Raw genomic sequence first — 72,089 nt, forward strand, 5'->3', positions numbered from 1 at the left:
ATTTGTACAGGGAAACTGGGAACCAGAGTCCACAGGAAGGTTTGAAGCCTTATGCCTGTTCATGCAATAATGCACCTGAGTGTCACTTCATGTCCCTGACTGTTGCGAGTTGCATCCAGTCAGGCGGCAGCCTCCACTCGCATATTCCGTACTGCTGGTTTAAGTGTATTCTCGCAATTTATAGTGTACTGTGTTCAAGTTTTGTAAGTCACTCTGGATAAGAGCGTCTGCTAAATGCCGTAAATGTAAATGTTCAAGTGTTGTGTTTGCGCAGTTAAGCAAGTTAGTTCTAGTTACTTGTAGTGCCCCCTGTTGTGTGCTCATGGTAACTGCATACTCTAGATTTCATGTGGCAGCAACATGCAAATTCCTAATGTACATATAACTGACATCATATGATAACATCCTATCAGCAACACCAGCAACCGCTGTTTGTCTCACAGCAAAAAGCATCTTGTGTTTAGGATTTTGAAGAAGGGAGTCCTCAGTATTATGCCACTGGTGCGTAAATCTGTTCCAGCCCTAATCTAACACTCCTACCTAGCTAAGATAGGCCTCCAGCACCAGTGCAAGATCCAGAACTTCCTGTATGTGACAGTGGATCAGCTACAGGCATCAGTGCTGAGTCCAAAATCTCCCTTGCTAATGCATTTTGCCAACATGTTTAGTGGTTTGTTGGCTTTAAAGTCTCTTGTTGAGAGACTGGGAACTTTTCAGTGTTTTAGAGAAAGTCTGTGGTTGATCAGATAACAGAAATGTTCATAAGTCCAAGTCTCGAGTCTCCAGATAAGTCTGTCTCTCGAATCCCACTTGGAAAAAATGTTAACTTATTATTATTTATAGTTTATATTCTCATTTACATTTGTGGTTAAAACTGTGCATTCTTCATTGCAAAGAGGTGGAACAGTGCCTGATACCTAATGTTACATTTATTCTGGTGTACAAACATTAGCTAGCAAGAAAATTGCAGAGCAACAACAACTGAGCGTGTACAAAAGCCAGAAATTCGTTTGTGCTTAATATGATGTGGATCTTAGAAAAAGCATTTGTGTGACATCAGTCCAACTGGCTAGCACACTTTCTATGCCAACAACAATCTAGCTACCTAGCTAGGCAGCATGCTTACTGTCCATACCAACTTTCCAGTGTATTTTGAGATGTCTTATAAAATTCGATGTTATTTTGCAGGTGACTTATTTGAGGCATGTAGCACTACAATGTCCATCTGACTCAAGGTGATGATTAAAGGTTCATTGTGTACCAATGTTAAACTTAACATCAGCATGACACCTGTGTGCTGCCAAAATAAATAAATTACAAATTAAATAAAATTTCAAGGAGTCAAGTCACTATCTCTGCAAGAGTCAAATTTAGCCTACTCCAGCATAAACACAAAATGGAACTTAATCTTACTTGTTGTACACAAACACAGTTTTTTTCTATATGAAAACGAGAAATCCAGAGAGAATAGAGACAGATGTGCACACAGAGACGTGTGGTGGAACCTGTGCTGCTGTGAGCCATACACCCTGTTTACTTGGTACGGGTATGGTGTCTTGAATGTGCGTGGTTGAGTGTGTATACTTTCTGCTTGAAAGAACTGTCTCAACTATTTAGGCATGAACAAAACCAGCTTAGCCTACAGAACCTCTGCCCTCAAGCAGAGGGAGGGTGGTGGGGGGTAGGAAAGTGAGAATGTGATGGGCGAGAGCAAGACAAGTGAAACAAAACATCCGAGTCATCTCACAAATGGGATCGGTCTCTCTCTAAATCACACTCACACCTTTCAAGTAGTTACCTGCACACAGAATACTCTGGTGCTGGATTAACTAACATGCCGTAATGGTGACAGGAATAGTGATTTTTTTTTTTTTTTTTTTTTTACACTGTACAAAACTGAGTTGTTATAGAAACTAGTTTCAGGGGACAAAGGTAGAGTGTGAACGCACCCTACTCACTCTTACTGCATCATCATTACTCACAGCACCACAACAGAACTGTTATTATACACTCACCAGCCATGGTATTAGATACACCTGTTCAACTGATTGTTAACGCAGTTATCTAATCAGTCAATCACATGGCAGCAACTCAGTGCATTTAGACATGCAGAAATTCAAACTGAGCATCAGAATGGAGAAGAAAGGTGATGCAAGTGACTCTGAACGTGGCATGGCTGCTGGTGTTAGAAGGGCTGGCCTGAGTGTTTCAGAAACAACTGATGCGTGCCTCAACGGAGGCTGTGCTGCAGTGCCGTTACCCGGGGCGCTGTGGGCGTGTCCAGCACCAGGTCTGGGAGCTCTTGCAGGAGCTTGTGAAAGGCAGCCTCCACTTCTGAGTGCGTGAGGACCCGCCCACACAGGTGGCTGAGGAGGCGGGAAGTCAGCTCCCGGTGACTGGCCTTGGCCTCCATCGCCAAGGAGACAGCCAGCAGGGGAACATCACTACGCATAGTGCCCAGATTCAGTTCACTCAGCAGCTCCTACACACACACACACACAGAGACAGACACACACACACACACACACAGAGTTCTCTCATAAATTATATTATTTATCAAATAACTGCAAGTAAAGACACACGTATGTACACTCAGTCACTCAGGCAATGGACAAGTTCTCTTATTACCGTCACAGTATGGTAAATGGAGACTATAGAAAGACAATAACTGTATAGGAAATCATGTACTATACCCTATTTATCAGAATATATACTCTGAAGTATGGGTAAGTAAGAACCATTATGAAGCATGTGGTAATGTTCCTTACTACTGAAACATACGATACAATGGAATGGCTCATATGGGCTGTGTGAACATACTAATCGCCGAGTCATACTAAAGTAAAATACTGCATGGTTGTACACAGTTTCACACCCCTTTTGACCGACAGCAAAGCTTCGCTCTTACCGCTACTTCGTAAGCATCACCGTGTTCAAAGTATTCCTTCACGATGGGCGTGACTGTCCGAACAAAGGCATCCTCGTCAAGCGGGAGTACCACCGTCTCGTACACGCAGTTCTCCTGTGGGAGGAGTCATGGGCATATGGTATTAGTGGGAGTGGAGCCAGGGAGGAGCCATGTCAATCAGAAATTGGCCAACGACAGCAAGCAAACCACGCACCTGATCCTCGTCGTAGTTGGGGTCTCGCACGTCCACCTGCTGTTCGTCCTCGTACACCTGCCCGGGTGTGCCCCACACACCCTTCCCACCGGCACCACCTGGAGGCGGCAAGCACACACAGACCCGCGGGTTGATACAGCAGCCTGGTCTGGCCTGCCTTACTGCTACTGCTCAAATAAACTCAAGCGCTGCCCTTGAACATCACTGGTGGACAGGAGGATAAAGCTTATTTTTACCAACTGCACCACACAAACAGAACATTTCTTGTCTTCTGAATAATGAACATCACCGTCTCTCAGTACTGGTGAACTTAATATGCAGCATGTTAAGTCAGTTAGCACAGTGCCTCAGGAAGAGGTGAGGAACGTTTTTGAAGGTTTTTGCAGTACTCAGCTGTCATGCAGATGACGCTACAGCCACAAAGTGTCCACATTCAGGCTGCCTGAGTTTCACAGAGATAAGGCCAAACAAGAGGTTTTATCTGACTCTAATCACTCGAAGTAAGGAAAAAAACAAACAAAAACCTGAACAGGTTTAAGGTGGACAAACATTTGGGCTACCCACCTTAAATTTTTAATGGCAGGGACTCAAAACTCATATGTTGTCAAAAGAACTGTGCAATGTATGACCTCTGTGCTCCACCAGAGGGCAGTGTGGAGCTTGTCATATTTTAGCTCAGTGATGAAAGATTACAGCCATTGTAAAATGAGTGCCAGTAGCTACATATACAGGGTCACCAAATAGTACCTTTGTTTTCCCTATACACCAAACACATCACATGATGTGGGTCAAGGGAACTGCAGCTGATTAAATCCCTTCACTCAGAATGCCCTGCAACATGACGCAGACGTTATGCTTGTTTCTCTTGATAGCTGGACGATTTAGATTTTGTTAGCTAATGTGGCTAGCAATCTACTGAACTGTATCCATGACATCGACCTTATATTTTACACCTAAATGAGTAGCTGGTTGATGCTGGCTGAACAGCTTGTTATAGCCAATATTTAGCTAAAGATAATAAATATTAGCTAACCAGGGAAAGTCAACAGGCTACGTTTGTTTTCCAGCTGATTTGGAAATTTTACTTCTAAAAGAATCACTGACAGAATCCAGCAAAAATGCATTAAATATTATTGTTATCAATTATTAAGAGTCCAATTAAATGAACTCTGACATATTCCTGTTTAATTGCTAATCAGCCAGCCTGTATGCTCAAATGGCCAGAATATCTTCAACAGTAAACTTTCATATAAACCGCCGGTGAAGTGAGTAGTGTATAACCAGCAGTTTCTCACAGGCCAGTTTAAAATTCTCTTTAAAATGGATGTTTTCACTACTTTTGGTTTGGAATCTCCCTTAAATAGTCCAGATTCTACATGTAGACCATTTTGCAAGCAACTGCTGGGGTGTTTGGGTTGCACCTAGTGATCTGGTGATCTTCATGCTAACACACAAACCACACCCGGCAATGAAGTGTTTAGTTCAATCCGGTGTGTTTGCGCAGAAAAACAGAACCTGTGCAAGACTGGAGTTCCCCACCGCTGAGGTTAACTACTAAAGGTTACTATACCCCCGCAGTCACAGAAACACACTGTTAAACATCATGCTGATTTTTCATTCTACTTTCATTAAATAAATCTTTCAATGCTATTTCATGATTTCATCACATTTGGTATCAGCTAATCTGCCCCTTACAAATGGTGTTTATTATTATTCAATTAATGGCTTACATAAGTTACATTACATTGAAATGCTTGAAATAAGTGAAGATTGTTGGACACTTGTAGACAGGGTCGTGCGTCACACACTTTCCGCAGACACTGTTCCTTCTGTAAACACATGCATGTTCTGATCTGACACACACACACACACACTTCTAAGCCTTTTCACAGTAGAAAGTGTGTTTGTGCACTCAGCATGCAGGATACAAACTAACCACCAACAGCTGATACACAGCTGCCACTGCCAGGCCACACACGCATGCGCGCGCACACACACGCACACGCACACACACACACACATATATACACACACACACACGTCCACACACACACACACACGAGTGCGCGCCAGATGGGCAAGATTCACAGACTCAATGACCCAACTCATTAATAATCAGTATGGGTTAATTTCAGAGGTTGCTTACGTTTCACCAAGCAGAGGAACAGGGAGAGAGACCAAACAATACGTACAGGTGCTGTTTTCTCCTGTAGTTTGCATATTTATACCTAATGGGTATAGGGTCTTGTAAAGTATTCAACACCTTAAAAAGTCATCAGATTCATCGGAATGACAAATGACACCTTAAAATTTTGTGCTGCGTCATATTTGATGTTAAAAGTTTGACCTTGAGAATGTATTAAAGTGATTTTGGTTTAAAGTATGAAAATAATCTGTTACAATTCAATAACTGAAAGCTCTGCAGTGTTGAGTTTAAACAGATAACACAGAGAGAGAGCGCAAGAGTGATTGATTCAGCCGCAGGACTGGTCATGACCCAGCAGTAGCGCATTTACAATGTCTGATCCTGTCCGTGTTTTAGGGTACACACACACGGTGAAGGTCAGAGCACAACATGTTTATCTTTGGGTTTCCAAGTGCAGGCTGTCAGCAGGATTTAGACCTGCTTTACCCACACCTCTGACACACCAAACACACTATGAGACAAAATTCCCAACAATCCGTGTCCCCCAAACATGGTTTAATGTGTCTGAAGTTGTTTTCATGCTTAAAGTTATGCTCCTCCAAGCTAAATATGCAAAATATTAAAACATTTTTTAAAAACAAAGATTCTTGTTACTTTTGTTCATAGTACATACGTGATACAGGACCCATGGCTCCCACCCAAGTATAGAAACAAAGTGAAATTGTATGCATGTTTCCAGGGAGATTCTACAGAGGTTATAGCCATTTTTGACATCCCACAGCTCGAGAGGACATGCAAAAAAAAACAAAAAGAAAAAACAAACTACTGACTGACACCATTAGGTAATGAGAGGAAAACAAGCTTTTCCACAGCACAGCACACTAAAAAGAAACATCAACACAATAGCACAAAAGAAAACCTATTAGCTGATTGTTTTGGACGCCCAGGCCGTGTGCTGCACCACGAGTTACTAGAGGTGCAGCTCAGTCTGTCTATTCACAGTCATTAAACCAAACCAGATAACCTGCCCTCGACCTGCAGGCTGCGGACAGACTGGTCTAAGAAAAGGTCTAAACAGTGAGTAATACTGCAAGCTACCTACGCTGGTGCTCTGCACTGGTCAAGAGAAACCACAACCCCGTGCAACAGCCTCGGACTTTCAGGGGTAAGACCTGCAAAGTCAGGCTTCACAAATCTAGACTGGAGTTCTAGAAGTTTCCATCAGCTCTACACGAAACATGCTCTGCAAGGCAGAGGTCCAATTCTATAATCCTTCTCTTTGGCTCTGCCGTTGGGCATGACACGCACTCAATTCACTGTTGAAATTCACTCTCAAATGGCACTTCTGGAAAAATGAAAGGGTGGTGACTGAGATTCATGACATCAGTGTTATCTGTTCACAATGTCAACGTTGTGAAACACTCCAAAGCTTGGGAGAATGCACAAAAGGAGGAACAGTGAAAAGCCAGAGGGTGTAGGACCTAGTTCCTTCAGACCCAACTAACTCAGAACAAAAGCTCTAGACAACCATCCTGGTGTAACAGCAGTGTGTTACATTATGGCTTTTGTACTGTGCCAAAACACCAGATTCTCAAAGCAGTTCAGTGCTGCAGGAATGCAAATATGAGAAATAGGGGGGAAAAGTTAAATTAACAGCTAAGGTTGCTGGCAGTCAGAAAGCCAGTGGGTCGGCTAGTTTGAGCTGTCCATTACAGACTGCTTCATTACCCTATACTAGTTTTTCATTAACCAGGCGAGCTTTTGTGTAAGGTTTTAGTTAGGTTATCTAGCTACCTTTCTTTGGCAGGCCTCTCCCTTTTCCCTGGCGTGATCTGCGGTCAAGCACCTTGCCCTTGGGGCTGGTGGGCGGTGGACCGAACCGGACGGTGTCCCCATTGTCGCTGAGAGAGTCGCCCCTGCCAGAGTCCCTGGACGAGTTCTTCCGGAGACGGCGCTTGGCCTTGGCCTTGAGCCGGGCCTCCTGAACTGTGCCGGCTGGGACCGTTATCCAGTTGCCGTTGATTTCGTTGTTTATTTTTGCGCTGTTGCTTTTCTCCTCGTCTCCAGACATATAAGAGTCGCTGAGATCATCTGCCTCTGTGAGGATAAAGTATCAAGTCGTTAGATATGCATGTTAACATTGTTAACGTATTTGGTGTCAGAATTTACAGCACAGCACGCTTCCCTGACTGGTCACACAGGGCTTCATAAGTTGTAAAATGCAATTCCATAGATAATTAATTTTTTTGTGTGTTTATGTTCGGATAAAGGCTAAAGATGCACAGTCATGTATATTCAACAAACCATGCTTTTTTTGGCAGTCGTGTTGACAGTTTTTTGTATTCTGCTGACAATTCTTACAACCCAGACTTTCTTAAAAACGGATATCGCTGCAGGGGGAGGGGGGGGGGGGGGGGTCTAGGCAGCATTACATCATTCCACTGCACAGCCTGATTTAACATGGCAGACTACTTTAACGTGAAATTATTCGTCTCGGTAAAAATGAACGGCACTGAACGACTTGTTTATGCAGCCAACTAGTATGAATTTAGTTTCAGCACTTACCTACTGGGTTGGCATTAAGCCATGCCTCACAATCTGTTGCCATTATTCGTAAGTAGCTGGAGCACAAAGCAGTTTAGGAAACAGCAGGACCTATGATGTTGAAGTGAATGAACAGTCAGTGGCTGAAAACATCCGAGCAGGCGACTATCGACGGGGAGGCCAAACATTACAAAAAGGTCTGAACAACCAGTCGCCTTGTCAGCTTGGCTGCTCAAATCAGCACAAAGCAGCAAACGCGCATCACTGCAGGGCAAGACTACACGACGCTTCGATAGAAGAAATAAAGTGTATGCTTGTATAGTCTGACCTTTAAATTTGTCACGTTATTAATGGTGGAAGTCGACGAGATGGTTTGTTGCCATAAATAGCTATAGTTAGTTAGCGTTAGCCAACTACAGGAGAAGGTGTTGACCACAGCTACTGGTGAACGCACGACCAGAACATAAACAAACCTTGATGTATTGCTTCGCAAGCTTTATTCGTCGAATTGACATCTACAGTAGTGCCATATATTTATACACATATTTAAATGCAGTAAACAATAACTGCAAGAGGGAGCTATTACTTACTGTGCTTGCCTCTCGCCTTCAAAATTACAAGGTAGATCTCAGTTCGCAACCGTTCTGTTCACTGCCCAGCAACTCAATTACATATGGGCAGAGTTTGAGCTTCCTGATTGGACCGGATTATTTTATGTTGGAGACAACAGCGACCAATGACCATGCAGAAAAGGCCTACGAAATCCTTCTCGCATTTTCTATGTGGCATGAGATACAGTTTGAGATGCACTGCCACCCAGCGAGGAACACCAAAATTGCAGGAATTAGATAAATAATCGTTTCTAATTTGACTTTGCGTCAACATAATTATAGATGTGAACTACTTAAAATGCAGGCTTGAAAAGTTACTTTAATTGAAGGACAAAATTTTAACTGTCCTTTTGGTGGCCAAAAAAATGTAAAAAAGAAGTTCATTCCATCCAATTTGCCCTATGCAATTTCTGAAAAATAATTCTCACAGATTAACGTAAACTACGAAAGACATCGATAGCCTTTACATTTGTGACATGTATAATATGTCATTCATACTCTGAGAACAGAAAATTAATAATCAAATTTAGCACATAAATCTTTGAGATGGTTCCAAGTATTTGACTAAATTCCAATGTTAACAAGGAACCTCCACTAGAAATCCTTCATAATTTAGGACATTTACTCCAGAACACCACTCCATCAACTCTCATATCAGCAGGGAATTTAGATTGAAATTCCTTACAGAAAGCTTTATGCCAATTCATTTAAAGGTATTCTGCAAGTAGTAAACAGTGTCTCATATGTCAGTCACTGTTTTAAATACATAAGATAGTGGTTTTATTGATGTGTTTTGTTTTAGCTGGGTGTCTGTCCTAATCAGTTATTATTAGCGCTGCTGCTCTCTTGGGCAGGACTCCCTTGTAAAAGATTTTATTGTTTGGTAAAGTAAAAGAGTTTCTCCTACTCTCTCTCCCTCTTGCATGCACACACACAATGGCTTATTATGAGGGTTTATTATCTAGCTATTTATTGCTGTACAATCTACTATGATTTGTAATGGAAAAATAAGAGGGACTTGCACACAAAACCACACAAAACCTTTAATTTCCCTGCACAGACCAAAATTCACACTCACTTAAAATACACACAACAACCGCCTGAATCTGGAAACACTATTTCTCGAAAGGTTTATTGAAGTTTTGGCATCAAAACATCCCACAAAAATATTTAATGCAAGATAACCATTTTCTCAAAGCTGGTTCATCAATATTAATAGTATATAAAACATCAATAAGATAAAACCTTCAAAAACATTTCTTCAAAAAAAAAAAGAAAGAAAAAGAACAAAGAAAAAATGATTATTATATTATAAACTACCATAATAACACACATTGCTTTTTACAGGTACCTTAAATAGGATAAATAATGCACATGGTCCAGTGGAAGTAGTACTACATTTTCAGTATTATGCACAGCATGGACAAACGTTTTGTGACTTTGAAAAGCTCAAGTCTATACGCTGGTTTTCCAGACCCAGATCTGACCTACTCTTAACAAAATGGCAGTCAATTTGGAGTGCACTTCTAAAAAAGTATCCTGATATGCTTTACAACTACAAAATTAATTCAAGACCCAAAGCCAGACATTAAAAAAAACAACAAAAAACCCCACAAACTTCAGGGATTCCGAAGGTCTCCACAAGTACTATTTTTTTATTCTTAAAAGGGGTCTTATTTATGAAAGCAGCTATGTAAAATCCAGGACAAAATATCTTATTAACAGTAAAATTAATAATGAGTAATTTCTCATTGACCTGAGGAGTTTATCCTGATCGCAGGAAGGCACATGAAATCAAAACAAACTTCTACAGTTTGTGATGACATCCAGTGTGCACATTAACAAAATTACTCCACCAAACTCCCATTCACATTACCACGGCTCATGTGCATACTGCTGTAGAGCCAGTAGTCCTAATGAACATTATGAAGATAACATCATTATCTTTCTTCACTCAGTAGCAATCAAGCATTTCTACCATACCAGTCCTTTCAATGGGTAGTTGAAGCCCATGATGTAAACCCTACACATATCGGTATGTTCCTCGCTCACCTCACTTGTAAGTGTAGCTGCTTTATTCTGGGCTGGAGAACACAGACTGACAGACATGGCCTTACATATACATTTGTAACATCAGCCACTAGATTGCTCTAACTTGTGGAAGGCACACTTTGGTTGATGGACTGGCTTAATAACTGACTGACTTCACTAATGGATTTATTGTTTTTTTAAGGCAACATTAGCATGTTGCTAATGAGACAGGTTTTACACTTTTGGGTTAGGCGCATTTTAGCGACATTCACTCTCCCTGGGGGTAGTTCAATCTGAACAGCATCTCTGCTCTCTATCTGTATAATCTCACTCTCTCTTTTTTCCTTTTTTTCATAATCTCTTTCTCACACATTCTCCCCCCCCCCCCCCCCCCCCCCCCTTACGGCCCTGTTTCTTCTCCTTCTCTCTGCTAGGAGGCACTCCTGGAAGGGGTGCGAGTGCAGGGTTCCCCCCGCTGGTGTCGGCGGGAAGTTCTCGTTGGACTCACTCAGCGCTGGGAGGCTCAGAGCAGGGGGGCAGTGCGCTCTCTTCTGCCAGATGGGACAGATACTTCTGCAGAGACAGAGTGAGCAAGTCCGCATCATTTACACACACACACACACACACACAGACACACACACACACACACACACACACACACGTGTGAGATATGGCATTCGTTATAGGCATGAGATGCCATTACATCACAGAATTGGGTCCAGTCCTGGTGGGTCACACTACTCACCAACTTACACTTTCTCCTTACAGTACCTCCATCAACTAATCAGCACGTACTTCAAGCACCAAGACTTGTGTACTACAGTTTGGAATACACTAAGATGTAGAGTACTGGTTCTGAGGAGTTAGCTATATCAGCCATCTTTCCTGAGTCTGAGTGGGTCATTGAGTCAGGGAGGTTTTTTTGGGGGGGTGGGACCGTGGGGAGACGTGTGTGGGGGGTGTTTGGTGTGCGTCAGCAGGCAGTGGGAGGTAGGCCCTTCTGTTGCTGCATCTGAAACTGAAGAGTCTCGGAATGCGGAGGGAAGCAGGTGCTTCAGCAGAGAGCTCTCTCACACCATGCCTGTCCATGTCGTGTCTCTCTGTCTCTCCTCTTACTCCAAGCTGGTCTTTCATCCTCTCTGCACTGTATACTCTGAAGAAGCTATTATCTGCTCTTTTTCTCTCCCTCCCTTTCATTCTCCCTCTCTCTCACGCCCTCCCCCCCAGCGTTTTTCTCTTTTTACCCCGTCTCTCTCTCTCTCTCTCTCTCTCTCTCTCTCTCTCTCTCTCCTCTTCTTCTTTCTCCTCATCATTCTCTCTATCTTCTCTCTCTCTACCTGTTCTCCCTCTCCTCTCCCCATGTGCTTCAGCCCACAGTCCTGTTAAAGCCTGTGTGATTGTGTTGCGGGGACTCAGCTGTCCCGTGCTGAGCTGTAGTGCGCGTCTCTGACAGACAGCACAGCTGCCTGTCCCAAGGGCCCCCACAGCTGCCTGTCCCGAGGGCCCCCACAGCTGCCTGTCCCAAGGGCCCCCACAGCTGCCTGTCCCAAGGGCCCCCACAGCTGCCTGTCCCAAGTAATCTCCCCTTCCTGCATGCACATCGTGTATGGGGGTGTGTGCATTGGTGTGTGTGGGTGGGTGTGGAAAAGGTGTGAGGTGGATTTGGAATGGGAAACACAATCCTGACCCAGGCCTGATGGTTGAGGATTGGGCACCTTTTTATGTTTTCTATTTTTCACACAGATATAGACATTTCTTAGACCACACACACACACACACACACACACACACACACACGCGCGCACACACACATCGCACTGCTACAATGCAATGTAACAGTTTTATGTACAAAGTGGGTGGGCAGTTCCTGGAACAGTTTGGAATAAAGCAAAACAACAACAACAACAAAAGTCAGCAAGAGTAAATACAGGTCTTGTCTAGGTATCAGACCTATGAGATATATGCAGGTCCTGTCTCTGTAGGTATCAGACCTATGAGATATATGCAGGTCCTGTCTCTGTAGGTATCAGACCTATGAGATATATGCAGGTCCTGTCTCTGTAGGTATCAGACCTATGAGATATATGCAGGTCCTGTCTCCGTAGGTATCAGTCCTATGAGATATATAACCAGGTCCTGTCTCTGTAGGTATCAGACCTATGAGATATATGCAGGTTCTGTCTCCATAGGTATCAGAACTGAGATATACACTGGTCCTGTCTCCAAAGGTATCAGACCTATGAGATATATACGGGTTCTGTCTCCAAAATGATCAGACCTATGAGATATATACAGGTCCTGTTTCCGTAGGTATCAGACCTATGAGATATATACAGGTTCTGTCTCCATAGGTTTCAGAACTGAGATATATACTGGTCCTGTCTCCAAAGGTATCAGACCTATGAGATATATATGAGTTCTGTTTCCAAAGGTATCAGACCTATGAGATATATGCAGGTCCTGTCTCAATAGGTATCAGACCTATGTTGAACACGTTTACTCTACTTCTCTTGTTTCTCCAACCAGTCCTCATAACCCATCATTTTCTACATTTTCACTCCATCCAAGTTTTTATTGGACTGAAGGAAATTCAGGCTGCAAAATGTTTTCATCTCAAATTATTTTAATAAAAAAAACCAATAATTTTGTTTAGCCCACTGTGCATTGTGTAGGTCCCTCTAGATGGAAAACTATGTCATGTTTTTCGAGACACATGTCTTTTTAGATTCCACAACAAATCCCTTGTGGTAGTGATAACCTCACTGTACCAGTGTTCTTCATAAGAAGTTTTAATATGCTCTGCTCTCGCTCTGCACTGCTTACATACTCTGCTCTCTCCAACACACCAGCCGCAGCTGTTAAGAACACTGAACACCAGCTAAAGGTTTACTGCGAGTTGAACACCAGCTACAGGTGTACCGGTAGCAAGGTTGGGGAAAAGGTGTGGACCGTCTGGGAAGGCATGAGGACTGCTCTAAACCATGACACACGGAGGTTGGACACTTTGGTTTAGGGCAGATAAGCTCACACGAGTCTGTAGCTGGCAGCTCACAGCGGTCATTCCACCCTACCAATCTCTACCAGTCCAGCAGGGGGTGATATTGTTCCCACTTGCCCTGTCTTGGCTCCGGCACCAGAGGAACGTGTGGTCTCATAAATAATACTCGTTTCTCCCTTTTTGGCAGGAGGGCTCTCAGCAACCTTTGCGTGACATAAATAATTCCAGCATGGTGTGGTGGTAATGTGATGAGATGGGGGGAGGGGTGGGGGGGTAATGAGCTCTCTCTCCACACGGTTGCTCGTGGAATTATTGCATAGCACTGTTGGTTTTTATCAGCCTGTCTCCCACTATACATGCGTATGCTCATGTGGAGAAGCGTGCACGATAGGGTTGATCACACGTCCGCCTTCCACAGACCATTGGCATGGCGCCCTCTGGATCCCGTTCGCGTGAAAGTGCTCGTTGCTCATCGTGCATTACAGGATATTACAGGACTTTACAGGAACCCCATAATGGGTTACTCAGGGTCCACCGCACGCTCTAGGTAGCCATTATGTTCAAAATGGGTTTGTTGCTGTGGTCTGACCTACTGCTGCATTGAACTCAAGGAGGTCGTTATATCTGTGTGTGTGTGTGTGTGTGTGTGTGTGTGTGTGTGTGTGTGTGTGTGTGTGTGTGTGTGTGTGTACCTGTAGATTCCTGTAGTGCACCGTGCTCCGGCAGTGTGTGGTCTTGGCTGTCTCCTCGCTGGTGTAGAAGAGACTGCAGAGTTTACAGTAGAAACCTGTCCTGGGGACGATGAACTCCACACCTGGGACACAGAACACATGGGTGAAGCCCAGCTCACACCCTCACGCTGCCCTCGGATAAGGGCACTGCTAATAGCACTTAGGATGGGGAGGGAATGAACTCCTGCACACTGATCTTAAATCAGTCCTTGACCTGTTCCAGTCTCAGGCAAACACTTTAAAACACACATCTCATCAGCTAATATTCATTTTTTGATTGCTGTTAGTTTTTGTCTGTGTTAAAACATTCTGTCCACACGGAATGGACAGAAGTAGCTGGACATTTTGGGAAGCAAACAGGTTGCACTGAGTAACAGCCATATGGAAGACCCTGGGGGATTTATCCTTATTACAGCAAATCAGAACAAAGTGAACAGTGTCTACACCACTTTCTCAAAAGCAAATGCAAATTTGAGAGGCAGCTGAATTAAATGTAACACCTGCTCTGCACCCTTGTCTCTTTTCAAAGCGAAGTTATGTCCATGCCGGGATGTGAAACTCACTAAACTCTGTCTACCTTACTGAAGCCACTGCACGTCTATGTATGTCTTTAACTGTGTGTCTGAGAGTCAGCCCTCTGAGCCCTGAAGAATGAGAGCACAGGCTCTGGTCTCTGGGGACCTGTTCACACCTCTGAACCTAAAACCACACAGCAAGTGCCACAGTGACGCGAGCGAGATAGCGAGAGTGAGAGAAAGCGCGAGAGAGACAGAGGAAGAGAGAGAGAGAGAGTGAAAGAGAGAGAAAATGGAGGAAATAAGAAATAAAGTGAGATAGAAATTGAAATGGAGAAAAAAGAGAGTGAGAAGCTAGAGAGATAGAAGGCAACAGAAAGAGAGAAGAAGAGGTATAGCTAGAACTACGGGCTGCAGCAAACCCAGTACGTGCAGCTGACGGAGCTCTCCCAGTCCCCAGGATGTGCCGGCGGTGTACGGTTTCCCACACAGTCGAATCTGATCAGCTGACTTTACTCAAACACAATCATGCCTTTGAATTGCCTTACTTAGTCAACCAGGCTGTACTGCTGCTAATTAACTGCTATAACCAGATGCACATTTAAGTGCTTCAGAGCAATTATATTCCATGAAGCATTTCTGGAAATGAACTAACAGCTGGCTATGAAGACTGTCATCTTCTTCTCTCCTTTACCCACAGTAAAAAAAGGTGCGAGTAAAATGGTAGTGAAGCCTGAGGCCAGTATTTCATTTAGGGATAAACTGCATGTAAATGAACCACTAACGCTACTCATTTTACTGTTATTAAAACAGAACCAATGTATGAAAAAAACAGATTGTAATAAAGCTGTGGCAACCTGAATTGCTGAACAAGCAAATCCCTCTCTAAAAGGTCCTCACTGTATCTTTAATGGAGAATCCCTCTCTAAAAAGTCCTCACTGTACCTTTAATGGAGAATCCCTCTCTAAAAGGTCCTCACTGTACCTTTAATGGAGAGGTCAGAGTGAGAGAGATGGATAGTCACCTAACGGGATGCTGTATTCACTGATGATGCGCTCCTGCTCACGCGTTGGTGAGGGAGCCTCGATATCAATCCTCTGGGGTGAAGGAGCAGGTAGAGGGTCGTGCACGTCTGGTACACAGAAGAAAGTAACACTGACAAATTGACTTTTACTGTACATTATTACAGTGTTATTATTACAAATGATTATGTCACACCTACCGCATTTTGTGTGTGTGTGTGTGCCTCTCCTCTGGTTGTCTGCTGTCTGCTGGGTCTCCTTCATTTCTGTTTCTGCTGGCCTCGCCTCAGTGGCTACATGTACCCCTGCAGCCTTCTCTCTCTCACACACACCTCCGTGGTCAGTCAGGCTGTCCGATGTGGCTCCGACTGTGTGTGTCTCTACGGAGCAGACCGTCTCCTGCGTCGTCTTAAACTCTTGGTTTGGGAACAGGAGGAGCTGGGGGCAAGGCACATCAGGTGCCCCATCGCTGGGCGAAGTTTCTCCTGACCCGGGCTGACTAGTCCCGGGCACCTCCTCCTCCAGACTGGCCACCGGAGGTGGTGCAGGGTCCTCCTGGATCTCTTTTTCAGGTGCAGGAACCTCCTGGATCTCTGTCCCCAGAGCAGGGGCCTCCTGAGTTTGCTCCCCTGCAGCAGGGGCTTCAGTACTGGGCTCTGGGCTTGCTGCACGCACCTCAGCTGGGTCCTCCTCCTGCAGCTCAGGGAGATCGGGTTCGATGATGGAGTCCTCCTCTCCCCCAACCTCGTCAACTGTCACCAGCTCCTCCATGCTCTTGGGGTACCAGCACTCGCCCTCCGTTTCGTCCCCACTTGCCCAGTCCTCTACCTGGGGAACGCAGAGGTAGTGTGTGGGACAACAGAACCCAGATGATCCCCAGCCCAGAGACTGAACAATACTGGAAAGGCATGTGGGAGAACCTGAGAGCTGACAACAGCAACCTCCCTGAACAGGATCCAGTAATCAGAGGGTATCAAGCCTAAACAACTGGACAGGCCCTGACATGGCTGATAATCAAGAAATCCTACCAATGGCTGGAAAAAGGCTGGATTAAAAGACAGCACAGAGGCACTAATCATGGCAGCACAGGAACAAGCGTTAAATACAAGATCAGTAGAGGCTGGGATCTACCACACTATGTTAGGACCCAAGATGCAGGCTGTGCAAAGATGCCCCTGAGACCATCCAGCACATAACAGCAGGATGCAAGACGGTAAGATCCTGTGGGACTTCCAGATACACACAGACAAGATGGTAATGGCTAACCAACTGGACATAGTAGTGGTGGACAAACAGCAGAAAGCTGAAGTGATAGATGTGGCAATCCTGAGTGATAGCAACATCAGGAACAAGGAACACAAAAAGCTCAAGAAATACCAAGGGCTGAAGGAAGAGATGAAAAGAAAAGATGTGGGGGGTGAAGGCAATTGTGGTTCCCGTGGTAATTTGAGCACTAGGGGCTGTGACCCCCAACAGAATGGCTCCAACAGATCCCAGGAACATCATCCGAGATCTCGGTCCAGAAGAGTGTAATCCTGGGAACAACTAAGATACTAGGCAGGACTCTCAAATTCCCAGGTCTTTGGTATATATATCTCCTTGTTATAATGTATAATGTTTTTTTCATGTCAATCATGTTTTTTGTTATATGGTCTTGTTATATGGTTCATTTATTTCAGACAATCAAAACAAGGTTTGCATGTATTTTTGAAATTAAAGATGCTCTTCTCATTGCTGTGGCACTACCTAAGTTCAGGTTACGCCAGTTACCATGAGAGGAAGGATCTGGCCATGGCAAGTCTGATGGCAGACTTCTGAAAACATCTGAGCAGGATCAGCAACTGGGGAAAACCAAGACAACACAGCGCTTCGCTTCTACAAAAGAGAGAAGAGTTCTCACCTATTGCTTAAACCGAAGTAGCTGAGAGCCTCAAATCTGAAGCAACCGACAGCCTAAAAGCATTTTAATAAACTTTTTATTGGTTAGGATTTTTTTTTTCAGTGTAGACATCGGATTTCAGATTCACACTGTAGCCTTTAGAATTTATAAGTCAACTATAATCTATCCAGACCACAGTTAATGACCTGGTTGACCTAGTAGTGAGTTATTAGACTGGTTATAATTAAACTGGTCATGCTAACACTAATTCACCAGCAGTCAATAATTAAACAGGTTATGCTAAAGCTACTTCATCAGCAGTGTGCAAACTGGTTACGCTAATGATAATCCACCAGCAGAGTGTAATGAATGAATGGTTATTATAAAGATAGTTCTCAACTGCAGTAGCTGTAGTAGATGGCACAGAGCGAGTTCAGATGTTCAGGGTACTTTGCCAGGTCTGGACAGTGCAAGTTACCTCACTCTCTCTGTCTTGCTCTGTGGGCTCGGAGGGTCTGCTACTGTGAGGCGATGCTGATCTTGCTCTGGCTTGATGTTCAGTCGCTTCTTTCTGTGGAACACACGCATGCACACACACATGCTTAGCTCAGACTTTTTTTTGACACGTTTTATCTTTTCACATTAGTTGGCAGCTGTTTCCCCTTTCTGGCTTGGCATTTTGTAGCTGTAGGGTAAAAATAACCTCTAAACACACAAACATTTTTTGTGAAAATGAAACGAAAGTAATTTTTGTTGTTTTTTTCTCCAATTTTCATCAATGTCTCAGACTATATATGCATCCAGCTTTTTTGGGGAGCTGTAACTGCATGTCAAATCAACACTATTATGGAAAAAAGCTGGACATGCGGTGTGGGTGTGGCTAAACACATATTTATTGCTTACGTTCTCCTCAGTCTCCCTGTCCTCCCTCTCCTGTCTCCTGCTTGTCCTCTTGCTGTGTCCCCGCTCCTCAGGTGGCTCGGTCTCTGGGTGCCGGGCCCTGTGGTGGTCACTACCGTTCCTCCACCAGGACCTACCCTCCTGCTTCTGGTGCTGGGGTGCCCGGGGAGGCTTCTCAACCTTCTTGTAGAAGTCTTCGGCGGAGTGGTAGGAGGAGAAGGAGGGCCCCTGCGGGCTGCAGCGGGAGAAGCGGTCCCTGCCGCGCTCGTCGGCCGGACACAAACGCGGGCTGCCCCGCTCCGAGGGTTTCAGGTAGGCCTTCCTGCGCTCGGTGAGCCGGCCGTTGGGCCGCTCCTGCTCCTCGTTGCGCCAGTCGTCTCTGTCGTGCGGGTCCTCCTCCCGCCACGCGTGGGATGTCCAGTCCCAGGAGCCACGGCGTGCACCCAGGCCGTTGATCCAGTCTGTCCGACAGGGACCCCCCTGGGGGCTGTGGGTGGAACTGCAGGAGGTGAAGCTCGGGCTATGGGAACGCGGACTGAGAGAGCGGCTGATCGGACTACGTGAGCGTGCTCTCTCTGGCATGTACCTACACACACACACACACACACACACACACACACACAGACACACAACAACTTCAAGGTTACAAATCTGTTTACTGTAGGTTATTCAAAACCCTTTAATCTGGGGAGTTTTTAGCGGACACATTTAGAGCAGACACATTTACCTCGCACATGTTTACAGTGGACACATTTACACTGGACACATAATTTACAGAGGACACTTCTACCGCACACACTTTTACAGTGGAAACATTTACAGAGGACACTTTTACAGAGCACACATTTACGGTGCGTGCTGACACAGTGCCCCTTACCGATCCATTTCCTGCTGCTCCTCTCTCTCTCTCTGGGAGTTGATGTCCTGGATGATAGAGTCCACATCCTTACCAGGCTTCTGCTCAGACGCAGGAATGTGGGGAATTATCACTTGTTATTTGAACGTACGTGGACTTGAGCAAAACTTTACCCACTATGTGCAGAATGTCAGCAGGTGCTTCTGGAGATCTGGTCCTGGAGATCTATAGCCTGGCAGAGTTCCAACACACCTGGCCGTGACATTTAGATGCTGCTGGATCAGACAGGTTAGACTGGGGCTGGAGCTGAACTCTGCAGGCCAGTAGATCTCCACGACCAACACAGGGCACTGCTGTTCTACACTACATCTGAGATGTACTGAATAAAACTGAGCGGGCACAATTCAGTAGAACTCATGTAATTAAATGTGAAGTAAAACAACTATTTGCGCGCTTGTGTCGTATTTAGGGTGAGCACCTTGAGCTGCAGCTCCTTGTATCTCTTGGACATGCGGATGAGGAGTTTCTGGTCGTTGATGGTGGCTGGCTGAAGCTGGTAGTACTGCACCATGGCCTGGGCACCCTCCACATACGCCATCTCCAGAAAGGCCTGAGGGACAGGTCCCATTAACACACCCACGGCAGCTGAGCCTGGGTTTAGTCTCTGGGGTGGAGTTTTGCCGTACCTGATGGGTGGAGCGCATGAGGATGTAGTTGGTGACCTTGCCGAAGGGCAGGCCCAGGTTGATGACGTCGTTCTCTGTACAGCTGCCCTCCGGAAGGTTGCAGATGTGAACGACGCGCCCGGGATACAACTGGCGTGGCGGGAACTTCAGGAGGGCGGAGAGACAAAGAGCAACATGGTTATAAGCACTCAAGGACAAAACACATACTGGGAAACGACCAGCTTTGCTCACACAGACCCACTGTAAAAAGTCCTTGGACTGGAGAAGCAAAACCACAGTGTTAGTGTCTTACCATCGTCAAAACTCTTGGAACCCATAGCTAAATCCAGAAATTAATCTTGTTAAATTATTAGATTTACTTCTGGCTTTTTCCCTGATGTATCAGAGTTACTATGTAATTGCTTCACCAGGGTGTAGGGTGTAGCTATGGCAGTTCTGTGAAATTATTGACTCTGTAGTTCCTTATAGTCGTATAGTAGGGCGACACCTTGTGTTTGGTGGTAACATTAGAAGCCAAGAGTTAGGAGCTGATGGTGTGACTGGTTGTTGTATGTAACATTAGATTTGGACACTATATTTGACAGCTGGGTACTGCCTTATGATTGGTTTGTTAGAGTCAGGTCTCTGTTTTGTGATTGGCTATAATGTCAGATCTGAATTGTAGGACTCTGGATGAGTGAGTGGTTGTTGTGTAATATTATACTCATGCTCTAATTTAGACAGTGATGCACTATGATATTTTTGGCTGTAAAGATATAACTGAGTCACTGACCATACTTTGGGTATGTGTAATTATTAGGATAATGAATTAGTTGTTAATTTGATAATCATTATTAGTTATTATTATTTTAATTATTTATGTATTATTTTTTAATTCACTTTTAAAGCTTACTCTTACCTATGCTGTGTGAAGATGACACCAACCTTTACAGTACATTAACATGCATGAAAGATGCCAAATGAATGAAGTTGTTATTATGAAGCTTTTCCTTATGTACATTCGGCTACAGCCAGTTGCTGCCACTCTCTTCTGTGCCCCCTACTGGCACTGAGAACCACACCACATGTATGAGGGAAGAGACCAGGGGAGGGTGGGAATAGGCAACAATATTAGTCATCCAGAGCTGAGACACAATCAGTCATGGAGCGCTGTCAAATGTGGCAGCAGGGGCCATTAATAGAGCAGACATGATCTCCTCCACGCTCACATTAGTTATTAGATGTGCTCTAAAAAATTCAGCTCCATCTGCACGTCTGCACCCTTTCACTACTGAGCACGATTCTGAATTCAGAGCTGGAAAGCCACTTGAGCAGAATTTTTGTATGTCGTTTAGATAGAGAATATTTTGTTATTAATCATTTTTGGATGGAGAATATTTTGCTCGTAAACGGGCAAGAGTTATAGAAGAGTGAATATTGCAGTAAGTGAGAATTGAACCTCGTTGTGGATCAGAAAGTGTTACAGCTTGACTGGCAGCAACATGTGCGAGCACATGTGACTCTAGGGTCAAAGGGCAAGGTTAGTGTTTAAAGTGCAATTTACACCTAGTAAATTCAGCACAGCCCCACAAACTCAACCCCCCACAAGCTTACTTCAAACACTCAAGAGCACCAGACCAGAAAGGCAGGAAGAATCTTGTGATTCCTAGTTTAATTGTCAGTGGTGTATCTAAATGTGTTTCATACTGCTACTTCCAACAGTCCCAGGACAGTTTATACAACATCATACCCAGGTAAACACAAAGAAACCTTAGTGACAGCATCTGTCATTTACTACACGGTGCAAAATTTCCAAAACATTGTTATATGGAGACCTGGCTTGAAGAATACATGTTTGGTTCCCAAACGTCTCCTCACGATGTAAAAAAACAAAACAAAAAAACCCAAAAAAACAACAACAAAAAACAACTTTCAGCATAATAAACTGAAACACGCAGCAACAGGTAAAACGTGAAGCCCCGCCCCCACACTGATGAACCTCTGTGAGCTCGCTTGGACAGTGGAAAGACGAACGGGCAAAGCCGAAAGTGCGGGAGAATAAACACGCTTCCTGTCCTGACAAGCTGCTTCAAACATACTTATCTCGGGCGCCTTAAGACTTTCCGCGGGTACTGTGCTGCTTGCACCCACGAGTGCTGCTGCGATAGGTCTTCTTTAGCTCGATGCTAATCCATGTGCGGCTGACCGCTTGGGGGAGGGGTCAAGTGGGTTTAGACGTACATTAGCTGCCGGTCGATGGCTAACGGTTTCAGACACGGAACGGTGATAATTCTATTAGTGGCTCCGGTGCCAGCGCCGAGCGTTTGCTCGCCATCGTAAAGGTCGCGTCTTGCTCACATACCATAGACAGTAACAGAAATAGAGACCACGAGACCCTTGTTTATGCCCTTGGTTCAAAAGTGAACAAAACGCTTTGAACGGCCGGCCTGTGTTCTAGGCTAATAAAACGTGTTTGGGCTATTGTCCAGACCTTTACATGTTCCTGGCAGCCTGCTTTGAGGGTCGGGGCCTTAGTATATTATTGAAGAGAGGAGTTACCTATTGGCTTATCGGGTGACTCGTAAAAAAGTCCAACACGGCTTCTAAGGTACTCAACAGCATGGTTCCGGGAAAGGACAGAAAACACTACTATCTATGTGCCTATCTATCAGTCAGACATAGAGTACCAGTCAAAATGCTGGACACGCCTAACACAATTAACAGTGTGTAATAGATAAAACCATGTCAAAGTAACTGCTTCAGGGGTCTGCCTCCACAGATCACCAGAAACTGCGTATGTACGAGACGGAGGTGGCACATGCACACACCTGGCTCAAGCACTTTTTACAAGCAGGGGTTTTAGGAGTGTATGACTGGAGAAAATGACAATTATCACGATAAAGCGTTTTTGTATTGTTTTATGTTAAGTGCTCTGTTCAAATATAAATAAAACAAAACGGATGTGTTAATTTACACGCTTAACAAGGAGCAAAGTCATTTAAAATCAACTTAAATATAAGATACTGTTTTCGTTTATGTACAATATAGCAAACAAATTTATCGGATCTCGATAGTAACATGAAGTACAATTTTTCATGAGGGTAATTTTGCTTTGAAAAGTGAAGGAGACAATGCAGACGAGTGTTGCATTCAATTCAGCTGTCCCTGAAATTCGCATTCCCTTTAACAAAATAGGTAGGCGCATTCTCTGAAAAGAAATCAGCGCTAAAACTGAAACTGAAAGTTCACGAAAGGTTTTATGGCCGTGTTTCCCATTATTTAAACATATCGGTATTAACAGCAGTTTTCTATATATTCATGAACGTTTTCTGATTTTGTCATTAGTAACACGGTTTATTTTATCGATTAAAGCAAGCATACTATTACGCGAAATATTACTGAATAAATGAAGCAAAACCACTTTTAAGTTTTGCTAATAGCTCCATTACCACAGTTCACCCGTTGAGTCTGTTTTTAAGGCTGCGCGAACGAGCTCAACGCGTGTTACAGAATAACGTTTTCATCAACACGAGTGAGAGTTTTGACGAGAGCTTAAGGTGACACGACATTTTGACGGACGCGACCACAGCATAATTCTCTATGCAGGAAAAACCTTGACTTTGTTGATTTTAGTAAAATTACTGTTACAATATAGAAAATTATATAGTTTGTTCCTGCAGTTTTTAAAAAGATCTGTTTTCAACTGAAGGTTTGGGTAAGTAGAACTTATTGTGACTCGAGGACAGGAGGGCTCATATCCCCTAAAAAATAACTGAGTCCATGCTAAAGTTAAGTCTATTGGGCTTTAACAATCTTTATCAGTTCCTATAAAGACTCATCAGGTATAAGCATTCCCAAATTTCCCCCAATTCCTGAATCTAATCTTCCAAAGTCATTTTACAGACATCTTTTTTGGGTGTCATGCTGATATCTAAACAGCTCCCTTCGCAGTCAGGACACGATGTCATTCCAAGTCTCATTGCTGCTATCAGATCCGTGTTTGCAGCACGTTAACCTGGCCTGAGCCCCAGTGAGCCATGCCTGACCCCGCCGTGTCCAGCAGGGGCAGAGTATGAGGTGATGTCTGTGCCCTCCTAACACCTGTTTGTTTATCCAGTCAGAAGTGGGAATGTATCCCATGGGGGAGTGCAATTGCTGAACACAGGGTGTGCCATCATGGTGTTGGGGGTTGACAGATTCCCCTCTTCTCCCCTTGCCAAGATCCAAAGACCACTCCCGGGACAGCAACTCGACTCCCGGCCTCCGAACTGTCCGAACCTTCCCACAGGAAAGGTGATGCTCCCGGATTTAGCATGCCAGGGGGAACAAGGTAAGCCTCGTCACAGACTAAAAAAAGATAATTTTTTCAATGGAGAATCCCCCAGTGTTTTGCTTTTTTTTTTCAGTCCAAGATGAGGCTTAATCAAAAGTCTGGTAAACTGTCACTGTGGTATTCGTATCTTGTACATCTGAGCTCATGTGTCCTGTATGTCTGCGCTGAGAGTGTGTGATATACAAAGTACATGCAACTGAAAATGAATCTGGAATATTCAATTTCTCACTGAGGATAATGGGGTTCTCGTTCTGTATCTGGGTACCACAGCTCATACTGCCAAACCAGAAGCTAAACTGCAGTCAGCTGACAGGTGTTCTTTATGGTTGCTATCATTAGCATCTGACCACCATGTTTACACCTCTGATGAGACAACACTTGAAAATAACCAAGCCCAAAAAGAATAGCAATAATGTTTTTTAGTTAAAGTCTACACTTTTCTCCATCACCCCTTTTGCCCACCTAAAGCAACACTGGTTGCCTGGCAACTGTTGTAAATGACACCTGAAAGGTGGCACAGAGGATGAGATCACTGTTGCAGAATTCAAAACAAGGTTGTGCCATAAGAACTCTAATCCCAAACAATATTCCACCATTCCATACGTGAAAAGCGATCTGTCCTGCACATGCCGATGTGCAGGCCGTGATGCGGGGGACATGGTAACCACATGACGGTGACAGTGACAACAGTGCCTCCACCCCCCCCCCCCCCCCCCCCCCCCGCACCTCACTGCTGGACTATTATGGCACGACGCCCCCCAGTGAGCCAGTGAGCCCTGCCGGAGCTTTGTATGTGCCTGCTCCGTCCTCGGGGTTAAAGCCTGCTCTGTCCCTGTGGGTTAAAGCCTGCTCTGTCCCTGTGGGTTAAAGCCTGCTATGTCCCTGTGGGTTAAAGCCTGCTCTGTCCCTGTGGGTTAAAGCCTGCTATGTCCCTGTGGGTTAAAGCCTGCTCTGTCCTGGGGGTTAAAGCCTTTTTTCCCAGGATAAATGGCAGGCCAATTTGAGCAACCACACATGAATCTGATAAATCTACAATGTATGTATCTAACAGTCATAGAAAAAAGATTTTGACTGTTCTTGTTTGCCAATGTCTATTGAATCTTTCTAAAGAAAAAAAATGACAACTGAAATCTTTCAGACATTTCCTGAAAATTTCCTTCGAGACTTCTGGCTTTCAAAGTGGCTATTAAAGCAGATGAGTACCACTATATATATATATATATATATATATATATATATATATATATATATATATATATATATATATATATATATATAAAACACATAAAAGCAAGAAAGCATGATCTACAAATGTTCCCTACCCGTACATACGCAACACAGGAGAGTGTGAATCTCTGCCTCAGCTGAAACAGATCTGAACATACACGTGCTCACTCGTCAGGCACGGACACAGTGGAGCTCATAGCTTATCTTGAGAGAAACTGTCATCACCTTCTTGGGTATAACCCAAACATGGAGAGCCATCTCGGACCAGCTGTGTATGTTAACCACCATGTGTGCGCCAAAAGCACATAAAAGCCACATCTTGGCACACAGGTTCACTTTGTTCATTGGATGCAAATTTCCTGGCCATTAATGGGAATTGAAAAGAACTGAGAATTATTATTATATAATGAGAATTATTAAGAAATATATTCTGTACTATGTTCATATAAAAAACCAAGAATACAGACATAATATAGACAGAATATAATCAGAACACAGAATACAGCCTTCATAAATTACCTTTAGATGAAACACATTAGTCAAACTGCCAACAGTCAATAAGGTCAGAATGGATATATAGAGTTTGAAAAATAAGATAGCTAGTAGGCTCACTATCTATGCATTTTAAATTTAAATTAATACAATCCCACAACAAGTAGCCTGTGATGTCCTAACATATGTCAGCATGTCTGAAGGATAAATGCAGACTGAATATATAAACAAAAGTCTTGCTCTTCTAAACCATCAGATGGGAGGTGTCCAAAATTCACAAAATTCTATCGTTCCACTAATATTTTCCAGACATTTCCTGAAAATCTCCTGGGAGATTTCCAGCTATTTTCTGGCTTTCAAGTGACTGTGCGTTTTAGAGCTGTCTGTTGCGCTGGGAGACTTGTCTCCTTTCTTTGTCTCTTGGGTGTAATGTTGGGCAAATGCACTTCTGCACCTGTTACCCGCGCCGCCAACAAAGCCCCCAAACCTCAGCCAAATACCCGCTCACACGACACACCAGGGCCCGTAAAGAGACGGGAAGGCGAGGGAGGCCCAGACCTCAGCTTCGTCATGCCACCGAATGTGTTTAATTCAGTCAGCCATCAGAGAATATAACACCCTTAAAATACCCCGCTCCTTTTGGGAACATTTATAAAATACCACCCCCCATCTTAACACCCTTGGTTAATTTCAACATTAAAAACATTTCTGACAAAAATAATAAAAACCTGATTTCTGGCAACTGAGGTGAAAGGGAACATGTGCTGGCCTGTTTTTCAGTTTTTTACTGGATTCAAAAGCGATACAGTTGGTGATTTTTCACAATTTTAAAATCGTGAACAAACACCGATGGACTGCAGCCGTCTCCTTCGTTTTAGTTGCATGTTGATGGGAAACATTTGTACACGAATCTGGAGGGGAGCTGCGAGATTTCTGGTGAACCCAAAACAACTTAAACAACTCAAACTCGTCCAGGTGAAAATAATCGTGCACACTATATGCTGAGCTGTCTGTATATGATGACATTAACATAAAAGGCATGGTTTTCATGAATTAGATTTAGATTTTTTTGTTTGTTTGTTTGTATTATGTCAAAGTTATACTGAACCTAAAATGCATTTTAGGTCTAGGTCTAAATCAAATATGTCATGGCAGACAAAAGTATAAAAACAAATAGATTTTTAAAAAGTGTCAAAAATGAGTAGCTATTTAAATAAATAAATGTTGAATATAGTCACATAAATAAATGAATAGAAAACAAATACAAAGTAAAAATAAAAGAAATATTTTATTTATGTCTGCATTTCTTTGTTTATACATTTATTTATTTACATATTTATTCCTCCATTATGATAAGTGGGTGGGTGAACCTAAACTTATTTTAACCAATTATAGGTCAAGGGTGTATTGCATGTCAAATACGGTACAAATAGATAATGATTGAGATGCAAATCCAAGCAAATTTCACCATAGCAAACCAAAGCTCTCCTATGAGTGTACAGGAGTTTGCAGATCAGCTGAACAACACAGATAATACAGTAAAATAACAGCATACTCCACTAGCAACTCCACAGGGATTGATTCTTTTTGTCTGGTTCCACAGATGCTAGTCAAGCCAGTATAATCCCAAAACAAGGTGAAAGATATCAAAAAAGAATAATCAAACACAAGGCTTTCGCTATGCTTAACCAAGTTTTGCATCATTTTTATACTGGAAGAAGCATTTTATTGCATTTTTGCCTTAAATGTATTTAATAATTATAGAATTTTGCCACTGTTTTATTTATTTATCATTTTTTTATTTATTTGTTTATTCAATGTTACTTGAGTCTATCTAAATATTTTGTCTTCAATTGGTGGAAATTTTAACACGGCTGACAGCATTACTCAAATGTGTATTAATCTGTATAAGAAATGCATATTAATCTGTAGAATGAATGTGTATTAATCTATATTCTGTCATAATTATCCACAAACTTTTCTTATTATTCATCAGTATTATAAGTGTGAATTCTAGCATTTGGAGCAGATTTGATACATAAGGTATTAATGTTGTTGGGAGGACATTGAAAGAAGCAGGGTGAAATGCACAGGAGAGAATAATCATGACTTTGCTTACAGTTGGAAGCTTCAAGCCGTGACTGAACATTTGTCCTGTGTGTTTGCTCTTTGCTTTGACTACAAAGCAATAAAACAAAGGACTTAGTATGGCCTACATTTCCTTAGCCCTGAACATCAGCAATCAGAGACAACACACTTACAGATGAGAAGGGGGCATTTTTCTTATAAAAATGAGCTATACTGAGCTATAGCATATTCCTTGGGAAAGCTGTCAGAAGCCATTTGTCAAATTCTAAAAAAAAGATCACAGAGAAATGACACAAAACTTTGGATGAGTTCGGCATGAATAAAACCTGATGGTGCAGTTGTCTTAAAGACATCTGCACCCTGTTCCAGCTTAGAGACAGACTCACATCTACTGCAGTCTTAGCGGTACATTACTGCTGACCAAAGCTAGTCACCTTAAGACTCTCTCATAACTGCAACAGTACTCTTCAATTATTTCATGGAACACCACTCACGCACCTTCACTGTGCTAATGTTATTTATGTTTTCAAATGAATCTACAATAAATTAACACTCTTTCTGACCAAACTTTACATATTAAACATTAAACGCAGAAACATGCTGTGCTGGTGATGAGCTGGGACTATTCACTGTGTCTGCAGACACTAATCACTGACTCCACTAAAGCCATCCGCAATTACTATTAGATGACAGTAATAAGCAGTCAGTAATTTGTCAGTCAGCGAGGCAGCACAGTAAAGCAGATCTCTCACCTCTGCTCTCCAAGCTTATGGAGGTGTGAGTTAAGACTGCAGACATCCTCAGAACAAAAGCTAGAACTAGACTCTGAAGCTAGCCACACCCACCCAAAATCGCATCAACAATTCGAAATCATTTAGTTAGTCAATTTAAATACAACCTATTAAATCTTTGTGTCCACCCAGCCATCATTAATTATTTCAGTGTGAATAACCATTGGACAAGCGAGTGAGTGTAAGAGACTCTGACCTTTGCCCCTGTCTGGTGGGAGGTAAAGCCGACCCCTGTGAGAGGAAATGACTTCATAGCTGCAGCTGGTACGTAAGGGGCCCCTCCTGCTGAAGCATCTGTTAAACAAAATAAACAAATGTCACAGATGTGAACAAAACAAAAAAAAAAAACCAGTAAAAAAACATTAGAACGACATCACCATACAGCTTCTGTTGCGGAATATTGCAGAAAGTCCTGGAATATGCGGAACATGGTCAGCTGTGGAGTCCATGTAGTAGCTGTTCCACAGGGTTTTTGTACTCTCATGGGTTTTGTACTCCACCAGAAGCTGCCTGTGTCCCCCAGCCCACCACGGCTGAGACTGCCCACCCAACGGGCCCTCCTGCTCCCCCCACACACACATACACTTCTGTGTGACCTCCCAGCTCCAAACTTAGAAACAAAACACCGCTGCACAACTGGTGAATTAGTCAAAGGCCGTTTCCTGGGACGCAAGCGGCACCGGCGATGGCATTAAAATGCTGCGGAGCGATTCCCACCGAGTTTACCCACACAGCGTGACCCGTACACTAGCCCTAAAAATAGACTCTTGTCTCAAAATCTAACCTCATAGCTGCCGTGCCACATGCCCCCAGCCCTGCCCCTCGCCCATCTACTCTATTCCTCCCCCACAGCTCCCTCCTTGCCCAGCTAGTCTCATGGTTCAGCTTACCTTGGCTGGTGGCGGCCGCGTACGCCATGGCGCTAGTTGCTGGCGCGCTGCTGCATCCTTCAGACACTGTGGGAAAGTGCAAAGCTCCTGGTGTCAGCCTGGGTGGAAAGGGGGAACTGCTTTTAGAAGCCCAAGTCCCATTACAGTCCGGACAGCCGTATCTTATGACCCGGCTCGAATTCGGGTCATTACCGTTGCAAACGGAGCACGAACATTCGCCTCTCTTTTAATAAGGAGACTGGCTTCTCTGATGAAGTAATCAAAGCAATGCCAAGGCAGTTGACTGATTCATCTCTGGGACTCAGACAGGTTTGCTCTAATTTCATTCGAGGGCTTTAAAGATATTGCACAACTGCCACAGAAAACACCTAACCCTCGGCAACCATTAGGCTCACTAGGCACAAAAAGTGAATCACAGCATCTTTTACTCACCCCTCAGCGTACAGTGAGCAGTTCTGAAGGTGTAACTTGCCTTTCACGTGCTGGTCCCAGTCCTGAAAACACCACACACACAATGCACGTGCACACAGAGTGCACACACACATACACAGGCACCCACGGACACACACGCACACACCTCATCAGTCAACACTGAGCTTCCCCTTAGTCTTCCTTCCCAAGTGTGAGATTCCACAGTTGGGCCAGTTAAAGTGAGCCCAACCCACAGAGAGAGCGAGGGCTGGAGCTCAGAACGGCTGAGTGACGAGAGTGGCAGAGAGCCACAGCGATGTCTGCGCTGCCCCTAAAGCCCACGTCCAGCCTTCCAGCCCTCCACGGCACCGCAGCTGTCCAGCCTGTCAGCCTAGCCTGAGAACAACAGGCGCTGGGATCAACTCGGCAGCTCTGCAGGACTACGCTTCCCAATGCAACATTTTTTAAAATGATGCTTCTGTTAAAGGACCTTAGGTGTAAGAAAGGCATTTTATAAATGATTATTATCATAATCATCAAAATAAGAGGCCCATCTTGCTTTTACCGCAGTTGGTGCCAGTGGAGCTTTGCCAAAGAAATGGTTGTGAGGGTTAAACACACTGAGACATGGGACGTGATTCACTTTTAGAGTGCAGGAGGAGTGACGAGGTTCATAACCGGGACTGAAGGAAAGCGCATGGCTCATTTGTTTACCGCCCACCCACCCAGTCAGTCATATATCCAAACACTTATCCAATCTATTATCCACTTATCCAACTTAGCCAATCAGTCTCACTCACCTTCAAGTTGTAAACTTTCTTCTCACAGATGGTGCACTGGTGCGGCAGGTGTGAAGGTGTCACTCCATGGTAGTCGTTAAACTGGTGTGCTTTTAGGGTCATTCCCACCCCCTCTTCATTCTTCTGCTGCTGCTGGTATCCCATGAACCCTTGTTGCAGCCCTCCAGCGGTGCTGAAGGCCAGGCTGCCCCTCGTGCCAAACTTGGGGTCTCCAGTAGGCTCCTCAGGGTTGTACAGTTCTGCTCTTGGGCCAATGAACGCGTGTGCGGCTGGGGTCCAGGCACTGCCCGTGGCCCCGGCACCCATGTCCACTTTACCTGAGAAAGGAAAGCTGGTTGGGGGTTTCCACTGCTCTTTGTGGTTGGACTCCTTGATCTGCTCCCCACTGCCCCCCCCAAAGCCCCCCTGCTGTCCCTCGGAGGTGTAGAAGTCTCTCTGGTAGTCTCTCTGGGTGCTGTTTTTGGGTGGTGCCACGGCTCCTCCGAACTGCACCGCATCTCCGACTTTGGTTCCCGTCCCACCCGGAAACCCAAACTGCGCACGCCGGTCAGCATCTGCCTGATATGGGACGGAATTTTTCCCGTATTCAGCGTGCAGGTTGGCGCTCTGGTTTGGGGTCCCGCCTCCTCCATATTGATTCGGCCTGATCCCTGCGTGGTTGTGGGCGAACCCACCTCCCACCAGGGTGCCCAGGACGGGAGTGGGAGGGGGGAAGGTTATGGGTGCAGGAGGGAAGCTTCTTCCGTGAGCCGGGGCCATAGTGGGGCCCCTGAGCTGGTTAAACAATGGCTGGGACATGGCCACATTGGACAGGACCTGATTGAGGACAGTTGCGGCAGCGGCGGTGCTGCTGGTCTGGGCGAGTTTGAGACGCTGCAGGGTGAGTTGAGCCTGGAGATGAGCCAGCTGCAGACCCGCTGGACTTAGCAGCAGGTTCTGACCCACCCCGCTCAAAGCTCCACCCACAGGAAGTGTCTTGTTGTCAAGCTTATCGGTTGAACCAGCACTGCAGAAAGACAGAAGTATCAAAGTCAATCAAAGTGTAAGGAATGATGTGAAGGAACAAAGCATACATATGAAGCAGGTACTCAATCTCCCAACTAAACGGTGCACTCTTTGACTCTTGTCTGTTTTGTTTTCATAACTATAGAACTCTCACATATGAATCTTTGAGATATCCATCTTCTGTACAAGATGTATATCTTCTGTGCATTCATTTGTTGAACACAGGTAGCTATTTTGCATATTTGACAGTACATACCATGATGAGGCTTTTGACAACCACTACTAAAATAATACATTTGGAGAAACCAATAACAGAATCAAAGAGTAGTGAAAATGCAAATAATCCAACAATAGAAATACCTAAAATCCAAAACATTGCAAATAAAATAAACAACAAAAAACTTGGAAAACCAAAATGCTGATCAAAAACTAGCCTTTGTATGTTCGAAGACAAATGTTTGAGGGTATATAGCAGAGCACATAGCTTCATAGAATCTAATCCTAAAGCATGCTCTTGATGGAGAGGGGAACATGGCAAACATCGCACCAGTGCCTGTTTGTCTGGGCCTGCCTGTTCCTCTCTTACTGATTAATGCGCTCGCATACTATCTAAATGTGCCACACGCTACTATCAATCAAAACACGGACAGAACCCCTGATGTTGTCCAACCTTCTCCTCACTCATACCCTTCTGGCACAAAAGCACATGATGTTTAGATAAAGGGAAAAGTCTGCTTGCTTGCCTAGTGGGGACCAGCAGGGGTGTTCACATATGGGATGTTTTAAATTCCCCCAGTCGTTCAAAGAGAATCAAAGTGACTGCAAGTTTTTTTATGTTTTCTAACATTTTGACTTCAGGACTGGACTTAAATAGTCGCTTAAATTGCCAATGACACTGTTAGATTTCATGATTGATTTCAATCCAGGAGCAAAAATACGACAATTTTACTAACTCCTGTTGTGCTTGTGACGGGGGGGCCTGGTACTGGATGTGCAGTTTTGTTTTGTTTTTTTCAAACGTGAATTTGTGCAACCGAATCTCTTAGTGGGGGATTAACGCCTGAGTGCTATGGTGTCGGAGGCTACTAGGGCTATGATATGGACTTACAGGACCATTTCCAGATCGTAAAGTTAACGTGTCGCTACCGGCGCTAAACAAGCTGGTAATAATCCGTTGTTTGGGCAAGAGGCAGGGCCCAAGGATCCACAAACACCCTGGCCGTGTCTGCTGTACCGCAAACACTTCAAAGATCACCCTTTTGTCATTGAGCGGAGCCATTGAGGGTGGTCAGCATGTAGCCTGAGTGCTAATAGATACAGTGCTGTCTAGAAGACACCATGATGCATGAGACATAGGAATGTGAAAGAATACTCCCGGCATTTATACTGGGTTGCTCTGATTGTAATCTATCAATGACACCACACTGCAGACATCGTCTTCACGGGGGTTTTATAGGCAGCTAGATTTTCACATGGGATTATTTCAAAAATAACATAAACCTTAACCGACCTCTACAAATAACAATCTTCAGCATAACTCGCCTTACACACTAAAAAGTAGAAACGGGTAATAATGACGACTTCAATACAGCTAAATCTGGTCATATCGAGTGGAACCTTTACCATGTGCCCTACAGTAGGAGGATTAAACAGAGTAAGAGCACACACAGTACAATGGCATTCATAGCGCAAATGCTGAGAACATTTACAAACAGGAAAAAAAAAAAACTTCAAGAAAGTGAAGGCTGTTCTTGGGGTGATATAGAGCATTCATCACAGTGATTTTATAGCTAAAGCAGAGCGGAGACAGACAGAGCAGCTGTTCCGCTCTAGAACACCAGAAAAAGATGCAGAAAGCTCCTCTGTATCGTCTGTGTGCAGTAAAGCACATGACGGTAATGTACACCATGTCCCTCTCTAATGTGACTCGAACACACTCAAACGTTACACTTCCTATTAGGCTACAGTTAGCTGACAAGATTTTTCATTCATCCTATGATGCATTTGTAGACCAGTGTCAGGGAGTGACTAGAATCCCAGGAAAACAATGGACAACAGTTCTATCAACATTTGCAGGAAAGAACATTAATCTAGTATTAACAGGGGTTCTTGAATTTTCATAAAAAGGATTTCTAGATCTGAGTGTGTTTTCCAAAGTTACTTCGGCAGACATTCTCAAGTGCCTGTGCTCAGGTTTTAGCCATATCCAATTTGTTTTTAGTTTACAGAGGCTACCCATGCTTAATAATGATACCCACATTTTTAACATTTGTTTGTACTCAAGATATGGAGGATTTTCATCAAATTTGGCCCAGACATGACATGAATTAGTGTAGTAATTAGTAAGACAAGAGCCTGAGATGCTAAAGATATGGCTCCACACATCCATACAGTTCACAGAATAGTGTTTCACTGTGTGTGACCTTAGATAAGTGTATGTTCGAATCACAGGACTGAACCAACAAATTTAAAATTCGGCTGATCTCTTGGCGAAGGAAAACTTGGAACATAAACAATATTTGACTTATATTTGGTCTATATTTTTTTCACATGGATATTTGAAATGCATCTTTTTCTAGACATGCTTGTTAAACATGTTAATATGTCTAAATATTCATTACTGATTATTATTAGCCTAACTGCTTAAATGTTTTTTTTCCATTTCAGTTTCTCAAAATTCCCATTCAACTCAACTCTTTCTGATTCCTGGTACACTGATCCTGGTACACTGATATCTTTGCTGTCGCAGTAACTCTTTCTTACTGGAGTAAAATATCTTTGTATCAAAATTCATTTGTTATGGCTTTGAACCAGATATAAATGCCAAATGGATTGCATGACATTAATTCTATTTGGCAACGTAAGAATTCATACCAATGTGAGCATTGTGATGAAAAGTAACATTAGTTCAACAGCTTTAGCTAACCCTAACTGAATACGAAATCATTAAAAAAAAACCAAAAGTATTATATACTTATGCATGTTCCATATCTAGCTTGACCAGTCACAGGCCCCAGAACTCCAGTGCCACAGCCAACACGGTCTGATCAGAGTTTACCACACTGACAGGGTCTCGACACAAGCCTCCTGATCCCACCCTGGTCTCCTGGGGAGCAGAGGAAGAGGATCCAGGTGTGAAATCTCCCCACCCTGATACTTCTGTTGATACTTCATGTTACTGTAACGTGACCTTGAGTCTGTGAAAGGCGCCATATAAAACGTATTATTATTAGTTTAGCATAACCGTGTGCCACCTTGATCATCCATGTCTTTGTACAGGGCAAAGTTCTCTGTCTGTTTCTATGCAAACCCTGATCTTAGCGAGGAATAGAGCCAGGCCTCGCCCTGATGACTTTGTGTTCCAGACAAGACTCAAACGTATGTTGCCCAGAGACCAACTGTCATTATTTTGTTATGGCCCACCTGCTGGTTGCTGCGCGTTGGAAAACCATTGCAGCATTGTGTGACATATCCCTCCAGATTGTCTGGGCCTGGCATTTCATCACAAGCTCACAGTGCAATCAGGATTATCTCTAGGCATGAGTTTGATGAAATCATTATCAAAAACATCCTTTTATGGACCTTTTTTTTTTTAAGATCTCACTGGGAAAGTAAACGAGCAAGCCTTATCCTTAAGTGGGTTAGAATAATTAATGGTGATTCCCCATTTAATATCTGCAATAGTGCATTATATGTAGAAAATAATTTTCCCCAAGACCTTTGCTTGCATTCATATATATATATATATATATATATATATATATATATATATATATATATATATATATATATATATATATATATATATATATAAAATTAGTATACAGCTGTATTGAGGTTTAAAATAAACTAGTATATAATATTGTGGTTATGGGCTTTTGCACAAAATTACAGATATAACAGTTACATTTGTATAAGTAATATTTTAAGTCTCACCAACAAGACATATTCTATCTATTAAATAATGGTTTATGAATGGCCTAAAATGCATGCACCCAATTAAAAAAATTTGCAATCAGAAAATATGCCAAAAACAAATTTGACAAATTTGTCTTAGTTTTCTTTTTTTTCTTTTTTTTTCTTTTCTTTTTTTTCTAAATACAAAGTGTACATTAAAGCGTTTAATAATTAAACTGATTGTGAAATCCACTAACACAAAAAGATCGATTTCAAGCTTAGCTTATAACCACCATAAAATACAACATGAAAACAAAAACACAATAATTAAAACCCAAATTTCTGTAATGCACTGCATCCACTGTGTTAGTCAGTTAAAAGCCCTTTAAAAACAAACTCCTAAATTGAATAAACTAAATCAATGATCCTGTTCACATAACAAAGGTATGTGACAATAAGGTTAAAATAGGCCTACTTCCAAAGTGTAATACAGATGCAGGCTAAATAAAATGTACGAGAAACGCGAAAAACTATGAAAGCCAGTTACCGTTATAAGTAAAGACAAGAACAGACATTAAATTAAAGAGTGGAACTTTAACCTGCCATATACGTTTTCGCAGCGGGACTCAGTAACGCAAGCGGGCCAGGGTGTCTCCCAGTGGCCGCTGCACGCCCCTCATCACGGCTCCCGCACCAAGGTCTTCTTCCGAACCTCCGCGTCTGGGCTCAGCGCGCAGGATTTAGGCTCGGACGCCTGCGGCGCGTGACATAGGCGACCCACATGCTTTGTTTTTCTGTTCGCACCACGAGGCTGAAACAGCAGTTTCTTAGAACGCAAGCAGCGCGCACGCCCCTCAGGGCGTAAATGCTCTGGCTTGCAATTAGATAAAATATTACTGAAGATGTTTTTCGTGGTATAATGTGAAAAACAGTTACATTTTATGTGCTCGAACGTGAAAACGTTTTTTAATTATTATTATTAATTTGCAAAATGACTTAAACGCAACCTTATGGAGTTTTAAATCCACTAATTAAAAGCTTTATAGAATTCATAGACACTTTCTGTTGTCATGATGAAATCGGGTAACAAACTAAAATGGTAATCCTAGCTGTTCTGACATTAGTTTTCCTAGTGCTTTATAGCCCTAGATCAAATGCCAAAAAACTTTGCTGACCTACACATAAACGACGATGTAAATCTAAATCTAACTAACTGGTACCATATGCCCACGACTTTTAAAGCATTTTACATAAGTATTACCAATCTAGGTTTTTCCCAGGACTGGTTAACTAATATAAAGGGACCATTAAACTTAGACTAACACGTGTGCATCTTTCAAAACACACACACACACACACACACACACACACACACACACACACACACACACACACACACACACACACACATTCTATTATACTGCACTAATGCATAGTTTTTATTTTCGTTTGATTGATTTACGCTAATGAGATTTGATGGGGAGAGACACGTAATAACAACTGTATGATTATATTTACACTGCGCACATAATTTTTAATGTCATGGTTGGCAGTCGAGACATATCCAACGATTTTAAGATTTTCGTGCGTTTGCCATTTAAATAAATCTAATATATGAATAAATTAACAAAACAAAGATTAAGAGCAAAAGCAAGCATATAGAAATAGAAGAACCATGCCAGTCGGCAGGTGTAGAAAATGAAAAGGATCTTTAAGAATCTTGATTCCTTAAAAGTTAATAGAAAGGTGAAGGGGAGAATAATTCTTCTTCAAACGCAAGCACATTTAGTACCTTGTTGTGAGGTTTGTCACGGCAGTGCTTCTACCCAACACCAGGAACCCCTCCGTTGCTCGAGCACCGCATGAGACTACATGCAGATCAAACAGCTTCCCAACAAGAGCTGTTGCTCTAAAGTGTCCGCGATTAGGAACTAACAAATTAGGCCCCGGCGATGACGGATCACCAAAAGGGAAGCGACGCCATGGCCCCTGCAACCTCTTATCTGCCCCCTTCGCTTAAAGCTTACGGACAGCGATGACTGTGTAGTGTTAGGCAAAGCGCAGCTCACTTCGCTACTGAAGTCCAACACGATGTGCGGTCAGAGCGCAGGGCCAGCGACTGACCTGGGCGCTGGACGTCCGCTGCCCTTTTCAGGGAGTGTCGCTCTGCTGCCGCGGCAAGCCATTCAAAGCTGCTCTGGTGCGTGCCTGCGAGTCTGCGTAGGAAAAGCTGACTCTGGCAGGCTGTTTAACCGGCACACGATGTGCTGTGATGGGAGCAAAGCGATGAAATATCAGAAGTGGCTACCGAAACCGACATTTCGGTGTCAACGAGCGTGGCAACTTCTTCTTTACGCGAACTAACCGCTTTGGGATTGCATATGTTCCATTAAAAAGTTTCTTGCTTCTTTGCTTGTATATAACAAAAAAAAAAAAAAATCAAGCAAAAAACGACGTCACCCATTTTTATTACTACATTTCCAGGGGTATTTGGGAAAAACAAAAACTTTTAAAAGGTTGCGCCGAAGATTTCGAATGGTCTACAGTACCGGGCAGTGATCCGTTTTATAAAGGAATTCATGTACGATAACACAGTCTTTGCATCTGTGCTCTTGTCACGTACGGCGTTTTAAAAGGAGAATTAGAAGAAATATGTGTTCCCAGAACCTCAGCGCATGACGAATCGCATGGCCTGGCACTGCGCAAAAAGCGGACATTCCTTTGAGGGGAAAAAAAGGCGAAACCCCCCTCAACACTGTATTCTGCATTACAGAGACGCGGGGAATGGTGAGGAAGTATTAAAGCATACGCGTGCTTCTTAATGCGCGTCAGCGTGCTTTGCGCCGTGCCAAGGCGACACCGAGCATTTCGGGTTTTTTTTCAAAATCAGCACCATTAGGACGTCCTAATGGCAGATGATCGATAAGGCCTGTTTATAACGAATGTAGGCAGTGACCGCACGAAGAGTAAGGTATAGTCTTTACTCTGCTCGGCCCATCTTCGGTAGACGAGCACAGCAGCGTGGGCAAATTCGCTCTGACTACTACCAAAACATTTCGGGTTATGGCCCGCAACACAACAATCTTTAATTAAAATCGCACAATGTGTAAAATCATCAAATGCTATTAAGCGTTCTTCAAAAGCTCACTGTAAGCTGTGTTTAATTACTGTAAGGTGGTCTGTTTTTAAATAGGTCTTTTACCTTTTAAAATAAGTCATTTTTAAAGAATCAATTATTGCAATAACTATTTATGTTAATCACTAACAAGTCTCAGCAATGTAATTAACATACGAAGTCTAACAATAAATACGACTGCTTTTGCAGAACCTTTGCACCAGATGTGACTTCGATTAGGTGGCAGATTGTAGCTGTAATTTCCTACTGTTGCCGATTCCTAATTTGCAATTGCTATTTAATGCGCATTAGGCTGCTGTTAATCACGTGACCCAGGCGCTACAGCGTCAACTGTACTGTCACACGTCAACACTGCATGGGATACGCTAGCACATCGACGACAGACACGCGACGCGAAGGTAACAAATGCTTTATTGAGGTTTATTAAGAATTGAGTGAAGCTCTTTGTGCACCAAAGGTCACTGGTTATGAACTACCAAGAAAAGACTAAACTGCTCCACATGGACCGTTGACCTGATAAAATCGGTGTCATCTTAACAGACGTCACGCACCAGTATGAATACGGAATACGTTCTCTGAATCATTCCCTAAATGCACTGCCATTATTGTTTTTATATCATATACAGGCTTAATACCAGCACTAATACTCTAAGCCTGACTAGCAAATCGTAACTGTCATAAGGAAAAGCTTTATGACAGACTTTATTCCCTCACACCATATGAAAACCTCAGCTGGTGATAATGTGGGGGAATAGAGACCAATAGAAATGGTCCAAAATGACTTGAGAGAAACTGTGTAGGTCAACAGGCAGATGTTAACAACGTTTTTATGATATCCTGTAAAGTTACATATTCAGAGATACGAGGTTTTCATTTGACAGTGAGGACCTATTACTGTGCGGCCCTGTGGCGGGCAACTCCACTCTAGCTGCACTATATCTGTATATGTAAGTAAATCTTGAAGATGTGAACCTATACAACGTATTAAATAAAACATTCTTTCCAGGATATCTGTAGTGTAGCAGGAAAAAAAACATTTGTCATTTATCTAAGTGTATAAGCATACACTTCCCAGCGAGGTGCCCTGGCATGAGATTTATAGGGGCTCATCTGCTGGTTTTAGGCAGAACAATCTGCATTTCAGATTCCCTGTGTCTCTGAATCCTGGTGAGGTGAAGGCCAGGGGTCCGCAGTCTCCTAAATGGCCTGCTGAGATGGGAACACCAGACCAGCGCTCTGCCAGACGCTACTGCCTGTATTAAAGCCGACAAATGTGTGAGCAGGTTATCAGTGATCATAAAAAAATGGGGTATTATCTCTCAAGGGACAGAGAGTGCTGGACTAATGTTAAGTAAACGTTACCTTCAACCTTAGAGTAATTAAAAAGGAAGGATACAAGTGGAGAAATAACAAATGACATTACTTGGCCTAATAAAATATTTTAGGTCTTGTTTACATGGTAAAAAATATAATAATATTTAAACACTATGCTGTGATTATTTAAGGGTTACATATTTTTGCTGCTGCAGTCGGCACTTTAATTCCACCTCTACCTTCTGCACTCATTCTGTATTTATTAGCACCTCACTATATTTTTCTCTGTTTTGTTCTACAGCTTTTTTATCATCTGTTTTTATAACTGCACTACAGAAGTGGCCTGAAGTGTTTCCTTATACCTTTAATTGGTATAATGACAATAAAGTTGAATTGAAGATATACAGTCAAACTTCAACTTTGACTGTTCGATTTGATTATTTGTGAGTTTATCATCAATAATAATGCTGCCTACTGGAGAAAATCATAGATGATGTGCATAGACTAGAAAATGTCATGAAAACTAGTTTAGTAAGTCATAAATATATAAAATACATGTTATTGATCTAATTATTTACTGCCATAAATATATACATAAATGTATTATAAAGAGTATAAATTTTGTATCATAAATTTTGTAAAAGGCTTTATTAAATAACTGAGGACTATGCACTCTGGGGATGCCACGCTCTTAGTCTTTGGGTTAAATATGATCAGCAGTATTATGAGTTAAGGTCTGGACGGGCCTAGACATATTTGAGTGGTCTTCCCACTTTCACGGGGGTCCTACACACTGCAAATATGGGGGAAAAAAGTTGGAAAAATTTTGCTAATAAAATATAGATCCCACGTTTGTATCAGTGCTAGAACTCATTGAGTTCACGTGTGTGTCTGATGTCGAACACAGGAATGGGATCACTCAAGCCTAAATAACTAAAACTGTATAAAAAGTCACGTTACTTGTATTTCTTGCATCACTGAAGCTAAAGAAAACAAAAAGAGAGGGAGAAAGATTTTTCCAACAGACTAACGGCTCAAAGCAGGCATCGGGGGCTTATTCGTTCCCTTAAAAAGACGGTCAGGCCAAGCCGTAATTTTAAGGTCGCAGAAAGCACTGAACAATGCTAGGCCTGCCTGTAGCCACTAGGTGGCGTCTCAAGCTTTTTCATCTTCTGTGCAGCACCTGGTACGTTCATAAGCTTCCCAGAGCAATATGAGGGCGCTGTACCTTGGGAGATAAATGTGCACACTCCTAGACACTCTCAGTAAATAAAAGTCTTACACAAGGTTAGTCTTACACAAGGCTAATGTAGACAGAGCGTCCGCCACCAAACACCCACCTGCTGCACTAATGAGTTGCTATTTCAGTAGAATGAATCAACACATTAAAAAGGAATTGAGAGAATTGGGGCGACATGATGCTTTTAATGTTTGCGTGAGTGAACGTGGCAATGTATTAGATCTTACAGGTCCAGACAGCTTTTGTCATGATTTGTCCAAGAACTGTAGACTCCAAGATCGATCTCCAACAATTAGGATAAAGCTACAGTTAACCGATATAAACCAGTCAGGCAACATAATATGACTGATGCATATGCAAAACCATGGGGATAATAGCTTCAGGCTAATGAATCAAACGAGTTGTAAACAACCCATCGGCTGGTTGGGTCTGAGGGTGCAAGGCTGCGCATGAGTGAGGCAGTGACTAATGAGAGTCAGGTCCTGACCCTGCCCACAGTCCTAACCCTAATGCTAGCATGGCTGCCAACTCGTAAGGCCCAAACCTCTAAAGGACATTGTATGGGCTATATAAAGGAATGAGGAGAATGCAGAAGGGGAGACACATGGGGAATTTTATACTTGGGTGCAGTGCAGGACTTTTCCCTCACAGAACAGGGTTACTCGTGCTATGGAATGTGACATGTTTGGATGACTGAACTTCACGTCTGTGGCTGCTGTGTGCCTTTTGGGGACAAGGACGAAGACGAGCAGGTGTGGGGATGGCTTCAAAGTCAGGCGTCGTTTCACCCAGGTGTAGGCTGAGACGCCCCAGACTCGCGTAGCCTGGGGCTCCCTCCAAGTTCTCCAGTGTTCTGACATGTGAGGAGACCTGGTCTGGTCGGAAGCCTGGCGCTGACAGCAGTAAGAATAATGGCCACTGTCCCTGCTGCTGACAGTACATGTCAGAGAGTGCCCTGTGGAGCAGGGGCCCTGTTGGCACAGCAGCCCCTTGCTTGGATCTGCACGGCAGGTGCTGGCAACAGGAACCGGTGGAGAAAACCAAATCTGCCCGGCATGTACAGCCATGAGCCGCAGTCCGCAGTCTAGAGCTCTGGCCAATACTCACATAGATACAATCACAGACAGTATAGTCTCTCTCTGTCTCTCTCACTGTGTGTCTTCATTAGGGTCAACACCGTCCAGCCAAGCAGAAGCACAGGAAAAAGGGCACGGATGAGACCATGGTAAGATACAGCACAGGATGAATTACAACAAGATGAACACCGGAGGAAGAACACACAAAACAGAGAGCAGTATCAAGGCATAGTATGTAGGTGGAACAACTCGAGGCAAGACTTCACAAATACACAAGAAACCAAAAGTATTTATCCAGAGCAGAGAGAGCTGTAAAGAGCAGATATTTGTCCACAGGACAAACAGGTATATTCCACTCCCTCTTTCCCTCGCTTTATACTAATTAAACACAGTTATTATAGTTTCATAAGGGCCTAATAACCTTAAGTAAAAAAAAACAACAACAATGAAATGAAACTCTTAACTAACTACTGGCAGGTAATATGATGTTAGTTAGCATGATAAATTGCAATATGCCTTTCTTAGAAACGTTCTTATGGGTTTTGATTGATTAATTAATTAATTAATGACCACATGCAAATAAACACATACATTCATATAAAAAGCTGTAAAATAAATAAATAAATAAATAAATTGAAAAGATCATAACTATCAAATTAACTACATTCACATTTTATTTATTTACTTACGTTTTAACGTTATAACTTTACCAATTATTAGATTTTTTCCCTTTTGCTTCTTCTTGAATAGTTTTGCACACATTGTATTAAAAACATCTTGGTCTTCATACCGTTTTTAAAATACGATACCCTAAAAACCCTACATATCATGACGTGAATTATGCAATGTGAAATCCTAAAGTATTCTGATATTCTTTTAGCCTCATCACCCATCCCTGCTGTAAATATTTCCACAGCTGAGCGTTCTTGGGCGGTTGTGGGTTTTTTTGGTCAGAGTGACGCTGTAATGGTATCCAACCCCACCCCCACTGCTCTCAAGGCTGCCAGTGAGCGTGCCCCATCAAACTAGCATTTTCCCATCTGTCAGCAGTATCAGCCTGTGAATGCCTGTTGCACCCGGACCCTCCCCAGCGACACAGCCCAATCCAGCCAATCGGAACATGTGACTACCCCAGTAACGTGTTGTACTCAGCCAATCGGAGCCCAGGTCTTCATCCACCTGCCTCTCAGTCCACACATGGAAAACTATGCCAGAAACCCCACCCCCTGGTAAGGCGCATAAGGAGTCGTTGAAAGTGACAGCGCTAGCGCTGGACTCCCTGTCTGGGAAGTCAGCGAGTGGGAAGCAGCACCCCATTGCGGTGAAATGATTCTTTACGGCACGCAGAGAGGCTACGCATGACTGAAACGCATGTGTGTGACGTGCAGCGCGACTGGCGGCGCTCATTTGCCTAGCAAGCTTTCTCAGGAGGGAGGCGGGACACGCGTGGTGGTGTGTCCGATGTGGCTGTTGCTTGTGGCAGTATCTCAGCGGGATGGTGGAGTCTCTTGAGAGCATGGGCAGGACCAAAAGCTCACCTACATGCCGTCCGCGTCACATTGCCTTCCAGGATGTTTTAGAGCATGTATATCTATATTTACCCTTTTGGCAGAATAAAGAAGACAGAGGTGGATCTGGCACTGCAAATACAGAAAGTATCAAGTAGATGAACAAAAAGCAAATATTAAGCCTTTTATGTACATGTACACGTACGCACACCCACACACACTGCATAATTTCTATAAAGAAGATGCAATTACAGTGGACATGAGCCATTTGGATCCTGTACATGTTGAATAGTGTGATATGCAAAGCACTGCTGAATAGACAGTGGACCAGAAGCTCTGAACAGCACCGGGTGGGAGTGGGTGAATTATCTACAGCCCAGGGAACTCACAAAGGAAACGACTTGGGAAACTAAAAAAAAAAAAAACACCACTCAGCAGAATGGCTTAGATAGAGAGCAAGGTAGTGACCGAGCTGCAGACTATAGATAACGCAGTAGGAGACGACTTTATGTCAGGCTGAGACGTTTCGGAAGGTAAGTGAAAGAAAGATATGGAGAAGAGAGAAAAACAGAGAAACGGACAGAGAAGAAGGGGGAGGCAGGAGAAGAGAGAGGGAGAGAAACAGAGGTTTCCTTTTGTTACTGTGGTACCCTCATTTGGAAGAAGGCCTGAAGTTTTGAGGCTGTTTAGTTGAAGAAGGTGACTGTCATAACGATCAGTCGCTTTTAGGCTTGAAGTCATTTGTGCTCTTTTATACTCTGAATAAACGCTTTCACTGCTACTGTCTCTACTGATTAAAAATAAGTATGTGGCAAAGGAAAGGAAACAGTCCAAAATAGCTTTGGTAAAGTAATGAAAATAAAGCTCTACACCATGGATGTGCAGAGCCAGAGCTGTGTTTAATTTAGCTCCGCTAGAGTGAAGAGCCTTCCCTTATCTTCCAGAGGATGTGAGGTGAATGCCAGAGAAATACCACTGCTCTCTGTCTGTTCACTCACAACTGATGACAGCTGTATGGGAGGTATCCTGCATATGTCTCTCTCTCTCTCTCTCTCTCTCTCTCTCTCTCTCTCTCTCTCTCTCTCTCTCTCTCTCTCTCTCTCTCTCTCTCTCTCTCTCTCTCTCTGTCTCTCTCTCTCTCTCTCTCTCTCTCTCTCTCTCTCTCTCACACACACACACACACACACACACACACACACTTACTTTTGCTCACAGCCTTCTTCAAGCACACATACTCTCATTAATGCATTTCTCTCACACACCCAAGCTGTACTGTATAAACAGATAATTAACAGGACATAGCTCTATCACAGGGGCTGAGGTTAAATTTGCAACTGGGGTCCAATTACAGCCAATTGGTTAATAGCAGCTATCATCGGCGTGCTGCCTCTGTCTTCCTCCCTCTGGGCTCATCGATTAGGCAGGATCATCTGGTGAGAGGGCAGTGAGGCGGATCATGACCCAAGCTGACACTCCGCAACACTTAAGTCTTACTAGTCACGGTATGGGAACAAATACACTGACAGAGATGCATTCACCAGAACCCCACAAGCGGTTTCCCTCCGCCTGCAAATATGTAAGTGCTGACCCATTGCAGACACTGGCCACAGGGTAGGTAAGCGGTTTTTGTGTGTGTCTGGGAGCCCAGTACAGCATACAGATAGAAATGACCCATCTCTCCCAGCACAAGCTCTGTCATTACTCCAGCTGCCAGATTAGCCAAGGCACTGGGGGAGGGGGGAGGGCGTAGTTAGGGGACCCTGGGGGGGACACGAAGCTCCAGATAAGAGCTGGCGGTCCTGCCGCCACTGCTGGCGCTAATGCGAGCAATGCTAATAGCCCTGGCTCGTGGCTTCTCTGGGCTGCAGCAGCGGCATCCTGAGTCATATGACAACCCTCTCAGCTGCCTCGGATGCCTGAGCTGAAATGTCAGCTGAACCTTTCAGAGATCCCACCTCTCTAACAGCACCATCTACATGTAACGAGCGATCACAGGTGCCGATATATTGTCAGGAAAATGCTGCTCGATGGGCTTAAGTAAGTGCGAGCATGTTCAACAGGAATTGCAAGTGTGCTTGACTATCTCCACGTGGCTTCAGTTTAGTTTCTCAGGGCCAGAGCATCATATACAGGAACATATGCAAGGCACATGAGCTCAGTGTGTCATACAGAGTTACATAAGACTCCTTCTGTCTGGTGTTGCATCATCTCCCAGCAGTGCCTGTGGCAGGTCTGACCCAGTTGTGAGAGTGATGCTAGAGCTGTGGGAGGCCGTGAGTCACCCTGCTCCCCAGAAACAGCCGCGTGACTGACGGAGCGTGCGCGCGGCGACGGGGCCATTCGCACCACTCGCGCAGCCCATGACTGTGGATTCCACTTAAAAAAATCATGAAAGGCAAAGCTGCAACCAGAACCACCCGAACTGTATCCAGGTCCCAGAACAACTCAAATAAAGAACACAACAACTTAGAATAGCTCAAATTGTACAAGTCAATTCACACCCTGCTCAAAATAATTGAATTACAACCATAACAGCTCAAACTGTCGGGCTGATAAGAGCCAACATCCACAGCATGGTAAAGGAAAGAATCGCAAACATAACAAATGTTTGACAGGTGGCCACAGACTCTTGAGTTCATGTCGTTCTTCCTCAAAAAATGTTCCCCACTTTCTACAATTAGTGTATCCATTCCAGAAACCAATAGTCCCGTCCAGAGGACTGAAAAAGGACTGTTAACAGCTTGAAATTCTTCTCAATACAATCAGAGAATGAAAGTGTGATACTGAAATGGAATGGCATCTAAATGTCTTGATCCTTTGTGAACTGATTCTCACCACTCTTCGTTACAGCATAAACAAATCAATGTGCCTATTAGTTCAGTCACTAATATGGTGCAGAATATTTGGCAGGTGCTTTCCAGTTTTTTATTACAGAAAGATGATCCTGAGTTTGGGAGAAAGACAAGCTGTTCTAGAGTCTGTAAAGCCTAGCTTATTAAAACCAAACTTCTCTTCCACTTTCCAACAGGAAGGCAAGGCAGAAAAAAAAAGAATTTTACACGCACACACACACAACCCCCATACACACATACACATTTTATTTATTTAGAAGACTTAGGCTTTAAGGAGACGCTCTTATTGAGAGGGACTTACAAAAGTGCTGTGTACATACAGAATGCATCCTAGCCAATTGAATAGGGTAGCGTCCAAAATATCAGTGACAAGACACTGCTAGATACAGGAGTCAATGCTGATACACCTAGACATATTGAAAGCCTATGTTTGGCATTAGGTTTTCACTTTCATTTTGGAAGAAGTACAGAATGTGTTAACAGTTGTCTTAAATATCCCTAAAATCCTGGGGAAACAAACACAAGGCCTTTATAAATGGTGTGTAAGAAAGAAGGCTTAGAAAAGCTGTGCTGAAACCAGTGGATTATGGGAAATTCTTCTGGTCATTTAGACCTTATTCATCAAACATGCTAAACAGTAGGGTAGAAGGCTTGGCATGGATTTCAACTGTCAACAGCTCAACAAAATGTTGCCTGACTGTAGTTACTCTCCATGTGCTATAGGACCTAGCAGGTCCCGTGACTGCAGTACATGCAGTACATGCATGCAGAATGTCAGACATTGTTGCCCATTGGCTTTGGTGCAGTTACCATTTAAATACACAAATGGTGAGTTGTATCAAGTCCCTCACCCCTCCCGTTCTCAACACACCTGCTGCTGTAGACAGCGCATGCAGCGTTGGCATTTATCCAGCGCACCTGGCGGCCAACGGCACAAGAGCCGGTTTCCCTTCCACACAGGGTTCAAACTTGCGTTGCCTGTTTATGGGAAAAGCAAGATCCTGCATGCTGATAGAATGTCATTTTGAAGCCTAATACCTCACAAATCTTCTCTGGCGTGAGGGCTGTCGTGCGCTGGGGGGGGGGGGGGATGAAAAGCTGCCAGGATGTGCAAATTTAGGGCCGTCTACAGGGAGGGGCTACGAGCCAAGATACAAACCAGAGAAAGGGGTGGTGGCAATAAATTACATTTATGGCATTTAGCTGACACTTATGCAGAGCAACTTGCAATTTTGACTTGAGTGATTGAGGGTTAAGGGCCTTGCCCATGGGCCAAACAGTGGCAACTTGGTAGCAGTGGAGCTTGAACCAGCAACCTTCTGATTACAAGTCAAGTACCTTAACCACTGAGCTCCCACAGTTATTTGCTGGCATTAGCTGAATGTTGACAGAACACTGATGTCATTATGTTTACAGTTGGAAGTTGCTAAACTTACTTGTATACCACATCCCATGACTACCCTTGGCATGTCTGGGTAGCTCCCCCATTAAATCTATAAAATCTATTAAAACTATAAAACCACCTCTTTTTAGCTGTCTTACTCTATTATCCTTAATACATCACCAACATGTCTGTATCTCACTCTTTTACATCTTATTTTTAGAGTATTTTTGCATGTTAAATTGGCCCCATCTTTGGCAGGCTTGTCTGCTGACCGAGGTCCATTCTTCCCAGACAAGGCTCTTTGGTTTCAGGCACAGTATGGAATGCCTGAGATCGCTCTGCCTGTTGTAGCACCCATCACACTTCAACATCGCTGACGCAGGCTCCCCGACAGATGGAGGGAGATGCGAAAGTAGGAGAAATGGGAGCCAGCGGACCTGTGAAAGCCCTGCTTAAAATGATCAGAAGGTGGGCACCAAGAGAAGACATTTTAAAACCACCTCCTGGGTTGGAGATTTGCCTCCTACTTAAAGGTGCAGTCCTTCTGTGTGTGCTGTTTTTATAATAGCATGAACACCTACTCATTGTTACGCTGGCTTAAACCATAACTTTAAAATGGTTGTTTGGTGCCAGATACAAAAATCGCTGATTGGATCGGTGGATGATTTCCATGGCCCTGCTTAAAGGCAGTATATGGACTAGCATTGCAGTTAGCTAACAGATTCCTGCAGTAAGACTGCATGTTTTACATATCGCTGTTACAGGCTTCATATGACTGACATGTATGGTAACTGCCATAAATCTATTAAGTACATGTATGGAACCTTAAATCAGCAAGTTTTATTGATCAAATTATACATTGATAAGTGCCTACTTTCTAGTGAAGAAGACATACCAAATTGTGCAAATCCACTATAGCCAAGGCCGCTGCGGGAAAAAAAAAGTTTGAAATGTTCACCTCTTCATGACATGCTTTGCAAAACGTTATATAATACATGTTTTTGAGAAAGGTCCCAGTCACCTCTCAGGCCCCTCTCTGTTCTCCAAGACTCCTTCACTCTGAAATCTTCAGCAACTCAACAAGGGTGGTCTGTTCCTCTAGTGCAAAACAGTTGCCCAAGTTCCTTCAGTTCATTCACCCTTCTAAAGTTTCATGCTCACTCATCAAGCACCTATTGAATACTTGTAATATTTAAAGCAAGTAACATTTAAAAATACGTATGTGGAGCCACTCAGCATGCCAGTAAACATGGAAAAATAAATCTCTTTGTTCTTGGCTCAAATATCTTTTTTATGACTTCCCCCTCTAACCTCATTCTCACAGCCATGACGCACCTGGTCCCACAAAAAATAATGTCTTACACCTGTCTAAACTAGAGAGACACATTACCAGGTGATGCACACTGTATAGAACACAATACCCTGGTTTCAATAATAGGAAAGCTTCACAAATAGTGCAGTCTGACATTCAATTTTGCCTCATGTGTGTGATAGTAGGGTGTGAGCTGAGTTATATGCTTTAACAAAGGCTTCATAGAAATGAATATGAACACTTCTCCAAACACCAATCAACCTTGCGCAAATGGTTTTTGGAAAAAGTAAAAAAACAAAAACAAAAAACACTCACACCATCAAATTCATAGCACCAACCCACTCAGACTTTATGAACTCATTACAGCTCTTTCATGATGCCTGTAGTTGTGTCTGAGCCAGACAGTTAGTCTGCACTGGACTTATGAATAACTGTTTTCAGGTCGTTATCGCCAGCATCTTTAGCTGGTGAGTGAACCCTAACTACTGCTGTGCTCAGTCTTGAGTAATCCTGGACAGGGCTGGAAATCTCACTGGAGCATGAATGCCAGGAGAGAGTTAGCTATATATAAAGCTTAGTTACACAACAGCACACAATGGACCATAAAACAAACTCCAAGCTGGAATCCGCTGTTGACTACATGAGAACAATGTGGATTCTTTAGATGAGCAATACATGTACAGTAACACTTCGGTGAGAAAAAGTTTGAAAAAGATTTAAATTACCATGCTTAAAGATGTAGGACAAAAACTGTGTTATTTATAAGTGAAAAGTAAGCGTTTGAAAATAGAAATCGGTGTATTAACACAGGGATTAGCAGTGAGCAGTAAGGCAGGCGACTGAGGCCCAGTGACCATGACCATGAGCTATTTTCCTCTTTCACACCCTTGCAACAACTCCAGCAAGACGCATTACATTACCTTCAAAGAAATCGATACCGTCTCCTGCAACGCTTGAAAATCTCACGAAGTTGGTGACGATTTATTCACTTTCAGAGCTTCAGCCATCCCACCACAGATCAAGGAGGGCATAGGTTGCCAAACCAAAACTTGTTATTCAAAAGGTGCACTTGACTCAAAAATAGAAACATTGCTAACAAACTACTGGCAGCATTAGCATTACAAACATGTTAACGTAGGAGCTCCCTAAAAGATTCAGATTTCATATGTTGTGTAGTTATGGGGGGAAAAAAAGTCTTTTGGTTTTGTTTTCAGTTAAAGTGCTACACTAAGAACATTTACAGTAGACAGAGTACTTTTATAAAAGCCCCCCCCGGGGGGACACACTGCCAGTGACATCACAAAGGGATTACATGCTTCAGGACGCAATAAATGCCCAACTGCTCAGCGCATTAGAGCGTGGCATTAGCAGAGCGGGCCACTTGTGTTCTTCTCTGAACTGTGCTACGTATGCAGGGATGAAAGGAAGGAAGCATGCTTTTGGAGTGAGACTGTGGGCTAGAAACTCCCATGTGGGCTCCTCGGCTCAGCTGTTCCACTGGACGCCGGGCTGCACCGGAGCAGCCGCACGCTTCAGCTGGGACCCTAAGCTCACAGCACGGGAAAAAAACATCCCAGTGCAACTCAGAGGAAGCCGGCGTTCCTGGTGACGAGATGAGGTGGGCGGTGAGGTGGAAGGTGTGGCTTTAGGCCGTGACACATCTGCTACAGGGGAAGGGATGGGGCGCTCCGTTCAGTTCAGAATGCATGGATGATACAATATATAGGAATAGCCCAGTGGCTTTGATAGCACCAAACCACTTTTTTTTCCTTGTTGCCGTCAATGTTCATTGGCTGTTTAAGCCCGTCAGACTGAGAGTTATGATAGATCACATAAATGACATGCAATTAATTTATATATGATCAATTATTATAATTTATCAGAATATAATAATTTATTATATGATAAATTATGATAAATTACAAATATGAAGTGCAACTGGGACACCACACGCATTTAATCACTGAGACCACGGGGGTGGGGGGGCTTAGTGGACTGTGTTCAGCATGAGATGTGATACTCAAGTAGAACGAATCAGGACCAACTCTCCTGGGCCACTTAGGGGAGTAACATGAACAATACGCAAGACCTCACATAAAACCACCACAAAGGTTCTGGAGGTGTAGTCATGGGAACCGTATCCGCATTAAATCATTGCTAAATGGTATTTATATGCAGCTCTGCCTTCATTCTATTTGGGGGTCAGACTCTCACTGAAACGATTCCCTTAATTATAGATTATGTTCACTCTGAGATCTTGGATGGATGCCAATGAGGTCGCATATATTCAGCGTGCTGAGCTGCTGGTGATTTCTCTGCATGCAGTTCTCATTGCACACAATTTAATTCCGTTCCAGACAGGCTACACCAGGCAACGGCTCGAAAAAGATCATGTTAAGCAGGACGTTTTTGCAGTTTCATCTTAAGTTTTGAGCTCATGTGTCATCGCTGCCTGAAACAGTATCTCATCTGATAAAATGAGGTCTTAATATATTAAAACACAACGTGCTGTGTTTACAAATCAAACCATACTATTTTGACCGCAGATATTTACTTTTGTTGGACTGAAACATATATTCACAATGAACAATTAAAAAAAAAATTATTAGGAAAAAATATTGAAATTTGCATTTCACAGGTTTCTGAGACACTATATTTCAGGTCCAAGGCGCATACTACAATAAAGATTAACAAACAACATACTGTGCTGCCCTAACTGACAGCATGGGTGAAACAGCAGTGTTCTGCAGTAATAAAAAATCCTACTGAACAGAAATGTGCCCTGACCTGTGCAACAGAGCACTTTTGTTCCGATCAGGTTTACCTTTAGAGTATGGTTTTACATACACTCAAATCCTGCTGAAGCGTTTCTGTCTCCCATGGGGCCCCTGCAGCTCTGGCTTCTCAAGTCTAAGTAATGTACTTTGCTGAGTACGCTTCTCAGGATTAAGATGAGGGAGAAACAAAAGGTAAAGTTTCATGTCTTTTGTGGCTGGGGAGTCTCCCATAAATAGCGGTGATACTGTCACAGAGTGACAGTATAAAATATCACATCTGTACATAATATGAAACTCTGCACCTGGAAGGGTAGCTGTTATTACAGCAGCAACAGACCCTGCCAATGGCTCATTGAAATATGTGGATTTACTGAACTTGGTTTTAATCATCTAGAATTCATAGTTCTGGGAGATTTCTGCTTCGGTAACTACCAAGATGCAAAGTTTTTTTTTTAATTTTTAATTTTTTTTTTTTTTTTACCAATGCTAAAGGTCACAGAAAGGAGGAATGTTTCCTTTAGTTGTCTCAAGACAAACAAATATGTTCTCCTTTAACACATACTGAATCCGCTTTGAAAGACTAGCTGTGATGTTAACCGCCTCTGAGGAGTCAATGAGGTGCAATATACTGAAGTGTCAATTCCGCAGTTAATGTTAATGGGGCAATCAAGGGTTATCCTATGGAAACTTTACAATTCAGTACTTTGAAGTCAGTTCAGAGATGTTTAACCAACTTTCCACAACATTTGGAATACCATATTAGATGATGGAAAGTGTACAGCGGTCTTCTTTCCTTTAATCTGGGAATAACAGTTAGACTACAGATTAGTGTAACTGGAAATTAGGTTGACTCACTACACATGACATATATTATAGCACGTATCATCAAAAGTCAGTCAAACATGAAATAAACATCTAAATTTGACAATTTGAATAAACGCCTTATAAAAAGACACACAGCAGACTCTCCAAAATTAAACCGCTATAATGAACTATAAAATATATAATCTGAAAAAGCATAAATTCACAAATGTACACTGGTGATATTACTATGCTCAGTCAAGCCACTGTACAAGCTAATGTCTTTATCTCCAACAGAATCCTTCACTAATGACTACATGCATTTGATAGGACCTTGAATGATTGACGGTGATGGAATGGCGCTAAAATCGGACTTTATGGAGCTATAAAACAGAGCCATCCAGCCTGCTGCATCGGCCTATTAAACCAGCATGGAGCACTGGAGCTGCCTCTAGAAAGGATCCCCGCTGTAGCCACAAAACTGTCGGCTGTTTAACTTTCAGATGATCCCAGTTGCTTCAGCGCGTCACCACAATGATGAACACAGCAAACGTGTGACGCACCATAGGCAGGAGCCTGGAAGCTAAGAGTCACCACAAATAGGCACTGGGGGTTGACAGCGACTGAGCTGGAAGCTTCGCAACTTTTCACCACCCTAATGTGTCAAAACGGCGATGGGTGACATGCACCCGTCACTGGCAGCAACCAAAGCAAAAAAGGAAAGTTTTCATTGGTTAATTTGATGCCCATGCCAAATCACGCTCCGCTTTTGAAAGGTGCGATATTAATCGGCATTTTGTGAGGTGTTGATCGTGCTTACATATCAAAGCGGATGACAGCCATACAAGCACCCTACCGAACAAGCCTGAGGGAGACGTGAGAAAGTCACGCCTTACTGAATAAACCATGTCACATGCCGCAAACTAAGTGACGTGGATAAAAAAAAAATAATAATAATTTCACTTGTATCGTTGACAATGCATAGTTATAGTCAAAACCCTGAGTTCAAAGGGAATGTTCTTTAAATTTCAGAATTAAGATTTCTGCAAATATCCCAGGCATTTAACCTTCCCCCAGAATACAGCCATGTGTCCACTAAAGGGTTAAAGATAAGCCTTGTGCTTTTCCTAAAGCGCCAAATCAATTGTGAGCTACAAGAAGCACTTCTATTACAATTAAACTGTACAACAACTCTCGTGATCAAGCTTCGGGAGAAATTATCCGGCAACAGACACACCGCTGCCAGGGGGAAAAAAAAGACAGACGCATTAGCACTATATTTCCCAGACATTGTGTCATCATCGCTGGCCACCCCCCCACCCCCGAGGCTGAGCCATTATGTGCCCAGACTCCAAGAAAGAACAAGGTCACAGCCTTCTGCAATTCCAGCCTTTACCAGCAGCATAAAAGCCCATACAATCAACACTTGAACACTCACATCACTGGCAAGATCCAATAGGACCAGCTGAACTAGTAACAGTGACCACAACCACAAGGAGTTGGAACACAGAACACAGTCGGAGCAGTAGCCCATAGCAGGACTGCGGATAAGAACGCTGTCCTGTGCTATTACTAACCTGTCCCATGCCATTCCTAACCTCTCCAATGTCATTCCTAACCTGTCCAATGTCATTCCTAACTCATCCTTTGGTGCAGATAAGATAGCCGCCTCTAGGCTGTGGTACCAACATGGCGCCTCTCACTTCTAGAGGCCCCTTGAGTCCTCGCCCACCCACAGGAGGGGGGTCAGAGGCAACTTCCCCCTCAGTGACAAGCTGCCAGGGTGATATAGAGAGAGCAGCTGAAGAGAAATATAGAGAAAAAAGAGAGAGAGAGAGAGAGAGAAAAAAGAGAGACCAAGGCAGCACAATGTGTAATGCAAAAAAAGGCAAACGATTTAGTCTGAAAATATGAGAGCAATGCTAATGCTACTGCTCAGAAAGCTTAAAACGCAATCGATCAAACAGCATCTGCTGCGCAGTGGAGCTGTCGGCACAGAGAATCACTTCCAACCATTTTAATTCTTTATTTCCGTTCTGGGCTTCAGCAGTCAAACTCAAAATATTAAGTAATCAACCATAAGAAATGCATACCAAAGATTAACTACATAACGGACAATTTTGCTATTCATAATCTTATATTTAAAAAAAAAAAAAAGCAAGAAACCTCAGAACATGCAGACCTGGAATTGGGGTGTAGTAAGAGCTTTTTAAAACTCAAACAAGAATTCTGGAATATACATTTTTTGCTTCCGAGTTTTCGTGTTATAGGTTACTAATATTAAAATTCAGATTTCAGCTACGCTTTTTGCCTACATGATCAAAGTCAAAGCAAATACAACACTGCTTACCAAACAAATTACAGAAATGGACCATTCCACATAAATCTCAGAAATCTCTTCATTGAGAATCCATAAACTTCCTTTATATGTGTAAATTATATTTAGATTTGCTGAAGATTGCTTCTTGATACTAAAGGGTGGCATGTTTTTAAAAATAAAGCCTAAATAATCTTTGCAAAATAAACAATGGCACTAGCACACTCTGACTAAGCCTGAAGTCATGCAGGTACCATACACCATGTCACTGTCATATGCAACCTAGGGAACTGGGAAAAGTGAATCAGCAGAATATATGCGTCAGTCAAATGCAAACAGACGACTTGTTGACGTTTTAAAATAGAATCAGCAGAAGACAAGGCCATTCATGGCCATCCGTAGCCTTTCACTTTCTGGTGCAGCAGCATGCCAGGCGTTGCTGATATTTGTATCACAACGTGTGCTTACACCGCTAACGTCCTCCCTTAGGAGGATATGAATATATTAAAAGCAATGCAAATGTGGCTCATGAGAAGATGAACAATGCTACCAAAACAAAAACTTTTAAGTGGGTACTCAGAAAAATAATGAAACAAATGAATGCTTTCACGTAACCCAGCAAATGGCAGTCACAGTATGTAATCACTGCCTACCGTGTACCACACAAAACACATAAAACTCAGGACTTTGAAACACAGAGAAAAACTACAAACACTCATTCACTACTTAGTAAAACGCTTAACTAGTACAACACGTAGTAAAACATTTCCTTATGCATTAGCTTCCATTTTTTGTCCATAAGCAAAAAAACAAAAATGATATTCTGTGAATCCTATTATTGCACTTAAAAATAACGCTAATTCTCTGCTAACAAACTGTAATATGTATAATGTACATGTATAATATGATTTTAGTTCATTTAAACAACCATTTGTGGTGTGATGATTGCATGTTTAACAGACCTCCGCATTAGTTAACATAACAACAGTACGCTACATGTTAAAAATATTGTCAGAAAAAAATATGTATTGTGTTTCGTAAACAATAAATAGCACTGGTGTCCTGTGATCAGGGTTTTGGGCTCTCTTTGGACATGTTTCTGAAAGGGATTGTTCCGCTCATAACAGACTGAGTATTTTTTCCTGCTTACTCATATCCTGGGTTATGAAGGAGTTCATATTTTCACTTCTACCTTTGCCTCTATGCAGGATGTGCTTATACCATTAAAAAAGTGAGCTGTCATTTTTTTCAAAACCAGACCAATACGAAATTATATATTTACATTACAATATCTGCATGCGACTATCATGTTCAAGTTCAACTCTTAAGTCAAATTATTGTATTAATTTGAGTCCAATTCTTATCAATACTCATGAATATGCAAAAGTAACAATTTATAAAAATGTAAGCAATTCATCTTGTGTAATCTATGATGATGAAAAAATTAATACTTCGAATTAGAAAGTTAATTCTAAGAATGCGTTATTATAATAAATAATAATGATCTAAAACCTATGGAAAAATTTCTTAATTCAAGAACAGTAAGACATATGAAGATTAATTAGGATTATTTGTCTAAGAAATAAAACATCTGACAACATTATCTTACATGATTTTAAATGTTGTTTTTAAATGGAGAAGTGAAGTTTTTCTCTGTATTTCACCCTTACACCCAGATAGCACCTATAATATTCAAGCTATTTCCTCTAACGTAATGAAGACTGATGACTACGGTGTGGGTGTTTTCTGCTGGATTTTTCTATATTTCGTTTCTCATTCTTTTATACTCTGCTGCTGTTGAATAATTTTAATGTACACACACACACACACACACACACACACACATTACATTTAAATTATTCAACTAAATGGGTTTTACTAATAAAATAAATGTTAAGCTCCTCACAAAATAATAATAAACAAAAATTAAAATGTTTTCCAAAGTTAAAAATACAACTGTGGCAATTCCCTAATATAACATTAATATCTGTGCTCTGTTTATGATGAATGAGCTTTGCTAAATAAAGCCGAAGACCTAAAAATATGAAAAACGAACTTGGATTTGGCCTGTATAAAGAACATTAAACAGAAATTATGATAAATGTGTGTAAATGCTGGACTTAGCTATGCTGGGTGCAGACATGAGGAGAAGAGTGAAATTGATTGTTTCAGGAGGAAACATGTGGCAGTGCCCATAGGATCCATCCATCAACGTTTCTCATCAGTGCCCAATACCACATGTGTTTTGGGTTGGGTTGGGTTGAGTTTTGTTTTTGTTTTTTAAACCATGTAAAAAAAAAAAAGGCTAGCAAAATTGCATCATCACGTATGTCAGTCATTGCTTGGACATCATTTGGTGCTGAAAAGTGATAAACTGATGAATGTGTGGATAAAGCCTCCACAAGTAAATTAGTTTCACATTAATTTAACAAGGCATTCTGAAGTGCATCCTAGGAACAGAGATGAATTCCTCTTACCTCGGAAGGTAATCTGCTGAGACTGTCAATGCTGCAGAATCCACACGGTCTGTTCCAGGGGTTTTACTCTGCCCATTCTCATATACCCTCTTTTCCCAAGCCTGTTTCATAATTAAAATTTGTTTTAAATTCACTTTCCACCTGTAAAGCCGGAAGGGCAAAGATTGCGGTGGGAGCTGCTGGGGACGTTTCTGGGTCTGGCGGCCAGGCGAAACTGAATCCTGCTGGCTTGTGCGCTGCCTCCTGCGACTGGCCGTTCGCTGTGGGGGAAGCTGTCGGCTGCAGCCTGCCTCAGCTGCCCGTTTCGGTGTGGTCAGCGGCAGAGGTGGCCAACTTTTCGCTCCCTGTTTGTGCTTGTCTTTCTGTGTCGACTTAACAGCAAGTAAGAGCAGAAAGTTTGGTGGAAAATGTAAAGTAAAAAAAGGAAGAAAAAATACGCTACAGAGCCTTCGAAGGAGATGGTGGTCGAAGTTGGACTCAAACTAAGAGGAGACAACAGAAAGCAGGAGGTGAAAGCCCCTCAGATAGGCCAGGGGGTCGAGCCCACTCACCCCCCCTCCCCCTCCCCCTCCTCAACCAACCCCCTCACCTCCCACCCCTCCAGCCCCAGACCATGTCAGAGCAGGCGTGAGGAATTCCATAAATCACTCCGCTAGGTGCAGGACTAATTTAGCAGCTGGATTCTTCAGGGCTGGTTGCCTTGAGCAGAGGCAGATTACTCCTGGTCTGCCATCCCCGTTTGTCAGCATTACATGTCTATGTGCCAAACGGACGGACTTGTTTCATTATGACTGATGCCACGTTGAGAGCTGTGGACAGGGTGGCAGGGCCCATGCCGCTTGTGTGAAAAGAGCTACACAAATGCATATTCCCCAATTTTAAATGTGATAATCTGTGGGAAGGAACGGTGACCACCCCTCAGTCACCACTGTTCCTTCAGAAGCCCCAGACTACTGCACACAATGCCTCTGTTCTGGAGCCAAAATAACAAAGGCAGCTTCCTTTAAATAATGCTGCTAAATCCACCACAGTGAACATAATGCCAGCACCAATGCTTCATCTGAAGGCTAAAGAGCTTACCACCACACCAAACATTTTATAACACAGCACACCATCATTTTCATGACACAAAACTATTCTACAATCATTCAGGCTTGAAATAGACCTAAACTCTAGCATACAGAATTACTGAAAAAGGTTTTATTTGAGAATAAATCAATACAACTTGTGTAACTCAAATGTAACACAAATACAATAAAAAGTACATGTTTGAATTACAAATTGCAACTACTTCACTCATGTCAGGCATGCAGTACATATGACAGTACATCTGTTAATGTGTTACTGGGGAGAAAGGCATGGTTGGCACAAAAGAACTGCCAACATGTAAAGCAACTGATCATATTCTATCTTGTCCACTTGGGAACAGGCAAAATTTCCTGTGGAATTCACCATATCAACACCCAAATGACTGATGGGGGATGTTCCGACAAATTCCTTGCTGACAAGCACCACAACCCGAGCACGTGTGTGAGCCTCCGAATAACAATCAGAGTGTATTTTTAGCTCACGAGAAAAGAGATATGGTAACAGTAACTGCCCTGCAATCAAAACTACAAGCACTGGACAAATTGAGCCCTTCTAGTTGGAATCCCATGTAAAAACAATTATACACATTTTACTATAATGGGATGTTGCATAGGTTTCTAGACATTTTTAGATTATATTACCATGCAAATAAATGTACAGAAAACAGACAGAGGACAGAGGAACTGTTTCCTTAAGGCTTGTGGAACTATGACAGTTGTAGGAAAGCAGGACTTGAAGCTTTTTTGCTGTCCCTTTACATTGGATTTGCACTCTTAAATGAAATGTCAAATTTCCTGAATGTTCCCCAACTAAAAACTACGACCTACAATGAAGGCAAAAACAGGCCTCCTTTGTTACATGGGTGAGGAAAAATCAAGTAACCATAACAACCACTCACACAATACAGGAAACATGAAAATCTAAAATTCTGATAAATGGCAACAAAATGTAATAATGCTACAAACAAAATCCCCTTATATTCCATAAAGACCCAAAAATTATCAAATCCTCTGACATTCCATGATATTCAAGAAAATCCATTACCAGTAGGAAACCTGTATACAGCAGAAAGCCTGGCTGCTTTTCCTATTGAGAGGTACCTGCGTGAACACTGCTCCATGTTTGTGTGTGGAGCACGAGACCTGTGTGAAGGCATGAGGGTGTCCCTTCACAGACGATCATTTCTCTGGAATACATTCTGGGTGCAGCTGGGAATGCCATACAGGGAAGAGCCTCCCTCAATGAGCCACAGGGTATAAACACATGCTAAGCCGTTCATTAGTCAAGCAATACCTAAAGCTCAGTTGTTTCATTACATAGGAAGGTTATCATGTGTAAGACACTGACTTACATGAAAGTGCATGCTAAATATTGAACACCAGGTCAAATCTGGGTTAGGCTTATGTTTTCTCTGTATTTTATAAACACAGACATGCCAAAAATGTTCAGATAACCATGACCATTTCTTAGATGTTTTGTCCCGTTATTGTCAATGATCAAATTTTATGTGGTATGGTTCCAAACACGTTAAATACATTTAATGTAGAATATCTTTTTGAGCTTGGAGAGTACAATGTGTTTTGATAGTGGGCAGACATGCAGAATATACATGAGCTCAAGAAACAGGTTAAAAAAAGAACTTCCCACTCATAACAATGAGTTGTACATGTCTTTGTCTTTTCCACAGGAGGTTTACAATTACAAAAAATAGCCAAATGTCACACTGTCACATGTATTTAGTCAATGTCACATATAAGCCTTTTTAGTGGTGGCTACAGTGATTGGTGTTTCCAGGTCTATATGGATTACCTGTCCAGCAACAGGAAATAAAAGATACTATACAACAATGCAAACCGTGGTTCACAGAGGAATTGGAAGCCTGCCTGGTGGCCATGGGAGTATCCCATAAAAGTGGAGACCTAGACAGCTACTCCTGTGCTCCATTTTGACACTGCAATAACATCTACTGAAAGGAATTACAAGGACAAACTGGAACAGCACTTTGTTAACAATGACTGTTCCTTTGCCTGGAAAGGTCTCCAGATTATAACCTACTAACAAAAGGAGATGCCCTCAAACACACCTTGATCAGATTCCCCCAGACAAAACTGGCACGTTTTACAGCAGATCTAAAATGCAAAAGGACTTCCACCAGCCAAATGGACATCAATCTCACACCTTGGACACAGAATTCTCACCCTCAAGGGGACCCAGAACTAATCTACTCCAGCACCTCTACCATCCCACACAAGCCCTCAGACACACACCTCCCTGACAATGTGCTTCTCATCAACGATCAAGACATGCTAAGGTTATTCAAAAAGCAAAACCGTAAAGAATTAGTCGAACCAGCCACAGTAAAACACTGGGCTGGCAATCTAACCCCAACCTTCAGACGTAATCACTATCCCGGCGTGAATTTCCACTTTTGCACTCAAGTTAGTGATAATGAAAAGATCTGAATATGCAGTTCTTAGTTTCCCACCTCTGCAGCACTTTCAAGAGGGTTCTTATGTTTCTCTATATGAAGAAAAAAAAAACTATAAGGTACTTCCGAACCTGACCTGTCAACAATATTATACAATATAATCTGTCGAAGTAGTAAACCTTTATGAACGATTATTGTTAAACACATTGAGTTTGGTACTTTTTGCCTAGCTACCTGGGGAGCGTTACCTTAGCTATCTAGTTAGCCGACTACTTTTATATGTTAGGTTAGCTAGTTAGCTAGCCAACGGTCAATGTTAGCGACATAAAGCCGAAGTTAAACGATACAACACATGTAACCTAGTTAGCTATTGTAGTAGGTTAACATTAGAACTTGGTAGCGGTTTATAAATTAGATGGCTGAACAAAACTTAAAATAAAAAACGCGTCAGAAACATGCGAACGCTAACCTAGCTTATCTTGGCTAGCGTTAGTTAACCTAACTGCCTAAAAACATCCTTTGTAACTAGTTAGCTAAGCTAACTTAGCTGTTAACTTATTTCGATTAAAACTTACTTTGTTCTCAGAAACCCATTGCAAAATGTTAATATAATGACAATTATTTCCTGGCTCACTAAGATACATATTGTCATTTGGAAACAGTGGTTACTTCTTTACTCACGTAGGAATAAATAAACTGGCACGTTAGCTAGCTAGCGAGGCTAATTAGACCTTCCCGAGTTACCTGTAGTGGACTCGTAACTCATGTTTAACTGGTCAGTCTGTCAAAATGAACATTGTGGAGTTTGAGACGTAAAATTGAAATATAAAAAATGTACCATAATAAAGGCTACAGCTAATTATCGCTATATGGTAGTATATAACCAGCTAGCGAGCAAATGTATTCAGGTATCTAGTTAGGCTAGCCATGTTGTCACTGAACGCTCTCTGTAGTAACAGATTGACATTTTCATAATTGTTAAATAAAATGTCATTTTAAAATCAATACACATAAATATAAAGTGTTTACAGAAACAGATAAAAATGGAAACAAATATAGAAATACAAATTTCTACTTTTCCAGAATATTTCAATAAGTAACTAACAGGAGATTAAACGTGAGACTAATGTAACAACTGAAAAATAATTGTAATGATTCTGTTCGACGAAAAGTCTGAGACACTTAGTGTGCTTAGCCAGCAAGCTAGATCGAAATGACTACACGGTCACCCTGAGTGGTGACATCTGGGTTTTCCCTCCCATCCAGTTGGTGCTGGACTGGGTGAACAGCTTTGAACTAGGTCTACCTGAATAGAAAACGGTAAAGAACAAGGCCTATATTTAACAAAGGAAGCTCAAATCAAGACTCTTTAAATCAAAACGAGATGCCAAAATTGGATTCTGAATCCAGCGCTCATTAGATGGACACGTTCAGTTCTTGGTCAAGTAGACAAAGTGACTCTGAAGGATTGGTTGGAATGCTCTGGGGGTAGGGAAGTGTACCCGTATGTGCCTGAGGTAGAGCATCTGTTTCCTCAGCAGGGAACTCATTAAAATGACAAGTTTATTCATACCCTAACATTAACCAGTGAGCTAAAGGGGGAGAGAGGGCAGAGCAAGGGGCAAGTACGCACACTGGGAGACATAGTGGTAACGTTCTTCTACATGGCACCTGTCGAGCAACAAATTTACTTGTGCAGAGAACAAATATAAAGAGAGCAGATTTATGTGATTTACAGAGGCCTCTCGCTAACTATAGTGCGCCATCATGTGTTGATTATGTCTAGGGCTGATCTGATTTGAGAGAGAATTTACAGCACAGGGGAGAGACATGATTGATGGGTTTTTAGATCAGGAAACAGAAATGTACCAAGCTTGTTTGCATGAATGAATCATGTTGGAACTGCTTGACAGGTCTCTTGGCCAGTGTGTCATTTGCTCTGACTCATCCTTGACTGATGGCATATACACATCTTTTTTGAAAGCTGCAGTTAGCAGCTCCAGGTCATCAGGAAGCCAGCCCCACCAGCAGACCCAAGTCTATTAATGTCAAAGTCTCCAATTCTGAAACCTGCAGAATAAAAGATCAGTGAAGAAAACCTGATCGGAAAACAGTCCTTCATGTGGTACATTCGACAATATTCAGTGAGCATCTCACAAACCAAAACAGGAATCAGGTACTAGATCAGGGTTTGTAATACATCAGGTACTATCTGGTCCCAAAAATAGGAGTTTAATAAAGTTTTGCATTTATTATGGTTTATCAGTATTGCTGTTCAGAAGTGACTTGTTTGGCTATCAACCAAATCCAGCACAAGGATTAGTGACCTTTTAAAACTATTTTTATTAAATGTTCTTTTAAATCCTGTGATTCATCTGTGGAAACCAAACTATTTTACCTTTACTTGCAGACTATTAGAGATGTCATTGCCATTTATTACATTTTAATAATGATACAAATGCGTCTATGAGCAAGTACAGCTTCATAATCCTAAGCACATTTGTACAATGGTGCCAGACCGCCAAAGAATCCAGCACAGTAGGACTGACTTGTACTTGAAGACCTTTTTCGGTATTTATTTCCAGACCGCTTTATTTCCAGACAGCGCCACCCAGTGGTTCGGTAACAAACTACAAAAACACTACCTTCTAAACATAGTTGGGCATTTTTATTTTTATTTTAGAATAGCAGGTGAGAAAAACACATTCAATCAGATGATTATGTAAAATAGACTACTTTGAAATAATCTAAAACAGCCAAAAGAACGTAAAAAAACATAAGGAGAAAACATTCTAATTGCATCAGGGAAACTACAAAATGAGATCTTAAAAAATTGAGTTGAGTTATGTTGAAACACATTTTCAACACCGGTTTTTTTTTCCTCCATATGTTTACAGGGACAGCTGTACCAGAGGAGGGGCAGTGCTCAGCCTCCCCTGTGGGACTTGAACAAAAAGATCCAAACCATCACAAGGCTGAAACTGACTCTGAACAGGAGTCACAATGGCCATTCAGTCAAACACTAATGCCATCTAAAATCCTAAATGTGACCTCCATTGGTGTTGACAATTAAAAAACACAAAACAACCCACCCACAACTGTGAGTGATTAGCTGAAAGGGTGCCTTTATAACTGAAATGTGTCTGAAGTAAGCACATCACATTTTGACAGAATTATTAAAAAGAGAAACATGCTCATTCTTCAGTGTTTTTCCTCAAACATGACAATGTACAAAAAACCCCTCCTCACCTGCTTAAAAGGACACTAGAAAAATGTGTTACATGTTTCACTCAAAGGAACTGGGCAGAATGACAAGTGGGCCATGAGGGGTGTCTTCCCCCCCAAAGGATTTAGCCATGAGTGGTGTCGTCCTCCACAAAGTCCTTCGCCTGCTCTGCCGAGATCACATCGATGTGACTCACCTTAACACACAGACAGACACAGTTAGAGGGATTAATAAGTGGGAGAGAAGGCAACTTCTGGCCTACCAAAGTTTGGAAGTTCAGGCTACTTAAGCAGCAGATCTTCGATGACAACAAAAGTTCATTTTAACATGGGTTACCTTATTTCTGAACTTCACTCCGTAGAATTTGTCAGCCGACTCCAGTAGCTCTGGCCTGAATGTGGTCGTGATGAACTGAGCATGCCCAGCCAGCTCCACAATCATGTCTACAAACAAACAAATAAACCCTATGTCTAACTACAGTTTAAGCAAGAGATTATTCAAGTCTGCTTAAGCAAGATATTATTCAAGTCTGTAACTGATCATCGGTGAGCCCATGCGTCCAGACAGGATGCGTATCTTTAAAATGGCAGAGGGAGTGGGCACAGGAATTTATGAAAACCACAAATAAGATTTTACATTTGCATATTCATGTCAACATGGTTCCCACTGTAACAATATCAGTTAAACTACTGTCCTTGCAGTTCCCTGATAGAACTGGGGCATCCTGCAACTGTAGGGCTATGACATGAAGTGTGAAAACCCTGGGAAAAAACTTCCTAAATCCATACAAGCATTTAAACAGCACCGGGATTCCTCTTATAATGCCGCCTTTCTATGTGGTTTTGAATTGTACAATTTGAGTCCGGTGAGAGAACTGCTCAACACTTTTTCCAAATGCACAGTCACAACTAAGAGAATGCAAGCCAGCAAGCATACATGAACGTGAACTCACCTGCGTAATGCTAACTGCCTACTAATGTTTGTCATTAATGACTAGTAATGCTGACATTTTCCAATGCAGCTGTCATTTATGCCAGAGACTCTCAACTCAGTCCAGTTCCTGGCCCAGCCGAGGGAAAGGATCTGCACAGTGTAATTACTGGCTCCCACGTCCAGCTGTGTTCGGGGCTAAAATGGAACAAAACCATGGTCTGCCTCCCGGAGTCCAGCAAGAGCCTCACCTGACACGGCCTTCCTGTGCTGGGCATCCAGGGCCTGGTCAATCTCATCAAAGAGGTAGAAGGGGGCGGGGTCGCACTTCTGGATGGCGAAGATGAGCGCCAGTGCCACCAGAGATTTCTGTCCTCCAGAGAGCTGCTGCATCTCCCTCATCTCACCCTGCTTACCTGTGAAGGACACCTGATGCCCAAGTACACACGTACACACACACACTCAGTGACAATTCTCCTCTCAGAAATCTTGGGCAATGCAGCTGAGAATATTTACTGTAAACACGTGTTCATATTACTAGTAAACCCCGTGCTGTCACTGAAGTGTTTATTCTATTACTGTAGACAATTCACACAGTCCCTTACCCGGATGCCGACTCCTGTGAACTGGTCGACACTGGGCACGCTGCTCTGGGAGGCGGAGCCTCTCTCACTGTCAGTCCCGCCCTCTCCCTCGTCCTGGGACTGTCCCCCTTCAGCATCTCCTTTCTTCATCACCAGAGTGGCCTTCCCACCTGGCACCAACTTCTGGAACACCTCACTGAAGTTCTTGGACACCTGTAAACAAAACAAAACGTACCCATCTGTTGGAGGGTTGGGCGCATGTACCCATCTGTTGGCGAGTGGGGTGCATGTATGTACCTGTTTGAAGGTGAGCTGGATGGCTTCATATTTGCGCAGCTCCAGGACATTCATAAGCTCCATGATGGATTTGTAGCCCCTGTCCAGCTCGTCCTGTCTCTTAATCAGCTTCTCCTTTTGTTCAGAGAAGTTCACAAACTGGTCGAGAGCCTTCTTATTCACATGGCTGTACTTCTTCAGCTCGGTGTTACACTGCTCCAGTTTACGGAAGAGCTGCATAGGGAAACACACAGAAATGTGTGAGCACATACACACACACGCAAACAGGCTGGCTAGACTTTGCACAAGACACCATTTTACAAAAAAAACCAAACAAACAAACAAACAACTTCTTTCATGTGTTTTGAATTTAAATTCCATATTGGGATTTGTAATCACAACTGGCAGGTGAATTTTCACCACTGGAGGAAATGAAAACCACCTAACTGATCTGCTTCATCTGATAGTAAACTGAAACCTTCATCTCTGCAGTAGAACAAGGGGTCTTTTTCATCCATTCAAATGCTGAATGATGAGGCTCCAGTTAAAGACATGGTAATCTCTCAAAAACAGCGTTTCAACATACGTTCATGGGTAAAAACTCCCCAAAGATATATTTCAGGCTGCATGGATGAAAATGACGTGACTCCCAACACCCCCCCTCATCCCCCTCACCACCCATGGAGGAATTAGTGTAATGGAGAGGGAGAAGGGGGATAATGAAGGTCTGAGTCACCTCTGTGTAGGAGGAACCCGACAGCAGCCGAGCAGGGGGGAACGAGAGAGAGAGTGAGAGAGAAGGGGGGGATGCAGTGAGATGGAATGAAGTAAAAAGGCAACAAATGAGGTAACGGGGGCAACGGGTGAGAGAGCTGAGACCAGAACGAAGACGGGAACGATGAGGCATAAACATAACTATACAGGATGGAGTGACAACAGAAGAGTGGGGGGGGGGGGGTGAGTGAAGGGAAGAGTAGGAGATGACTGCTGAAAGAAAACAGACATGATAAGACGTGAAGAAAAGGAGACAGAGAGGAGAACAATACAACAGAAAGAAGATGCAGGTGGGGAGGGCGCCGTGCCTGTTTGAGCGTGAGTGTCTGGTACTTCTCGAAGGCTTCCTGTGGCAGGGAGCCCAGCTCACGGATCTTCTTCATGCACTCCTCCTTCTTCTTCAGCAGCATGCCCTGCCGGTTGGTCATCTTCTCCAGCTCCTTGGTGTCGTGGTTGATGGCCTCGTTCTGCTCCTTCTCGATGTTCTTCCAGCGCTCCATACTCTTGATATGGTCTTTGATCTCCACCTCCGTCTTGTCGATCAGCACGTCCAGATCTGGGCGGTTCAGGAGAGAGCAACATTAAAAATTATATTCAGCCACTGTAAAAGAAGCCCTATTAGACAATTTTTACAGCCCCTCAGATGATAAATGTGGTCCTGAGGGCCCATCAGCTGCTCCACATTTTTTTTTCTATCTGGGATCCCAACACACCAGCTGTGGTTTACTAGCTACAGGTTTACTAGGAGCTAAACGCCAGCTACAGGTTTACTGATAACAGGGTTGGACCAAAAATGTAGACCATCGGAGGAGAAACGCTAACGTAAGTGAACCTGTGAAGCACAAGAAAAAAAATTACTTAATATGCACAGCTGTATGTCCACAGTGTTCAGACAGCATTGAACTGTGTGATGCCTGGATTCTGCACTACATCCCACTAAATGTACTGTTAAATTCGGCACTGGCTGGTTAATTCTCCCTATACTCACCCTCAGAGCGGGCCATGGTGTCTTTAATGCGCTTGTTGATGCCGTCAAGTTCTGAGGTGGTGGCTGTGAGGACCGTCCCCCCCTCAGTCTCCCGAAGCTCGTTCAGCTCCTGAAACCATGATCGCAGCAGGATGTTAGTAATGGAGCAGCAGGGCTCCTGCGTTGGAGCAGGATGCTGGCGGCTCACGGGTGCGGGAGGAGAACGGCACCTGCTTTAGTGCAGGCAGCCGGCCAGACCTGCTGAAACCCACCTGTTCCACCTGGTCAAGGCGCTTACGCAGATTCTCGTTAAGGTACGTCTCCACTCTGGTCATAATGCCCTCCAATTTAATTCTTTCATTCAGAAGCTGCCTGTTGTCCTATGACAATATAAAAAAGGATCATTAGAAGGATAATTCAAGGACAATCTTGGATGTGCTGACATTTTCAGCAAGGTTTAGCTGTAGGAATGTCAAAGGTTTGTGCGAACATGAATGTTTGTGTGTCTTGGGTGGGGGGCATGTTTATTTGAGCACAGTGCAGAAATATAAATGAACCCAGTATTTATGACACTGAAAGACCTAGCACCATTTGCACAATGCAGCAGCTCACAGAAAGTAGCTTGCAGATGATTGGATGAATTACCTTGCTTACATTAAGAGATATCCTGTCAAACTGGTACACTCTCATCCAAAAGAGAAACTCGCATGCTGTGTGGTGTGTGAGTATTTTACTTGGCTTTATTAAATCTGTGCTTCAGGTAGAGAATATTATGGACATAAAATGGCAGAAATTTAAAGGCTGTGTTTACCTTAAATCATGAAAAGGTTGTGCCCTAAAGACTCCTTCACATATGACATTAAATGGCAGAGAGAATAACATTTCATAAAACAAAACTGAAGCATTAAAGATTTAACTTATTTTCTTCCCATCCTTGCCTACCGCATAACTGTCATACAAGACCTTTGACTCCACTGCTGGGTCCCAAACACACACCAGAAGCAGTTCTTATTTCTTATATTATGTTTAAAGGGTATCAGAAACCTATGCAATCCAGGAAGAAGGATAAACTGCATCACATGTGAGAAAAAAAAAGCACCCAAACAATAGCAATAAAAATCAGAAGCAGATTATTGAGAAAACCAAGAGGCAAAAGCCATCAAAGATCAAAGTGCCTTTTCAACAAGTAATGGTATAATAATGAAAAACACAAATGAAGACATCAGTGATACCATTAAATTATTGTTAATGCATAAGAAAGCCACACTAAATGGGACTAATGATGTTTGTAGGTATGGGTTAATGTTCTGCTGATGTAACCACATTTAACTAGCCGTCTTTAGCTTCCATTTACTGTGAGCCACGTTTGTATTTTTGGGGTTGAATATGTCCTTTAACAGCCTGTAGGCACTGAAATAGGGTTTGAGCCAGCAGTGACACTTGGACTGATTTACAGTCTTTGTTTGGATTGTGGGCAAAGGAAATTAGGGAAATCAATGTCAAGTGGCTTCTGTAGGATCTCCTTAATGTATGCAGGTCATTACAAAGTCTTTATTTAATTAAAAAGCAAAGACTTTTATAGAAATGACGTGATGGTGGTGGGGAGATGCCTCTCTCTCTCTTTCAGGAGTAAGAGATCATGATTACACACACTATACAACAAAAACACCCCCATACACTGGGCACACAGAGGCTTTTGGTTGCAGTAACACCTGATCAATTTCACTGCCAGTCCCATAATCCTTACATCTGCTTGATCTTCTTGTCTACGATTGGCCCAGCAACCTCATACACTCCATGAGCATGCACGAGCAGCTGACAGTCAAATGGCTTCAGCATAATATAGAGGGGTCAATGAAAGTAAGTAACCTTATTTATTTATGAGAGGGTAACTTGGTTTGGCACAGTGTGTAGACCTGCTGCAGCTGCTCTGGTCTCATCACTGGGACTTTAAAAAAATGGCCACACCTTGAATGGGAACTACTGTAGCTGAATTAGGGAGGGAGTAGCTAATTGTAGATGGATAAACGTGGTCGTAGAGGAACAAAGGGTGGGTTGAGCTAGCTGTAGAGTAGGTAAATGTGTACCTGCTGAAGCTGTCTGATCTCATCATTGAGGTCATCGACACGACGCTGGTCCTCCAGGCTGAGCTGAGACAGCAGGTCCGTGCCAAGCTCAGCTTTCAGAGACTCCCGCGTACTCTCCATCGCATGAAGGCTCGCCTCCAGACTCTGCAGACTGCGTTGCTGGGAGAGAGAAGAAAGAATGGGGGAAAGCAAGATATGTGGTATAGAGACGAGGGGTGAAGGAAATTACACCAAGTTTTTCCTCTTTGCATGTTTTTGCACATACTTACAAGATAAATGCATAAAAATAAATGTATGTGCTATCTTTGGCATGAAGGTTATGTCCTCAATGTATCTGTGTGTGTTGCACTACCTTTGGCATAAAGGTCTTCTCAGACTGCTGTCTCTTCTCTTTCAGCATCTTCATCTCTGACAGGATGCTGTCTCTGGAAGCCTTAAACTTCCTCTGCTGCGTCTCAATCTGCTGCATCTGGTTCATCAGCTGATCAATCTCATTATTAATTCGTGACGAACTGTTAAGGCAATCGACCGTAAGCACATGCCCACGACAGTAACACGATAAAAACCCACTTCACATTTCCACGCACCTTAACAGCTGCATAAATTCACACCAACAGCCAGATTAGCACCTCAATAGTATCTCTCTCTCATATATATATTACACACACACACACACACACACACACACACACACAAAAATTGTATTTTTTTCCTCTCAGTGCATTACTTGCACCTATTAACAGGCCAAGGTGCCAAAGTTTCTTCCTGGAGCTTCTTCAGATGGGACCTAAATATAGCCGCACTGTCTCTGTGCCCGACCATGCTTCCGTCTGCAGGGTTGTGTCACTGTGTGGCTTCTGGAATGGCTCTCTAAGAATAGCACAGACAAAGCCCCCGTGGGAGGGGTGCAATTGAGAGTGACGGCTGGAGCATGAACACAGGAGGTTAAAGCACACACACTCCTGCGTGTGACTCACCACTTCAGCCTAGGAGTGCACCATGTCATCAGCTGCTCTGTCCACCCACCCACCAGCCCACGCAAACACACACTCCCTCTACTTCTACCCCTTGGTGTTCATACAGATTTATACACATACATGTGTGTGCACACTTGTGTATGCAGTTTCTTTCCTGAAGCCCAAAGATATTTCCCACCTATATACCCACATCCCTCTTTCACCAGCTTGTCCTTCAAAGTCCATATGCTTACAAAGCGCTCTCACCCACACAAACACAAACACACACAAACATAATCATAACTTCATCCCCAACCTTCATATCTACACACCCAAGGATTTTAACTAGCCACCCACACACACACCTTAGCATTCCATTATTAACATGAGTCATGCAACTGCCCTCTACAGGCCTGTGTCCAATTAATCAGCTTTGGGGCTGAGAGACTTCACTCATACTAGCAGAACACTGCTGACCAGATGAACACCCCCACAACTTCAGGAGATCTCGGCTTACTTCCCTTCCGGCTTTTCAGTAACCTTGGCACAGACAAGTAGTCATACACAAATGATGCAAGAGTATCTATGATCTGGAAACCTCATCACACACACACACACACGAG

At 42.9% G+C, this 72,089-nt stretch overlaps 3 protein-coding genes across 5 annotated transcripts in view; all 3 read right to left on the reverse strand.

Moving 5' to 3' along the window:
• The window catches only part of pdcd4b (programmed cell death 4b), a 12,481-nt gene extending 3,996 nt beyond the window's left edge, over positions 1-8,485 (reverse strand). The window contains exons 1-6 of one of the 2 annotated variants that reach the window (XM_027015383.2): positions 8,403-8,485; positions 7,834-7,923; positions 7,063-7,365; positions 3,123-3,220; positions 2,909-3,022; positions 2,261-2,482 (exon numbers count right to left, since the gene is read on the reverse strand). In XM_027015383.2, the coding sequence (XP_026871184.2) occupies positions 2,261-2,482; positions 2,909-3,022; positions 3,123-3,220; positions 7,063-7,365; positions 7,834-7,876 (780 nt within the window). In that variant the 5' untranslated portion in view covers positions 7,877-7,923; positions 8,403-8,485. The remainder of the gene's footprint in view (positions 1-2,260; positions 2,483-2,908; positions 3,023-3,122; positions 3,221-7,062; positions 7,366-7,833; positions 7,924-8,402) is intronic. The other variant, XM_027015384.2, reaches the window with a different exon arrangement.
• Positions 8,486-10,852: 2,367 nt separating this feature from the next.
• rbm20 (RNA binding motif protein 20) lies at positions 10,853-58,627 on the reverse strand. 2 transcript variants are annotated; one of them, XM_027015378.2, is made up of 14 exons: positions 58,150-58,627; positions 31,054-32,059; positions 30,275-30,336; positions 29,843-29,940; positions 29,149-29,246; positions 20,043-20,186; positions 19,835-19,966; positions 19,378-19,457; positions 18,504-19,086; positions 18,079-18,171; positions 15,922-16,549; positions 15,724-15,831; positions 14,145-14,266; positions 10,853-11,027 (listed from the first exon to the last, which is right to left on the reverse strand). In XM_027015378.2, the coding sequence occupies exons 1-14, from the start codon at positions 58,257-58,259 to the stop codon at positions 10,959-10,961; spliced, it is 3,333 nt and encodes a 1,110-aa protein (XP_026871179.2). In that variant the 5' UTR covers positions 58,260-58,627; the 3' UTR covers positions 10,853-10,958. The 2 variants fall into 2 exon arrangements, with proteins under 2 accessions (XP_026871179.2, XP_026871180.2); XM_027015379.2 differs by lacking the exon at positions 58,150-58,627 and adding an exon at positions 54,933-54,961.
• A 5,688-nt stretch (positions 58,628-64,315) lies between these two features.
• smc3 (structural maintenance of chromosomes 3) overlaps positions 64,316-72,089 on the reverse strand; it is a 21,178-nt gene continuing 13,404 nt past the window's right edge. Inside the window, exons 20-29 of the mRNA XM_027015392.2 lie at positions 70,863-71,014; positions 70,511-70,669; positions 68,696-68,803; positions 68,445-68,553; positions 67,765-68,012; positions 66,704-66,916; positions 66,428-66,619; positions 66,074-66,251; positions 65,229-65,335; positions 64,316-65,088 (exon numbers count right to left, since the gene is read on the reverse strand). Of these exons, the coding sequence (XP_026871193.1) occupies positions 65,017-65,088; positions 65,229-65,335; positions 66,074-66,251; positions 66,428-66,619; positions 66,704-66,916; positions 67,765-68,012; positions 68,445-68,553; positions 68,696-68,803; positions 70,511-70,669; positions 70,863-71,014 (1,538 nt within the window). The 3' untranslated portion in view covers positions 64,316-65,016. The remainder of the gene's footprint in view (positions 65,089-65,228; positions 65,336-66,073; positions 66,252-66,427; positions 66,620-66,703; positions 66,917-67,764; positions 68,013-68,444; positions 68,554-68,695; positions 68,804-70,510; positions 70,670-70,862; positions 71,015-72,089) is intronic.

The sequence above is a fragment of the Electrophorus electricus genome, chromosome 21, assembly GCF_013358815.1.
Source record: "Electrophorus electricus isolate fEleEle1 chromosome 21, fEleEle1.pri, whole genome shotgun sequence".
Lineage (NCBI taxonomy): Eukaryota > Metazoa > Chordata > Actinopteri > Gymnotiformes > Gymnotidae > Electrophorus > Electrophorus electricus.

What these genes read in the sequence shown, in the direction of transcription:
- rbm20 (XM_027015378.2), bottom strand. Translation starts at nt 58,259, where the DNA reads ATGAAACAGGCTTGGGAAAAGAGGGTATATGAGAATGGGCAGAGTAAA. An exon ending in TCATGCGCTCCACCCATCAG is followed by an intron (nt 19,967 to 20,042) that starts GTACGGCAAAAC and finishes CCTGTCCCTCAG; the next exon opens with GCCTTTCTGGAGATGGCGTA. An exon ending in ACAAGGAGCTGCAGCTCAAG is followed by an intron (nt 19,458 to 19,834) that starts GTGCTCACCCTA and finishes GCGTCTGAGCAG; the next exon opens with AAGCCTGGTAAGGATGTGGA.